The 72089-nt window shown below is 42.1% G+C and overlaps 2 protein-coding genes and 1 pseudogene across 5 annotated transcripts; all 3 read right to left on the bottom strand.

Moving 5' to 3' along the window:
* Positions 1–10249: 10249 nt before the first annotated feature.
* LOC136753845 (E3 ubiquitin/ISG15 ligase TRIM25-like) lies at positions 10250–12748 on the bottom strand (annotated as a pseudogene).
* Positions 12749–37471: 24723 nt separating this feature from the next.
* On the bottom strand, positions 37472–41018 carry LOC136753843 (uncharacterized). Its single transcript, XM_066710228.1, has 4 exons — positions 40671–41018; positions 39990–40105; positions 39392–39466; positions 37472–39246 (listed from the first exon to the last, which is right to left on the bottom strand). The coding sequence occupies exons 2-4, from the start codon at positions 40102–40104 to the stop codon at positions 37472–37474; spliced, it is 1965 nt and encodes a 654-aa protein (XP_066566325.1). The 5' UTR covers position 40105; positions 40671–41018.
* A 359-nt stretch (positions 41019–41377) lies between these two features.
* On the bottom strand, positions 41378–69426 carry LOC136753024 (sodium-dependent neutral amino acid transporter B(0)AT2). Of its 4 annotated transcripts, none has more exons than XM_066708808.1 (12): positions 69301–69426; positions 60647–60891; positions 60343–60500; positions 56036–56171; positions 52786–52961; positions 52093–52203; positions 51705–51946; positions 51272–51455; positions 47951–48152; positions 46338–46497; positions 45768–45930; positions 41378–43312 (listed from the first exon to the last, which is right to left on the bottom strand). In XM_066708808.1, the coding sequence occupies exons 2-12, from the start codon at positions 60885–60887 to the stop codon at positions 42890–42892; spliced, it is 2196 nt and encodes a 731-aa protein (XP_066564905.1). In that variant the 5' UTR covers positions 60888–60891; positions 69301–69426; the 3' UTR covers positions 41378–42889. The 4 variants fall into 4 exon arrangements, with proteins under 4 accessions (XP_066564905.1, XP_066564906.1, XP_066564904.1 ...); XM_066708809.1 differs by lacking the exon at positions 69301–69426 and adding an exon at positions 66644–67085 and having other exon boundaries at positions 56048–56171; XM_066708807.1 differs by lacking the exon at positions 69301–69426 and adding an exon at positions 66644–67084.
* Positions 69427–72089: the final 2663 nt, after the last annotated feature.

The following is a 72089-nucleotide window of genomic DNA, read 5'->3' as shown; positions in this document are numbered from 1 at the left end:
ACACAATGATGGTATTACAATATCAACCAAATCAAGCTTTTGTCAGCCTCATATGCTCCCACACTATACTTAAGGGCAATGTCGGTCCTAGGTGAACACCTTACATGTGTATTTGCATGAAAACATTACAATACAGTAATCCTTGAAACCAAGTCATTTCTGAGCTGAAACCACAAGAAATGTTGTGAAATTGCATTTGTAAGCTTATGTAATGCAGTTGAGCACATCTAACTTTACAGAATGAAGATATTGCAATACCATCCAAATCAAGCTTCTCTCAGCTTGATATGCTCCTACACTGTACTTAAGTCAATCTCTGTCATAGCTGAACAGTTTACTTGTATGTTTCCAGGAATACATTACAATTCAGTCAAACTTATGGGCAATCACTGTCATAGGTGAAGAGTTTACTTGTGTGTTTGCAAAGAAAAATTACAATTCAGTTAAACTTATGGGCAATCTCTGTCATAGATGAATAATTTAATTGTATCGTTGGAAAAATAAATTAAAGTTCAGTCAAACTCTTGAAACCAAGTCAATTCTGAGCTGAAACCACAAGAAATGTTGTGAAATTGCATTTGTAAGCACTTGTAATGCAGTTAGGCACATCTAACTTTACAGAATAATGATATTGCAAAACCATTCAAATCAACTTCTCTCAGCCTCATATTCTCAAACAGTTTACATAAGGGCAATGTCTGTCATAGGTGAACACCTTACATGTGTATTTGCATGAGAACATTACAATTCAATAAACCCTTGAAACCATGTCAGTTCTGACCTGAAACAACAAGAAAAGTTGAAAAATTGCATGTGTTAGCACATGTAATGCAGTTGAGCACATCTAACTTGACAGAATGAAGATATTACAAAACTATCCAAATCAAGCTTCTTTCAGCCTGATTTGCTCCCACATTATACTTAAGAGCAATCTCTGTCATTGCTGAAGAGTGTACATGTGTGTATTCAAAGACAAAGTTACAATTCATTTAAACCCTTGAAACCAAGTCAATTCTGAGCCGAAACCACAAGAAATTTAGTAAAATTGCTTTTGTAAGTACATGTAATGCAGTTGAGCACGTCTAACTTGACAGAATGAAGATATTACAAAACTATCCAAATCAAGTTTCTGACAGCCTCATATGCTCCCGCATTATACTTAAGGGAAATGTCGGTCATAGGTGAAGACCTTACATGTGTATTTCCATGAAATCATAACAATACAGAAATCCTTGAAATAATGTCAATTCTCAGCTGAATCCACAAGAAATGGTGTAAAATTGAATTTGGAAGCATAATAAATGCAGTTGAGCACATCTAACTTTACACAATGATGATATTACACTATCAACCAAATCAAGCTTTTGTCAGCCTCATATGATCCCACACTATACTTAAGGGCAATGTCGGTCCTAGGTGAACACCTTACATGTGTATTTGCATGAAAACATTACAATACAAGAATCCTTGAAACAATGTCAATTCTCAGCTGAATCCACAAGAAATGGTGTAAAATTGCATTTGGAAGCATATTAAATGCAGTTGAGCACATCTAACTTTACACAATGATGGTATTACAATATCAACCAAATCAAGCTTTTGTCAGCCTCATATGCTCCCACACTATACTTAAGGGCAATGTCGGTCCTAGGTGAACACCTTACATGTGTATTTGCATGAAAACATTACAATACAGTAATCCTTGAAACCAAGTCAATTCTGAGCTGAAACCACAAGAAATGTTGTGAAATTGCATTTGGAAGCTTATGTAATGCAGTTGAGCACATCTAACTTTACAGAATGAAGATATTGCAATACCATCCAAATCAAGCTTCTCTCAGCTTGATATGCTCCTACACTGTACTTAAGTCAATCTCTGTCATAGCTGAACAGTTTACTTGTATGTTTCCAGGAAAACATTACAATTCAGTCAAACTTATGGGCAATCACTGTCATAGGTGAAGAGTTTACTTGTGTGTTTGCAAAGAAAAATTACAATTCAGTTAAACTTATGGGCAATCTCTGTCATAGATGAATAATTTAATTGTATCGTTGGAAAAATAAATTAAAGTTCAGTCAAACTCTTGAAACCAAGTCAATTCTGAGCTGAAACCACAAGAAATGTTGTGAAATTGCATTTGTAAGCACTTGTAATGCAGTTAGGCACATCTAACTTTACAGAATAATGATATTGCAAAACCATTCAAATCAACTTCTCTCAGCCTCATATTCTCAAACAGTATACATAAGGGCAATGTCTGTCATAGGTGAACACCTTACATGTGTATTTGCATGAGAGCATTACAATTCAATAAACCCTTGAAACCATGTCAGTTCTGACCTGAAACAACAAGAAATTTAAAAAATGCATGTGTTAGCACATGTAATGCAGTTGAGCACATCTAACTTGACAGAATGAAGATATTACAAAACTATCCAAATCAAGCTTCTTTCAGCCTGATTTGCTCCCACATTATACTTAAGAGCAATCTCTGTCATTGCTGAAGAGTGTACATGTGTGTATTCAAAGACAAAATTACAATTCAGTTAAACCCTTCAAACCAAGTCAATTCTGAGCCGAAACCACAAGAAATTTAGTAAAATTGCTTTTGTAAGTACATGTAATGCAGTTGAGCACGTCTAACTTGACAGAATGAAGATATTACAAAACTATCCAAATCAAGTTTCTGACAGCCTCATATGCTCCCGCATTATACTTAAGGGAAATGTCGGTCATAGGTGAACACCTTACATGTGTATTTCCATGAAATCATAACAATACAAGAATCCTTGAAACAATGTCAATTCTCAGCTGAATCCACAAGAAATGGTGTAAAATTGCATTTGGAAGCATATTAAATGCAGTTGAGCACATCTAACTTTACACAATGATGGTATTACAATATCAACCAAATCAAGCTTTTGTCAGCCTCATATGCTCCCACACTATACTTAAGGGCAATGTCGGTCCTAGGTGAACACCTTACATGTGTATTTGCATGAAAACATTACAATACAGTAATCCTTGAAACCAAGTCAATTCTGAGCTGAAACCACAAGAAATGTTGTGAAATTGCATTTGGAAGCTTATGTAATGCAGTTGAGCACATCTAACTTTACAGAATGAAGATATTGCAATACCATCCAAATCAAGCTTCTCTCAGCTTGATATGCTCCTACACTGTACTTAAGTCAATCTCTGTCATAGCTGAACAGTTTACTTGTATGTTTCCAGGAAAACATTACAATTCAGTCAAACTTATGGGCAATCACTGTCATAGGTGAAGAGTTTACTTGTGTGTTTGCAAAGAAAAATTACAATTCAGTTAAACTTATGGGCAATCTCTGTCATAGATGAATAATTTAATTGTATCGTTGGAAAAATAAATTAAAGTTCAGTCAAACTCTTGAAACCAAGTCAATTCTGAGCTGAAACCACAAGAAATGTTGTGAAATTGCATTTGTAAGCACTTGTAATGCAGTTAGGCACATCTAACTTTACAGAATAATGATATTGCAAAACCATTCAAATCAACTTCTCTCAGCCTCATATTCTCAAACAGTATACATAAGGGCAATGTCTGTCATAGGTGAACACCTTACATGTGTATTTGCATGAGAACATTACAATTCAATAAACCCTTGAAACCATGTCAGTTCTGACCTGAAACAACAAGAAATTTAAAAAATGCATGTGTTAGCACATGTAATGCAGTTGAGCACATCTAACTTGACAGAATGAAGATATTACAAAACTATCCAAATCAAGCTTCTTTCAGCCTGATTTGCTCCCACATTATACTTAAGAGCAATCTCTGTCATTGCTGAAGAGTGTACATGTGTGTATTCAAAGACAAAATTACAATTCAGTTAAACCCTTGAAACCAAGTCAATTCTGAGCCGAAACCACAAGAAATTTTTTAAAATTGCTTTTGTAAGTACATGTAATGCAGTTGAGCACTTCTAACTTGACAGAATGAAGATATTACAAAACTATCCAAATCAAGATTCTGTCAGCCTCATATGCTCCCACACTATACTTAAGGGCAATGCCGGTCATAGGTGAAGACTTTACAGGTGTATTTCCATGAAAACATAACAATACAAGAATCCTTGAAACAAAGTCAATTCTCAGCTGAATGCACAAGAAATGGTGTAAAATTGCATTTGGAAGCATATTAATTGCAGTTGAGCACATCTAACTTTACACAATGATGATATTACAATATCAACCAAATCAAGCTTTTGTCAGCCTCAAATGCTCCCACACTATACTTAAGGGCAATGTCGGTCCTAGGTGAACACCTTACATGTGTATTTGCATTAAAACATTACAATACAGTAAATCCATGAAACCAAGTCAATTTTGAGCTGAATCCACAAGAAATGGTGTAAAATTGCATTTGCAAGCTTATGTAATGCAGTTGAGCACATCAAACTTTACACAATTATGATATTACAATATCAACCAAATCAAGATTCTGTCAGCCTCATATGCTCCCACACTATACTAAAGGGCAACGTCTGTCATAGGTGAACACCTTACATGTGTATTTCCATGAAATCATAACAATACAGAAATCCTTGAAATAATGTCAATTCTCAGCTGAATCCACAAGAAATGGTGTAAAATTGCATTTGGAAGCATAATAAATGCAGTTGAGCACATCTAACTTTACACAATGATGATATTACAATATCAACCAAATCAAGCTTTTGTCAGCCTCATATGCTCCCACACTATACTTAAGGGCAATGTCGGTCCTAGGTGAACACCTTACATGTGTATTTGCATGAAAACATTACAATACAGTAATCCTTGAAACCAAGTCATTTCTGAGCTGAAACCACAAGAAATGTTGTGAAATTGCATTTGTAAGCTTATGTAATGCAGTTGAGCACATCTAACTTTACAGAATGAAGATATTGCAATACCATCCAAATCAAGCTTCTCTCAGCTTGATATGCTCCTACACTGTACTTAAGTCAATCTCTGTCATAGCTGAACAGTTTACTTGTATGTTTCCAGGAAAACATTACAATTCAGTCAAACTTATGGGCAATCACTGTCATAGGTGAAGAGTTTACTTGTGTGTTTGCAAAGAAAAATTACAATTCAGTTAAACTTATGGGCAATCTCTGTCATAGATGAATAATTTAATTGTATCGTTGCAAAAATAAATTAAAGTTCAGTCAAACTCTTGAAACCAAGTCAATTCTGAGCTGAAACCACAAGAAATGTTGTGAAATTGCATTTGTAAGCACTTGTAATGCAGTTAGGCACATCTAACTTTACAGAATGAAGATATTACAAAACTATCCAAATCAAGCTTCTTTCAGCCTCATTTGCTCCCACATTATACTTAAGAGCAATCTCTGTCATTGCTGAAGAGTGTACATGTGTGTATTCAAAGACAAAATTACAATTCAGTTAAACCCTTGAAACCAAGTCAATTCTAAGCCGAAACCACAAGAAATTTAGTAAAATTGCTTTTGTAAGTACATGTAATGCCGTTGAGCACTTCTTACTTGACAGAATGAAGATATTACAAAACTATCCAAATCAAGTTTCTGTCAGCCTCAAATGCTCCCACACTATACTTAAGGGCAATGTCGGTCCTAGGTGAACACCTTACATGTGTATTTGCATGAAAACATTACAATACAGTAAATCCTTGAAACCAAGTCAATTCTGAGCTGAAACCACAAGAAATGTTGTGAAATTGCATTTGAAAGCTTATGTAATGCAGTTGAGCACATCTAACTTGACAGAATGAAGATAATACAAAACTATCCAAATCAAGCTTCTTTCAGCCTGATATGCTCCCACATTATACTTTAGAGCAATCTCTGTCATTGCTGAAGAGTGTACATGTGTGTATTCAAAGACAAAATTACAATTCAGTTAAACCCTTGAAACCAAGTCAATTCTGAGCCGAAACCACAAGAAATTTTGTAAAATTGCTTTTGTAAGTACATGTAATGCAGTTGAGCACTTCTTACTTGACAGAATGAAGATATTACAAAACTATCCAAATCAAGTTTCTGTCAGCCTCATATGCTCCCACACTATACTTAAGGGCAATGCCGGTCATAGGTGAACACCTTACAGGTGTATTTCCATGAAAACATTACAATACAAAAATCCTTGAAACAACGTCAATTCTCAGCTGAATCCACCAGAAATGGTGTAAAATTGCATTTGGAAGCATATTAAATGCAGTTGAGCACATCTAACTTTACACAATGATGATATTACAATATCAACCAAATCAAGCTTTTGTCAGCCTCAAATGCTCCCACACTATACTTAAGGGCAATGTCGGTCATAGGTGAAGAACTTACATGTGTATTTGCATGAAAACATTACAATACAGTAAATCCTTGAATCCAAGTCAATTCTGAGCTGAATCCACAAGAAATGTTGTAAAATTGCATTTGTAAGCTTATGTAATGCAGTTGAGCACATCTAACTTTACAGAATGAAGATATTGCAATACAATCCAAATCAAGCTTCTCTCAGCTTGATATGCTCCTACACTGTACTTAAGTTAATCTCTGTCATAGCTGAAGAGTTTACTTGTATGTTTCCAGGAAAACATTACAATTCAGTCAAACTTATGGCCAATCTCTGTCATAGGTGAAGAGTTTACTTGTGTGTTTGCAAAGAAAAATTACAATTCAGTTAAACCCTTGAATCCAAGTCAATTCTGAGCTGAAACCACAAGAAATGTAGTAAAATTGCATTTGTAAGCACTTGTAATGCAGTTGGCACATCTAACTTTACAGAATAAAGATATTGCAAAACCATTCAAATCAACTTCTCTCAGCCTCATATTCTCAAACAGTATACATAAGGGCAATGTCTGTCATAGGTGAACACCTTACATGTGTATTTGCATGAGAACATTACAATTCAATAAACCCTTGAAACCATGTCAGTTCTGACCTGAAACAACAAGAAATGTTGAAAAATTGCATGTGTTAGCACATGTAATGCAGTTGAGCACATCTAACTTGACAGAATGAAGATATTACAAAACTATCCAAATCAAGCTTCTTTCAGCCTGATTTGCTCCCACATTATACTTAAGAGCAATCTCTGTCATTGCTGAAGAGTGTACATGTGTGTATTCAAAGACAAAATTACAATTCAGTTAAACCCTTGAAACCAAGTCAATTCTGAGCCGAAACCACAAGAAATTTAGTAAAATTGCTTTTGTAAGTACATGTAATGCAGTTAGGCACATCTAACTTTACAGATTGAAGATATTGCAATACCATCCAAATCAAGCTTCTCTCAGCTTGATATGCTCCTACACTATACTTAAGTCAATCTCTGTCATAGCTGAAGAGTTTTCTTGTATGTTTCCATGAAAACATTACAATTCAGTCAAACTTAAGGGCAATCTCTGTCATTGCTGAAGAGTTAACTTGTGTGTTTGCAAAGAAAAAATTACAATTCAGTTAAACCCTTGAAACCATGTCAATTATGTGCCGAAACCACAAGAAATTTAGTAAAATTGCATGTGTAAGTACATGTAATGCAGTTGAGCACATCTAACTTGACAGAATGAAGATATTACAAAACTATCCAAATCAAGTTTCTGTCAGCCTCATATGCTCCCACACTATACTTAAAGGCAATGTCGGTCATAGGTGAAGAACTTACATGTGTATTTGCATGAAAACATTACAATTAAATTAAACCCTTGAAACCAAGTCAATTCTGAGCTGAAACCACAAGAAATGTTGTGAAATTGCATTTGTAAGCACTTGTAATGCAGTTAGGCACATCTAACTTTACAGAATAAAGATATAGCAAAACCATTCAAATCAACTTCTCTCAGCCTCATATGGTATGTCATACATAATGACCTTAGAGGTCTTTGTCCAAATTAAATTATCACAAAATCATGACAACAAGTGAGTTCTGAGCTGAAATCACTGCAAACGTTCTAAAATTGCATTTAAAGGAACATGCAGTACCAATTAGCTTACAAGACTTTCTAGAGTGAAAAGATTGCAATACTGATTAAGTTAAGCTACTTTCAGCGTGAAAGTCATTTACAATGAGTGTAATGGCATTGAATGTTATATTTGATGAGCGTACAGGTCTAATGCCAAAATACATTACAATTTAATCAATGTAATGACACAATGTAAGTTTTGAAATGAAATGACTTCAAAGAGAATTAGATTCTAGAGAATTAGATTTTAAACTAGAGACCAGAGGACAGGGAGCTCTGACAATGGGAGATATTCCAGAAAGAAAACCAAGGGAAACTGCTAGTAAGAAAGTCCTGAAATGTTTGTACCTCAATGCCAGGTATATAAGGAACAAGATGTTAGACCTAGAAGCCACAGTGCTGGCATGTGATTATGATGTTGTAGGAGTGACAAAAACATGTCTTACAGAAAATGATGGGGATGAATACAAGTTGAAAGGATACACACACTTTAGGAGAGACAGGCAAAATCAAAGAGGTGGTGGGGTAGCATTACAGAACTCATATAAATCCTAATAATGAAACACAATCTTTGTGGGTTATGCTTTTGAATAAAATATCCAGAGGATTAGTGGTATGAGTGTGTTACAGACCACCCAATTCAGATATTCAGAAAGATGTTGCATTGTACAATGTAATCAGGACTGCATCTAGCAAGGATGTGGCGGTTATAATGGGGGATTTCAATTTCCCAAACATAGACTGGCCACAGATGAGCTCTCCTGTCTTGGAGGAAAATGGAAGTCAATGGTGAAGCAAGAGCTAAAGGTCAAGGAGTGAGAGGAAGAGGAGGAAGAGGAGGACGAGAACGAGGAAGAGAAGGGACAATAATGAGATCAGGGCCACATTGGTTGACCATGTGCTCAACCATGGTTTGAGTATGAGGGAGGCTGAGCAGAGAGTTTAGCCCAACCTGAGCCGCTACACAGTTGCATCTATCATCCGTACATTCAGAAATGAGAACCAGTAAGTTGCCTACCATCTACACTATGCTCTTTATGTATGTATACTGTAGCATACTGCAGTCCTATATATCAGTAGGCCTATGTTACTCAGTGATTGTTGGCCAATGTTACAGTAATGTAATTTCATATTGAAAGAAAATAGATTATTTTAGCTTACTGTAACCAATCATATCATATTTGTGGATCTTCTGCAGAACTGAGAAATGGCCAGGCCATGGTGGAAGACACTGGCTGTTCACACAGGAGACCCCTATTGTGAACATGGTGGTGGCAAACAATACCATTAGACTACGAGAAATCCAGAACCACATAACTGCAGACAACACAATATTCAATAACATTCACCAGGTGGGCTTGTGTACATTGGACCATGTATTACAGTGCAACTGAATCCAGATGTAACAGGTCTACAGGGTGCCATTTGAGCGAAACTCAGAGAGGGTTAAAGAACAGCGCTATGAATATGTGCAAGTAAGTACTATACTGTGAATTTACTATCATATCAGCAGTGCATAGACACATTACATTATTGTAATCCAGTGTATTGTGCCTATTGTGTCTATTTCACATATTGTTTCAGAGAGTCTTGGAGCTGGATGCCACTGCAATTCAGCACATTTATATTTACAGTGATGAGGCTGGCTTCAACCTATCCAAAAGAAGGGGATGGAGATGGGGACAGAATATTATTGGCCATTGTGAATGTCCCTGGAGAGCATGGAGGGAATATCGACATGTGCGCAGCCGTCCTCCATCACCATGCCAGCCTTGGTCCTTACAAACACCGCCCTTCTAATCACAGTCCTGGACACACTGCATGGCATCCTCATTCCAGCCAAGCAGAGGGGTGGACCAGAGCAGCCCAGTGAGTTACCACCGGGCTGCTCTGGTCTGCAACTGGTTCATCAACCTCCACAATTTATTGTTCTATACCTCCCACCATATTCCCCATTCCTAAACCCAATTGAAGAGTTTTTTTCGGCATGGCAATGGAAGGTGTATGACCGCCACCCCCTTACATGCGTGCCTCTTCTCCAGGCAATGGAGGATGTGGATGTGGGGGCTTTCAGCGGCTGGATCCATCACTCCAGAAGATTCTTTCCCCACTGTTTAGCCAGGGAGAACATCGCTTGTGATGTAAATGAGGTGCTGTGGCCAGACCAAAATAGGAGACCTAATTTATTTTGTTTTACATTTTGCATATGTTTTTGTCTTTTTGCCGCGGACCCCCTAGCATTAACAGGTCATTGACAGGGGTGTGGTGTAGCGTGGAGCTTAATAAAGCGATTGAGAAAGGATAAAGAGTCGGTAAAGTGTATGAGGTTTGGCATTTTTCTGAAAAATCTGACACACTTTTTGCTGATTACATCATGACATCATGACCCTTAAAGGGAAGCAGGAGGCTTCCGGCTACCCTTCATGGTGTACTGATGAAACCAGTAAAGAGAGCTATATTCAGAAATATCTTGTAAAAGAGGGCATCAGATTGGATCCGAGCAACATAACTGTAAACCCTGCAAAGAGACAGATATCAAAATTGATTCTAAATAGCCTGTGGGGTAAATTTGGAGTGTGGCCTAATAGTTAACAAATAAGCTAGACCCCCAAGATCTTTGTAGAGTTTGTTTTGTGGGGTCCAAAGACTTACGCTTATAAAACAGCTGTAGGAAAGAGCTGTATGAATGTGAAAGGTATAACTTCGAATCACACTAACAAGAAACTGATCAATATTAAGTCTCTAACGACTTTGGTTCGAAATTATGTTATAGATCAAGGCGCTCAACCTCAAGAGGTGATTACTTCCGTAAATCAGATCATCCAAAATAATAAGCTCTACACTCTCGAAAACAGGGCACTACAGAAAAGATATCGGGTAGTGTACAACAGAAGAATTATTTTGCTGGACTATAATACGTTAACCTATGGATATCGAAGGGGGTTCGTTCTACTCTGATACCGTTTAACTCCAGGAAATTATATATTTAAAAAAATAATAATAATGTACACATAAGAAAATAACAAGTTCTGATCAGGACTCAAACTTGGATTACCAGGTTCCCAGCACTGTTCTCTAACCACTGCACCAACTGATATACTTTATTGACATGAAACCTATTTTAATTAGCCTTCAGCCGTCGCTGCCAGCTGTCGTGACTATACAAAACTTAATTATTGGGGTTAAAGTCTCAAGTTAATGTATCAATTAAAAACATAAATTATAATAAATAATACAAAATAGTTGTATGTCTGTGTGTATTTAAATATATTTTATATAGCCTGCCTGCTATATATACACGTGTGTGTTCTATGGCTCTGTAATAAGTGAATACACTCATGGTTACAAATGCTCAAGTGGAGAACATGTAATGATGCGGGAGCGAATTGTTGTGGGGATGAATTGTCATCGGGGACAAATTGTTATTGGGGCAAATTGACGTGGGAACCAATTATCGCGGGGACAAATTTTCGAGGGGACCAATTATCGCGGGGAGGAATTGCCGCCGGGACCAATTATCAAGGGGGCTAATTGTCAGGGACGAATTGTCATGAACCCCTGTTTATACTGTTGGTCAAAAATATTTAAAATCTATTTTCCAATACCATTTTTTACATTAAACATCTCACATAATTAGTTTCAAGAAAAAAAGAAAAGACAGTGTCCAAACCAGACCAAAGCCATTGTCCCATTTGACTAAATACACTGCATTCTGCATGCAGTCATTTCAGAGGCTATATGGGAAGGATCTGAACTACAACACAGAGCTTAGTCTTTTCCTGTGTATTAAATGAACAATATGTCACCAATGTTTGCATGAAAGTACTGCATTTAAAAATACAAAATAAACTAAAACAATGAAAAACAATTCTCAACAAGATGTACATAATCATAAAATCACAATCATGAACACACCTTAACTTTAAAGAAAGAATGTATTTTAAATCTTGTGTTTCAGTAAATAATGTCCTTATTATCAGTAGAACTCCATCATCCATGCTTAATATTTGGGGACTGGGAATGTGATTACCAAAAGAGTCAGTTTTCATACTGGTTCTGTTCGGCAAATCAATCACAAGCACAGTACAGCGCTACTTTTATTATCCCTCCGAAAGAGTCAGATTTCATACTGGCTCTGTTCGGAAAAACAATCACAAGCACAATACAGCGCTACTTCTATTATCCCTCCATACCCTGAGTCAGAGAACTCCCATTACAGACTGACAATCCTCACCTTTTTCTCAGTTATTTCTGCTGCAGCTGAGACTGTATCGTAGATCCATTGATCATCCATTGTACTCAGATAAGACACCCTTCAGCAGTTTCTGATGATTAGAACAGAGAACATCATCCAGATGCCTGGTGTCATCGACCAGCTTGTGTCTCTTCAATGTAGCAAATTCATATTGAGGCTGGAGGTGAGCCTGACAGTAAGAGGCCGGACACACCAGACAGGATTTCACAGCTCTCGCCTCTCCCTCAGTGCAGAAATCACATCGCATATCTCCAGGTACAGCAAGACTGTGAACAGGATGAGGTATTGAGCCCTGTCTTCTTGAGTTTTTCCACCACTTCAGCCTGTTCAGAACAGGCCTGGGAGTGGAGGAATATCTGCATTGGGGGTAGCTGTAGAAGTTATCATCCAGGTCCCAGCAGTTCTTAATACAGCCCAGACAGTAACTCTGTCCACAGGGAATAGTCTTTGGGTCCTTAAGTGTGTCCAAACAGATCGCACAGCTGAACTGGTCATGGCACACTGAGATATGGGCTTCTGCCATTTCACTCCAGAGACTTACAGAGACAGAGGTACAGGGAAAGAGTTTCAGTCAGCCTGTTTCAGGATAAATTAAACTTATCCATTTGTGGGAGTGACTTCCCGTACCTGCCCCGAGCTGCAGGAGATGTGGTGAGATCTGAAAAGAGAGAGAAAGACAGAGGGGGGAGAATTGGATGGAGGAGAGAGTGAGAATAAAAGAGGAAATAGTAAAATATGTAGGGAAATGTAGATTGGAAGGGAAAAAGAAACAGCAATTGTACATGAAAAAACTGGTACCATTTACTACATCTGCCAACCTTTTGACACATACTAAGTTTGACATTGATTGATCCCGAGAGAGTACTTACACTATACATATGATTAAAACCTTTCCCCTTTTTTATTGGATAAAATGCACAAAAAATATTTAATTTCAATATTTGTTATTTTAAAATAAATAAAGTAAATGGAGCAAGACAAACCAAAATCATTACAAATCAAAACCATTATTAAGCTAAGTCATTAACAGAATATAAATCTATACCTTTCCACAGATATTTCTTATTTCATTAGGTCACATGTTTTATAACATTTACCATGTTTCTGTCACAGAGTAACTAAAACTAAAACTGGGAGTTGACTTGAGTCAAGTCAGTGACGTGCCAAGTTCGAGTCGAGTCGAGACACTGAATTTGTCGAGTCAAGTCACCTATCTGGCTCATGTCATTAGTTCTGACAGTTCATCATCAATAATCATCAATATATGTACAGTTAGGTACATCCTATCCAGTCTGTTTTTAAATGTTCCCAAATTTTCAGCTTCAACCACATTGCTGGGTAGTTTCATCCAGATTGTGCCAACTCTGTTGTGTCTCCTGTTTTCCATCTTGAATGCCTTGAAGCTCAATTTCCATTTGTGTCCCCGGGTGCTAATCTGTGTCTCCCTGCTAATCTGGAAAAGCTCCTCTGGTTTGATGTAGTCCATGCCTTTCATGATTTTGAAGACTTGAATCAAGTCCCCACATAGTCCCTTCTGTTCCAGGGTGAAAAGGTTCAGTTCCCTCAGTCTCTCCGAGTAGGACATTCCCTTCAGACCTGGAATAATTCTGGTTGCTCTCCTCTGAACTGCCTCTAGAGCAGCGATATCTTTCTTGAAGTGTGGTGCCCAGAACTGTACACAATATTCCAGATGAGGTCTAACTAGTGCATTGTACAGTCTTAACATTACTTCCCTTGTTCTAAATTCAATATTGACAATATTAACATTCTGTTTGACTTTTTTATTGCTTCCCCACATTGTTTGGATGGAGAAAGTGAGGAGTCCATGTAGACTCCTAGATCTTTCTCATGCGTTATGTGGAAGAAACTCAGTCTTCAATTAGTTTCTAACGTTCGTTGCAATGCCTTTATTACATCCAGCGTGGAGAACAACAGTGAATCAAGAAGATTCCAAAGTTGCTCTGACTCCATATTAAAAAATCTGAGCTTTTTATACACACAGAAGTCAAAGACCTGGTTATAATTAACAAGTCATTACTACGTTATCTTAAAAGCTATCTAAGCAGAATATATATATTTAGAGAACAGAGTTCATAGGTCAATATAAGAATTAGGGAGCAGACACTCAAATCATACTGTTTGGCATCTTCTACCAGATGCTCATCGTAAATAAGAAACAGAGGTCAAACTACCTTCTGACCTGACTTTATCTTTCTTAAGTATACATTAAGTATACAAGTAAAACATTTGTGAGCTTTACTTCCACAGTTACTTCATCTAGTTCTTTTCCTCCCATAATGTAAATATAGTGGACATTTTTGTTACATGCATGTAATACCTTGCACTTGTCCACATTGAATTTCATCTGCCAGGTGTCGGCCTACAACTGGATATTATCTGCCGAGATTGTATCTAATTTGCACCTAATTTAGTATCATCTGCAAATTTGACAAGTTTGCTAACTATCCCTGAGTCCAGATCATTAATATAGATTAGAAAAAGCAAAGGCCCTAATACTGATCCCTGTAGAACTTCACAAACAACCTCACTCCAGTTAGAAGCAACTCCTCTAATCGACACCCTCTGTTTCCTATACATCAACCAGTTCATAATCCATTTACTTAGTACATTACCCTGAATGCCTACAGCTTCCAATTTGAGGATCAGTTTGGTGGGGAACCTTATCAAAAACTTTTTGAAAATCTAACTATATCATATCATATGCTTTCACGTGATCTACAGCTGCAGTTGCATGTTCAAATAACTCTAATGATGTGCCTAGTCTAAACCCATGTGGCCTGTCTCCAAGAATATGGTTTTCATTTAGATGCTCCTCTATTTTCTGTCTAATCATTTTTTCCAACATTTCACAAGTAATGCAGGTGAGACTGATTGGTCTGTAATTTCCTCAGTTTTGTCCCCTTTCTTGTGGATTGATGTGACATTTGCCGTCTTCCAGTCAGTTGGCACATCCCCTGTTGTGTCATTTTTAATATTTGAGTTAGTGGCCTATAAATAATTTCCCTCATTTATTTAAGTACTGTTGGGAATATACCATCTGGCCCAGGTGATTTGTTTGTTTTTAATTCTGCTAGTCCCTTTATTACCTCCTCCTCCTACATTGTACAATGCAACATCTTTCTGAATATCTGAATTGGGTGGTCTGTAACACACTCCTACCACTAATCCTCCGGATCTTTTATTTAAAAGTTTAACTCACAAAGATTCTGTTTCATTACTAGGATCTAATTTGAGTTCTTCTGCGTCAATGTCATTTCTGACATATAATGCTACACCACCACCTCTTTGATTTTGCCTGTCTCTCCTAAACTGTGTGTATCCTTTCAACTTCAATTCATTCCAATCATTTTCTGTAAGCCATGTTCCTGTCACTCCTACAACATCATAGTCACATTTTGTTCCTTATACTCCTGGTATTGAGGTACAAACATTTCAGGACTTTCCTACTAGCAGTTTCCCCTTGTTTTCTTTCATTTTTGGAACATCTCCCATTGTCAGAGCTCCCTGCCCCCCTGGTCCCTAGTTTAAAAGATTCTCAATTACTCTGCACATGTGCTCTCCTAATGCATTAGCCCCCCTTCTGTTTAGATGTAGACTGTCCGGTTTGTACAGGTCCCATCTATCCCAGAAGAAAAAACAATGCTCCATAAATCTAAAACCCTCTTCCATACATCAAGATTTAAACTACGTGTTAAACTTTCTAATCTCTGCCTGGCCATGCACGTGGTACCGGAAGTATTTCGGAGAAAACTACTGTGCAGGGTCTGCTCTTTAGTTTCTTTCCTAACTCTTTAAATTTGTCTTGCAGAACCTCTGCCCTTCCTTTTCCTATGTCATTGGTTCCAATGTGGATGCACTGGTGAGCTCAGGAACACCAAAAGGCCCAGAAGACCACGGAAAACAACTGTGGTGGATGACAGAGGAATTCTTTCCCTGGTGAAGAAAAACCTCTTCACAACAGTTGGCCGGATCAAGAACACCCTCCAGGAGGTAGGCGTATCTGTGTCAAAGTCAAAAAATCAAGAGATTGCTCTGCCCAGAGCTGGAGCAGGCTGGGATGGGACAGAAGGTTCCGCCTGAAGGGGAAGCTGCCAAGGCTCTGCACTCAGGAGGGAAACTGTGTCTGCAAACCAGAGACTGCGGGGCCACCTGGGAACCACCAGTAGAATTGTCTCTTGCTCTCGTCTTATCTTTTCCAGGAGGCCCATTAGAAGGGGGAAATGGAGGGAAAGCATAGAGGAGACGCAACCACCTGTGGGCTAGCACGTGGAACCCTAGCATTCCGGACTGGTCTCGGATGAAGAACCATAGTGGGCAGTAAGTGGACTCTTCCGAGGCGAAAAGGTCCTCTTCCACCCTGCTGAAGTGGTTACACAGCTGCTATATCTCTGAGGCTGGGGGACCCTGAGGAGACCTCCTTGCCTGTTGATCATCGGCCAGCCCAGAGAGATGTATGGCTCGTATATGGCTCTGAACCTGCTCCATGGAGTGAATACAGACCAGCCAGTCAAGTTAGACTAAATAATTGAGGACGCGGACCTCCTGACAATGCAAGGGGGAGAACAGCAATTTAAGCATCTTGAAGCTACAAACACCTTGAGGTGTTGGTTCAGGCATCTCAGATCCACGATGGTGCATAAATGGACGCACTTCTTGGGCACTAGGAAGTATGTGGAATAGAATCCATCACGCTGCCCCAAGAGAGCAGCATCCCTCACTCGCATCCACACCACACCAAGGGGGTAGGAAGGGTCTGAAACTGTAATGAGTAGCCAGCTGTTATAATTTGGAATACTCAGGAGTCCTGGGTGAAGTTGTAACGGTATTTGTACGTAAATGCTGGGATGCCAGGCAAGGATTAATCCTTACCAATATAAATTTTAATTTATCTCATAAAGTACAAATAATTACAGGGACTCAGCAGCAAACTTAGATCTTTACCCACTGAACCCCAACACCAGAAAAATAAATAGGATTATAGAGAGGAAAACAATAGTAGAAATACAGACATTTACAATTTTAATTAATTCCGCACCAGTTTTTTGTTGTTGTTATTTTCTTCCAGACATAGAACACAATTTCACAATTACCACTCGCATACACACACTTCCCCACATCAGTTTACATTGATCATCACAAATTTCCATCCATCTAAAACCCATAAACATTACACTGGATCACTAATCATCACACAGATGGTAAAAAGTTAATATAATATAAACAGCTACATAAATACATATAAATAACTTTTCAGTATATAACACCTTTCAGAAATGGACTGTTGTACCATCAGGTAAAAGTGCAAATGCATTATGTAAAGTGCATACGTGCTTCACCCTGCACGACAATAGGGCAGTGATACATCAAAAAGAAACAAAACTGGGGAACAAAACAAAATGACACAAAGAGCAAGAGAACAGGCCGGCAGACAGACAGATACAAGAAAAGGTTAGTAGCAGCAGGAGCAAGTGAAGGAACAACAGGACATAAACAGTTTCATTTCAATCTACTTAAATGACATAAACTCCCAAACACAACTTATTGCTTAAAAATACAAAATTCATTAGCAGCCGAATAATGAAGCCCTGTGTTTTCATCCAATGTGCATTTACAGTTTCCATAGAAAAGGCATCAGTTGCTCATATTAGTGTAGAAAAATAAATGCTTAAAAAGTGTATTAGTCCCGCAGCAGATCTTTCACGTTAAAAATTGTCCCAAATGGAAAAAAAAAGAAACAATCCACGGATAAACCCGATGTCCTCCCTGCAAGTCCTAATAGCTATATAAGCAAGCTTCCAGTCACTAGTTATCGAAGAACAACAAGAAACTCCATTGCCAAAGCACAAAACAGTCCCAAGTTATTCAAAAAGGAACAAAAAGAACCAAATAAACTCCCAAATCCGATCACAGTCTTCCTCTGTCTCTTTGTCTTTTCAATGTAAACTCGCTCTTGTGCCTCTAGTCATTGCTTAAGTCCACGAAACAGCCCCGGATCCTGTAACTCAACCCCTCACAGGATTTCAGCAACAAGTCTTTGAAGATCTCGTTCGAATTTCAAACAAAACACACTCTCTCAATAAATGCCCCTAGTCTTTCCCGCTCCGTACAATTCAAACTCTCCTCCTCCTCCCCCTCCTTTACTCCTATCAAAGGTTTCAGACATAATTGGCAGTTGACGTTTCACATTGAGCGTCCGTGGAGAGCCTATATGGCTCAAAGTGATGCCAATTGTTGAGTTGCTTGGTGGTGTACGGTTGGGCCAGAGAATGTTGGAATGTCTCAGGGCCGGGGCACAGGAGACGGAGATGGTGGTCCATGAGAGTTGCCCTTCTGCTTTGTGTGGCCCGTTTGTCTTACCTGTTGTCAACTGTGGTGGACATGGGGAAGCGCCTGTCTAGCAGTAGTGCGGTGGCGAAGGTTGCCGGAGGGCCTGTGCCAGCTGTTGTGATTGCTCTCTCTACTCGATAGAGCGGCTCAGCATCGTCTCCATGCAGTGTCCAAAGGTGAACATTGTGGATATAGGTGTGTCCATCAGGCAGACCCTATCCATGTCCAGGACTTGTCTCACCTGCGATTGATGTTGATGGCGTGCCACCACTATGGCTGCCAGGGTGTAACCTGAGGCACGCATACCATTGTGCATGACAGTCACTAGCAGGTCGGCCACCGCCCCTATCTCCCTGATAGGTGACGGTGCCTCTGGCGTCACAGGACTCGTAGAGGGGTTCTCAGCCAGCCTGGCGATGTAGGCCAGGAGGCTGTCCGTGTTCCTCAAGTGAGCCGACTGGGTTTCAGCCACGTAAGCCCTCCACAGGATATTCTCAGTAACCCTGCATTGCCTGTTATGGCAGGCAATGCCACTAACCCCACCTCTCTCGCTCCCTGCATCCTAGCAAGGCCTCACCCACCCGAGCTGGGACGGGAGCCGACAGTGGATGGTCCCATTAGGATCGCAGCTCAGGAGAAGATCAGGGAGAAGTGGGAGGGCCAGGACAGGTCGCCTTATCTGCTGTCCCCTTTCAAACATGAAGCATGGATTCCTCAGGCTAACCTTTCGGATCACACATTTTGCTTTAGAAAGGAAAAGACAAAAAAGAGACATGCTTACAGACCATGGTAATCCCAAGGGCGAAAATGGCAAAGAGGAAGTTCCTGTGTGCACGTCACATTATATTCAGGAAATAGGAAGGGGAATGTTTGAGTGACACACACAGGGGCCTGCAGGAGACTTTGATGTTTTTTAAAGTTTTCGATAGGTATCCATAGTGACTGGTGTAGCCCCTCCCCCTCTGGGCAGTACTTCTGGTTCGAAACATTGGTTTGGAATGGACAGTTTCCACTTAAAAACAGGCACACCAAAAGCAGTTAACAAGACCCTATTGAGGTTAACTAATGCATAAGCAGCACTAGTGCACTCTCTTTCTATATGATAATTTAATCTCTCCTCCAAAGCCTGATTTCTCTTATCAGTTTACACTCACAGCACCTTCATTAACTCATTGGATGCAATCATACAGCTTTCCTTCGAGGGTTGTGACCCTCCTATCTATATTATTATCTAGACCATCAATTCGACTAACAACTTCTTGAATTAGATCTTGGATAGGTGATATGTGATGGTGATGAGCTGCCTGTGAGCATCAGGACTACACAGTGTATCACCACCTTCCTAAAGGCACACCTGTCCATTCGCTAGACCATTCTTATCTCATCTTATACCTTCACTGTATTGTGTAGCTCCACAGAAAAGGAGACAGAGAGAGCTGGTTCAGGGGAGGGTGTGACGTGCCTTCTGAGAGCAATGCCACACAGACTCCTGGAAACAAGAGCCCAAGGCTCTGTCCTGGGCCCCCTCCTGTTCTCTCTCTACACTTGCTCCCTCAGCCCCCCTCATTGTTTCCCATGGTTTCTCTTACCATTTTTACACAGATGATGCCCAGATCTTCCTGTCTTTTCCCTCATCCGACACTCTCATCCCCTCTCGCATCTCTTCCTGCTTGTCTGCTAACTCTGCCTGGATGCACTCACACCACCTCAAGCTCAACCTCTCCAAATCTGATCTACTCCTTTTCACCCTCTCTTCCTCACCTTCTGCTGACTTTTCCATCTCAATCCAATTGGAATCTATGATACTCTTGCCCTCATCTTCCATTAAGAACCTAGGAGTCACCCTCGATCCTGTGCTCTCCTACACTCAGCACATCACCACGCTGACATGCACCTGCAGATTCTTCCTGAGCAACATATGCCGAATCCAACCCTTTCTCACCAACTACTCAACTCAGCTGCTCGTCCAGTCCCTGGTCCTCTCCCGCCTGGACTACTGCAACTCCCTCCTGGTTGGCCTGCCTGCAACTACTACCCGCCCACTCCAGCTCATCCAGAACTCTGCAGCTCGTCTGGTATTCTCTCTGCCCCGATTTGCACATGCTACTCCACTGCTCCGCTCCCTCCACTGGCTCCCAATACCGGCACGCATTCAGTTCAAGACACTGACCCTCACCTACCGCTGTCTCAAACAGACTGTAACAATTTTCATAATCGAAGAATTGTCAGAAAATATAAGGGAGTCAGGGTCATTCAGAACTATATTTATTTATGTTTCTTGTTGTAAAATCCGGACAAAATGGGTGGGGAGAGAGTCTTGTATTCCAGCGGTGTCCAGGCTTTATTAAAGTTCTCAATAGTTCAACAAAAAAATAAAAACCAAGGGGGAAAACAAAGCACCCAAAACGTCCACAACAGACAGGATCCTCCGCGTAGCCCAAGGCAGGGGTGCCAGTCCTTCTGACAAAGAAATGATCAGTCTATAATTTTAATGGTAGGTGTATTTTAACAGTGAGAGACAGAAAAACAAAACAAAAAATCCAAAAAAAAACGCATTTCAAAAAAGTTATAAATTGATTTGCATGTTAATGAGTGAAATAAGTATTTGATCCCCTATCAATCAGCAAGATTTCTGGCTCCCAGGTGTCTTTTATACAGGTAACGAGCTGAGATTAGGAGCACTCTCTTAAAGTGAGTGCTCCTAATCTCAGCTCGTTACCTGTATAAAAGACACCTGTCCACAGAAGTAATCAATCAATCAGATTCCAAACTCTCCACCATGGCCAAGACCAAAGAGCTGTCCAAGGATGTCAGGGACAAGATTGTAGACCTACACAAGGCTGGAATGGGCTACAAGACCATCGCCAAGCAGCTTGGTGAGAAGGTGACAACAGTTGGTGCAAATATTCGCAAATGGAAGAAACACAAAATAACTGTCAGTCTCCCTCGGTCTAGGGCTCCATGCAAGATCTCACCTCGTGGAATTTCAATGATCATGAGAACGGTGAGGAATCAGCCCAGAACTACACAGGAGGATCTTGTTAATGATCTCAATGCAGCTGGGACCATAGTCACCAAGAAAACAATTGGTAACACACTACGCCGTGAAGGACTGAAATCCTGCAGTGCCCGCAAGGTCCCCCTGCTCAAGAAAGCACATGTACAGACCCGTCTGAAGTTTGCCAATGAACATCTGAATGATTCAGAGGAGAACTGGGTGAAAGTGCTGTGGTCAGATGAGACCAAAACCGAGCTCTTTGGCATCAACTCAACTCGCCGTGTTTGGAGGAGGAGGAATGACCCCAAGAACACCATCCCCACCGTCAAACATGGAGGTGGAAACATTATGCTTTGGAGGTGTTTTTCTGCTAAGGGGACAGGACAACTGCACCGCATCAAAGGGACGATGGACGGGGCCATGTACCGTCAAATCTTGGGTGAGAACCTCATTCCCTCAGACAGGGCATTGAAAATGGGTCGTGTCCAGCATGACAATGACCCAAAACACACAGCCGAGGCAACAAAGGAGTGGCTCAAGAAGAAGCACATTAAGGTCCTGGAGTGGCCTAGCCAGTCTCCAGACCTTAATCCCATAGAAAATCTGTGGAGGGAGCTGAAGGTTCGAGTTGCCAAACGTCAGCCTCGAAACCTTAATGACTTGGAGAGGATCTGCAAAGAGGAGTGGGACAAAATCCCTCCTGAGATGTGTGCAAACCTGGTGGCCAACTACAAGAAACGTCTGACCTCTGTGATTGCCAACAAGGGTTTTACCACCAAGTAGTAAGTCGAAGGGGTCAAATACTTATTTCCCTCATTAACATGCAAATCAATTTATAACTTTTTTGAAATGCGTTTTTCTGGATTTTTTTGTTGTTATTCTGTCTCTCACTGTTAAAATACACCTACCATTAAAATTATAGACTGATCATTTCTTTGTCAGTGGGCAAACGTACAAAATCAGCAGGGGATCAAATACTTTTTTCCCTCACTGTATATATAGACATGAACAAACAGACACTGACTGGCGATACTGAAATTTCAACACATAACAGGAATGCTTAGTGATCAGAGCACATTGAAGGAATCTATAAATAAAGAAAAAAAAGGTATGGTGAAGGCGGAGGATGATCATCAAACAAATAGTCCAGAGTAGATCGGTGCTAATAGACTCCGTTGAATGAGATAATTAATGGAAACACAGCTTATGAAGCAAACACAGAAAAAGTCAGTACGGTGATTTGCACGAATAAGAAGTTATCTTCCACATACAGATGGAGGAAAACAGGCTTGATCTCACCCACTGCACAGTCCGATCAGAGTAGAAATCCTGTTGGGGTAATCCTTTAACTGAAAATCCAATGAGGAATGTATTCCCAATGCTCCGTCAGATCATCCTTTAACACAGAATCTTTTTCTTTCAAAGTTAGCCACTGAGGATCCACTTCAAAGAATAGAACAAAGGATAGACAGACGATTAAGTTTGATCCACACACACACACACACACACACCCTCTCTATACACAAAGAGACAGCTATATATATAGGTTTTGTGGAAGGCTGACGTGACCTTAGATTGCGTCCCCGTGACTGCTGATTATTCTATTCTTAAAAGAAAAGTGTCCCTATACCATAATTATTACTGTAACTAATAATCAAATGTGCATTATTGGAGCCATTTAAGTTATTCACATATTCTTATTTTTGTTTATCTGGCCAGGCATGCTGCAACTTTTACTTGTGCAGAGAAGAAGAAAAGGTTATTCATTCTCCTGTAAGTTTGCACTTATACAACATTTTGTCATATGCTTGCCTTTGCATCACTTGCACTTGTATTGTTTATTTTGATATCCCCTACACTCCCCTTCCCTTAGCTCTTAACATTGACTTAAAATCTTGTCTGCACTTATCAGCTTTTTCATTCTAGGATGTAAGACCTTATATATTGTTTACTGTATATCTCATTTACACTTGTGCAAACTGTGAATTTGTAAAATGTATTATGCCTTGAATTGCACTGTATTATCGCACTTTGTATTGCGCTTATATTTTGTAAGTCGCCCTTGACAAGGGCATCTGCTAATAAATGAATGGCTTAACTGTTGTTGCCAAGCAACAAAGTCTGGTCTTATTATTTTTGTGAAGAACGAAAAAAACAAATGGCTGCCTGTAAAGTTAAAAAAGATCAATTTCACCAAAGACAAAAAACTTGTGACAGAACTAATCATAAGAAAACAGGTAATTCTGTATGAAAAAGCAAACAAAAATAAAGCCTTAAATGAAACAACACAAATCGCAAATGCCATCAACGCAGCCGTAATGCACACTATAAATGTAATTTAAATTTTTTATAAAGTACTTAGCTTGACTTCACTGTTTATTTTAAGTTTAAATACAGTACAATCAATAATAGAAAGTGTATATTTCGTTCATAAAGAAACATGCAGGGAAACCACGACATGGCATCCTGACAGTTCCGTGCAAATACAGCAGGGTTTCTTTAAAAGCAATAGTGTGCTAACCGAGATTAATTTATCACAGTATTAAAACACTTTAAAAATAAAATGCAGGTGTACATACAAGTCGCTGACATCTTCGTTTAATAAGCACGTTGAGGGGGCGAAAACTTCCAGCTTTTGCTTGTATTAACCCACTACTTACCGTGAATGCAAACCGACCCAGAGTGACAAACCTCACTGTGTTCACATCATCTGATATAATAGTTGAAAAACTTTTTATACTAAAAATATAAATGCATCACATAATATGTGTAGTTTGTTGGAGTGTTGTTTAATACAAATTAAACTAAGTTCAAAGATAGGACATTTACGTTGAAGGGAAATATTTTGTTGTAAAGGGAAAAACTTGATCTAGAAATCAAAATGTGAAAGTTAAAAATAGCAATTTAAGTTTAAAGGGGAAGGAGAAAAGTATAATTGTAATTAGTTGTAAGAGTTCTTGGTTGTTAATACAGTTGTCATTCATTATAATTGATAGTAGATTTGAATTGTATTGTAATAGTTCACCTAAATGTAAGTTTTTATTAATTAAATGAAACATTTCAGTGTCAAATTAGTTGCAACTATTATTAGTCAAACTTCCATTATTTTGTATGTAATTAAAGTGTTGCAACAATTTTTTTTAGAGCTTTTGCATTCTCTGAACCACCACTGCAACGGCAGAGGCCGAGGGGGAGGGTCTGTGATACAGCCGGGAGGAGGCCCAGCAGCTTCTGGCAAAGCAACACCCTGACGCGAGCTCTCAGTCAGTAGAGGGAGAGACTCACGTATGGAGGCAACTCTCTCTGGCACCAGCATGGCAATGGAATCGAGGCGCAGTCCTAGGAAATGCACCTGCTGAGTTGGTGACAGGCTGTCCCTGGAGTGAGAACAGACCAGCCAGTCATCTAGATAGCTGAGGATGCAGACCCGCTGGCAAAGCAATGGGGCTAGCACGATGTACAGTTGGGGGGGTGGCGACAGGCAAAAGAGGAGAACAAACTCTTATGCTCGGCCTTCGAAGGCGAAGCAGAGGAACTCCTGCAAGGAGGGGCCGTAAGTAAAGCCCGGCGATATGGGCGCATCCATGAGGCAGGTCATGAGGCACCTGCCTCACCTGTGACAACCAGAGGTGGTGGCACACCACCAAAATGGCTCCCAAGGAGTGCTCACTGGCCCTTGTGCCGTGACGCATCACAATGACCAGCAGGTCAGCTGCCACCGCTATCTCCACGATAGGAGGCGGGGTCTGTGATGCAGTGGCTGTGTCCACGGCCTCAACCAGCTGGGCCAGATAGAGTGAAAGCAGGCTTTCAGTGTTTCAGGAGACCAGTGCGGTAATGGTGGTGTTCACACACAGAAAGTCCACCAGGCCCGATTCAGCCACACCCTGGGTTCTGGCGTAGGCCTACCCCGCACAAGCCTGGGTGGGGGCCATCACCGTGTGGTCCCAGGTGGCTCACAGTTAATCCAGGGAGTCAGGAAGCAGTGTGGGGGCACCGCTGTGGTTGGTACCCCCTTTTGAACCTGGAGCGGGGGGGGTTGGGAGGCAATCTGGAGGCAATCCACGGCCCTCTGAATCCCAGTCCAGAACTCCCAGTCCTGTTCCACAGGAGTAGGGGGAGTATCATCAATCAATGGAGTGGCGGGTGGGCAAGGCCCGTTCCCCATCCATGAGCTGAGGGCTGAGTGCGGGCTGAGTGATAGATGGTAATAATCCCGCCCCTGTATTTTAATGGCATCCAATGACATCTTATTAAGCAATATGACGATAATGTTTCTATTTCAACATATGTATTGTTTTATATTTTGGCACTAGAAAACTTTTATACTTATGCCTAGAAACACAATTCATTAGAGACAATAGTATAATTAAATCAGCAGTACAAAATACATATTGGCGCATAATTACATTACAGTACATATGTGTGTGCAAGTGTGTATTGATAAGTTCATGGAGTCACCTGCAGGGGGGCTAGGCAAGAGAACTCTACTTCCCTGAATCCTCAATCTTTGCTGTCTGGCTCCAGCCAAGGGGCAGCAACACGAACACGAACAGTCTGGACACAGCAATTGAAACGGCAACCAACTCAAGTTCTCCGGGTCTCAACATGCAAATTCTGGCTCCTGCTCTAAACATGTGCTTTCAATTCACGTTTCCACTTCTATAAATATTCGTATATAACACTGCCCTTGGCACCCTTGCCTGCTCTCTCTGACCGATCTCTCTTCTACCTACTCTCTCAGGCTTTTTAACCTATACACTTAATTGAAAGCACCTGTATTTGCATAGTAGTCTGAACTAGTATGCCGCCCCAATTGGCGTGAGACCATCAGTTTAATTTGCTATTTTGCACAAAGCTTTAATACAATTTGATATTTTAATGGACCCTGTTATGTAAATATAGCTTATCTCTTAAACCTAATTATCTTATTTAAAGAGCATCCTGCCTAGTGGGGGGGCGGGTATTGCAGCTTTCTATTTATATTATTGTGTTTTGCTTATTAACTGTTTTGAAGTTTACAGTCTTTGTTTGGTTATGATGCTTAGGGTGTGTGTAGAACTGTGTAACTGATCACTGTATAACTGATCTGAGGAACACCTCACATTTGCATGCACTCTGCTAAGAGAATAAAAAAGCAATGAGCAACAATCTTTATTGAGAAGCCAGTCCCAGTGCTGAGGCAGCACCTCAGGGTGATGTCATGTGTGCGACACTTACAGACTACTCTGTAATGAGAATGGGTTTATTAATCCGCTCTGACTGCCATCCTGGCAAGTGTGACAGGGAATTTCTTATCTCCAGTGTTCTACTGCTCCACTAGGAACACAGGAGTTTATCATGAGGATGATGTTGAGTGACACAATGTCAATGTATAACTGACTATGCCAACTAGTGGTTTCCTATTTTCCCTGCTATAACTGTCTCTTTGCCACTGGCTCAAGACACAGACACACAGAAAGCGGTTTATTTAACTCCCTGTCCTTTGTGTTATTGGTGTGTAAGAATCCACCATGAGCAACAGGACCAAGACGTCTCAGCTGCTTGCTTAATTATACAAAAAAAATAGGAAATAAAATGGGAAAAGACATGTCAAACACTTCCTACATACAGAGGATATATTTTCTATACATATTTAAGGTATTATGTTATATAAAGAGAATATGTTTAAACCTTGTCCATTTATGTTGTGAGTTTTGATACATGCAGGAATAGAATATGAATGATCATTGTTCTATCTAAGGAGATGAACCAAGGCTATGAACCTGTTATTTGTGTAACGTAAGGTACACTTATAAATTTCAATTAAAGAAGTGAATTTATAGTATCACCTTATCACGAATCCTGGAATCTTGTAGAACTCAATTTCTGTAATAATTGGACGCAGACACCAATTCCAAAGATATAAATTGTCAAATTTATTCAAAAACAAGACTAAATGTAGCACTACACTAATTATACAAAAGGGAAAAACTAATTAAAATTCAGTCTAGATCAACAAATCAAAGACAAATCACTTTCGTGACCAAATCAAAGACCATGGGATCGCATATGATATCACACAAATCGTTCAACAAAAAAGGTTATAAACACATTGACTACAATACCGGTTAGTAAGACGAAGGTGAGTCTCTCATTAGTATTGTTAGTCAGACATTAAATAACTACGCAGGTTAGTATTTATGTCTGGTAACTTCTCGTTATATATATATCAGTCTCATTTACGTTTAGGTGCCGAGAAAGATCCTATCATTACTTGTTACCACAATTTCCCTTAACTGATTATTATTCAATGATTAAGGATAGGCAGGGCCACCAATAATCTAATGTCTATTAACTTGTGTCAATTTCAGACTAAACAGTTACACAGGAATGAGAAGATATTTCTCGGCGTTGACAGATTTTATTTCTAAAATTATCAACAAAACAGTTTAATGCAACACACATTTATATTTAAGAAAACTAAATGATATTACACATTCTAGAGTTATGAATCACAGATTAACATTTCTAATTGATTTCTCAAATGTCATGAATCATGAACTCCAAACTGTTAAACTTATCTGAACTTCGTCACAGAGAGGCCTCTCTGTCTTCGGGCTCAGATAACAGCACACGGCACGAGGTCCGTGTGGTTTGGAACAAAGGCAGTCCAGTTCGGCTTTGTCCAAGAACTTCCACTCAGTCGATGCACCTGGAAGTTGGGGTTTCGCGAATGTAGAGTCTTTTCCAAACAGATTTTCCACTGGTTTGAAGGCTCCAAGGTTGTGCACAAAATCTTCTTTGTAAGCAGGGTTCCACCGTAGTTACTTGAAGACAAAGTCTTTGAGGAAAGCAGGGCCCTGTTTGTTCCAAGGGTCAAGTTTCTTAAGACTCAAATAGCTATTTAAATGACTGACACTTTCGTATACAGTCGACTTAGTCAATTGTCCAGCTGTAAAACTCCACTGATCAGGTGGGCACAGGCGGGCATGCGCAGTCTGTAAAGTTCTTTATTTAATAAAGTCCTTTAAAAGAATTCTTCGTACGGCTCAATCTCCTTCTCCCAGTTTAACTCTTCTGTTGCCGGCAAAGACTTGGTTGGTTTCTGGTTCCGGTTCTGGCAACAGAGCTACAGGTTGAGCTGTGGCAGCGAGTTTCTGGTTCAGGTGAGAGAGAGAGAGAGAGAAAGACTGTCCGCTGTTCCTTATAGTCTGTCAGATCAATAGGTGATTGGTCCTTGAGTTCTTGAGATTGGATTTCGGTTTCAGCCCCCAGTGTCCTATTGGAGGGGGGCTTGATTTATGACTGATGTCAATCCATGCCATCTTTTGGAAATGCCGGTTGGCCTGGGTTCGTAGCTCTATGTCGGGATTTCGGCTCTCATCCACTTCAAAGAGTTTTTATCACCTACAGGCCCCTTTCTCCAGACATCTCATAGCAGAATTCCAAACTATTTGGCCTCTTCTCAGTGCCATCCTCCCCAAAACTGTCACTTTGATGCAAACCAGTTCCAAGCTGATGAGCTAAGGAAATCTGATAACTTTGGGGGGGAGAGGTCTTCTTTAGATCAGTGCTTCAGCTCAGAGCCCAAATGCTCTTATCCAAATACGCCCAACATAACGCTACATTTGTAACAATAATGGAAGTGGCTGATTGTGGCTTTATATCGATCCATCCTTTTTCTACACCGCTTGTACTGGTGAGGGTTGCGGTGGCAGCATACTAAGCAGGTCAGACCAGACCTCCCTTTCCCCAGCGACAGATTCCAGCTCCTCCTGGGGGATTCCCAGGCATTCCCAGGCCAGCCAGTAGATATAACGCCTCCAGCATGCCCTGGGTCGGCCTCGGGGTCTCTGCCCAGTGGGGGCGTGCCTGGTAGAGCTGCACAGGGGGGCATCCTTACCAGATGCCCGAACCACCTCAACTGGCTCCTCTCGATCCGGAGAAGTAGCGACTCTACTCCGAGGCTTTCCCGGATTACTGAGCTCGTATGCCTTCTCCAAGTTCACAAAACACATGTAGACTGGATTAGCATACTCCCATGCCCCCTCAAATATCTGTGAAAGGACAAAGAGCAGGTCTGTTGTTCTTAATGACTTTCGTTGTATGTGTGGGGTCATTGTCATGCTGCAGAATAAATTTGGGGCCAATCAGATGCCTCCCTGATGGTATTACATGACGGATAAGTATCTGCCTGTACTTCTCAGCATTGAGGAGACCATTAATTCTGACCAAATCCCTAACTCCATTTGCAGAAATGCAGACCCAAACTTGCAAGAAACCTCCACCATGTGTCAATGTTGCCTGCAGACATTCATTCATGCACAACTCTCCAGCCCATCGGCGAACAAACTGCCTACAGCCTAATATTTCAAATTTTGACTCATCAGTCCAGAGCACCTGCTGCCATTTTTCTGCACCCCAGTTCCTGTGTTTTCGTGCATAGTTGAGTCGCTTGGCCTTGTTTCCACATCGGAGGTATGGCTTTTTGGCCGCAAGTCTTCCATGAAAGCCACTTATCACCAGATTTCTCCGGACAGTAGATGGGTGTACCAGGGTCCCACTGTTTTCTGCCAATTCTGAGCTGATGGCACTGCTGGGCATCTTCCAATTACGAAGGGAAGTAAGCATGATGCATCTGCTGCAGTAAGTTTCCTTGGCCAACCACTGCATCTATGGTCCTCAACGTTGCCCGTTTCTTTGTGCTTCTTCAAAAGAGTTTGAACAGCACATCTGGAAACCCCTGTCTGCCTTGAAATTTCTGCCTGGGAGAGACCTTGCTGATGCAGTATAACCTCCTTGTGTCTTGTTGCTGTGCTCAGTTTTGCCATGGTGTATGACATTTGATAGTAAACTATCTTCAGCAACCTCACATTGTTAGCTGAGTTTGGCTATTCCTCACCCAGTTGTATTCCTCCTACACAGCTGCTTCTGTTTCAGTTAATGATTATGTTTCAACATACATATTTAATTGATGATCATTAGCACCTGTTTGGTATAATTGTTTAATCATACACCTGACTACATGCCTACAAAATCCCTGACTTTGTGTGCAAGTGTACCTAGAATAATTGATGCTGAATTGATGATTTTGAAGGCAAAGGGTGGTCACACCAAATATGGATTTGATTTAGATTTATCTTCTGTTCACTCACTTTGCATTTAGTTAATTGATAAATATAATCTATTAACATGGTTTATTTTTGAAAGCAGTCTTACTTTACAGCATTTTTTCACACCTGCCTAAAACGTTTGCACAGTACTGTATATATTTTTATATTTTAATAATGTTGAACTGACACTGATTTGACAAAAAATATATATATATATATGTGTTAATTAATTAACTGTACTTTTTACCTTCGATCGTGAAGCTGGTATGTGAATGTTCATTTTAAACCGCAGCGGCACAAGAAACAGCATACATGTCTATTGCATTTTAAATCTATGGAGAGTATAGTTTATTCATACAATAAAATGTATTTTAAGTTCCTACATTGTACTGTTGATTTTGTCTCTGTTTTTTTAGTTGTTGTTGTACATCCCTGGAGAACACGTTGCCCAACGATAGCAAAGCATTGTTTAATGATGCCACTGTAGAAAACATGGAATAGACACATTTAAACTTTTTCCTATTTACAATTAGGTCCATTAACATGTTTATTTGCTCAATAATATTAATTATACAAATTAATGGGCCTCCCGAGTGTCTCAATCTATAAAAGCACAGAGCGCACACTGAAGTTGTGTTTTAATTCAATTTATAAAGAGATAAACTTGTTTTTAAGACATAAAAATTGAATTACTAAAAAAAATTATTATTCAATACATTTAATAAATATATATTGGATATGAGAGTGTATTCAAGACATGATCTTTTCTAAAGACGTGTCTTAAGACATAAAATACTGCTGTGGCATGATGAAATGCGTCTTTAAGGCATGTCTCAATATGTCTTCCAGTGTCTTGGAATGGAAATATTCATTAACACGTTCATTCATACTTCATTAACTTAATCTAAGGATGTCTTAAGACATAGGTGATGTCTGGGTATGTGTGAAATAAAACTATTTCTGGTTCAAGTTGATGCCCCCTTAGCAGGTTCAGCCTCGGGTCAGGCCCCTTACCAGTCCACTGCCTTCCTCCCTTGCAATAGTTTAGTTATACAGTAACCCCTTTGGGTAGTGCTCTCAAATTGAAAGATAAAGATAGGTTGTGTATGCAATGCTGGTTATCTGAAAAAGAGAACACTACCCAAAGTTTGCAAGGTCACTTGTGAGTTCAGTCTCCAGTTCAGGTGTGTGCACCACTAGTGCACAAACAAGAAACAGGAAAGGGCTGTGACAAACACACGGGCCTATAGGCAGCTTTGATACAAAAATGCTTTGTGTTTTTTGTCCTCAGATAACCGGTGTTGCATATGCAACTCACTCCAATTCCAAGTCATACCTTTTTTAGTCCAAAGCTGGGGACTAACTTCAGCTGCCAAGTTCATTGCAATGGGTATTTAACTTGCGTACTAGTTTCATACGGAGCTGCATACTAACCACAGGATCATCCCCAGTTAGTACGCTGTTTCAGTGCATTTGACACTGAGTGACTTACATAATACAGTGATAAAATGTAAAGCTCAAAACAAAAAGCATCTCGCACAATATATCTAATTAATCAGTGGGAAAATAAATCAACTGTGAGAGAAAAGCCTAGCAGCAGCTTTTCAATGATGGAAAGTGAACACAGCTGTTGGCTCCGAACAAGGTTACTGTGCAGTAACCGAGACACTGCTTATACCACCGTCACTCTTACCATTGGCACAGTATTGGCCCTGCACTATACATGGAAAGTATCAGTTCTGGAAGTGCAATAAACAAACATATCACTGTTGTGTTCCTAGCTGTGTGTGATTCTAGTTATGACAGAGATAAAGCCATTTATCTCTGTAATTTCTCAGATTTCCCGTAGACAAACAAAAGAGGAAACCCTGGAGACACTGGACTACTGTTTGTAGATTTTTTTTCAATTGTTATTGATTGGACTGCTTTACCTTTGTTCCGTTCTTAATAAATGATTGATAACAATTTAAAAATAAGTTGTAAATTTAGAAAATGTGATTTGTTAGTGTTTGTTACTTCATATAAATCACTTTGAATAAAAGCATTTCCTAAGAAACCTAATAATATTAACTTAGCTAGAGCTAAAGGCGTATTAATAATATAGGTAGTACCAGGTTCAGACTGGGACCAAAAAACAGCCCTGGACTTTTACCCAGGGCCAATGGCTGGTGAAGTCTGGGGTGTTGCCAAAGTGTGGTTATGGGTGCCGATGAAGTATGGTCCGGGGGGAGGGGTTGGCGATCTGTGGTCCAATTCCCACAAGGGAATCTACTGGCAAACCGAACTAAAACATGGACCGGCCCTTCTGGCATTTGCCAGAATTGCCCGATGGCCAGTCCACGCTATGGGTAGGACTGCTCATTCTCGGTTTATATTTTCTGGCTATCTGCCTTTAACATATTCTTAACCAACCAGGCTTTTTTTATTAAAACGTAAGTTACAATATATACCTTTTTCACTTTTGGTATGCCCAGTACTAATATTATTGTTTAACAGATCAACAATGGCACAAGAGTGTGTAGGAAACACTTCAAAGACAATGCTTATCTGTTATTGGTCTGTATGCTGACTGTTGTGTGCTACATGCATGTTCTGTATATCAAATGAAAGGGCCTTAAATTCCCACATGGAAAGAACACATTTGCAATATATTATAAATCTCTGTAATAATAATGCAGTAAAACATAAATGTGCCTATTGACGATTACTACAACACAAATTTAACCACTTACGGAAGGCTTGAAGAAATTACCAATATATATACTAGCGGAGGACACTGTATATCAGGACATTGTATTTTAAAGATAAGTTTGTAAAAATTAAAATAACTTTACAGATCTTTATTGTAAAGAGTTTAAACAATGTTTTCCATGCTTGTTCAATGAACCATAAACAATTAATGAACATGCACCTGTGGAACGGTCGTTAAGACACTAACAGCTTACAGACGGTAGGCAATTAAGGTCACAGTTATAAAAAACTTTGGACACTAAAGAGACCTTTCTACTCACTCTGAAAAACACCAAAAGAAAGATCCCCAGGGTCCCATGCTCATCTACGTGAACGTGCCTTAGGCATGCTGCAAGGAGGCATGAGGACTGCAGATGTGTCCAGGGCAATAAATTGCAATGTCCGTACTGTGAGACGCCTAAGACAACGCTACAGGGAGACAGGAAGGACAGCTGATCATTCTCACAGTGGCAGACCACGTGTAACAACACCTGCACAGGATCAGTACATCCGAATATCACACCTGCAGGACAGGTACAGCATGGCAACAACTGCCCGAGTTACACCAGGAACGCACAATCCCTCCATCAGTGCTCACACTGTCCACAGTAGAACTGTGAACTGAGGGTTTGTAGGCCTGTTGTAAGGCAGGCCCTTACCAGACATCACCGGCACCAACGTTGCCTATGGGCACAAACCCACCTTCGCTGGACATGATTTCCTGCAAGACAGGAATGTCAGTGTTTTGCCATGGCCATTGAGCACGTCTGGGACCTGTTGGATCAGAGGGTGAGGGCTAGGGCCATTCCCCCCAGAAATGTCCAGGAACTTGCAAGTGCTTTGGTGGAAGAGTGGGGTAACATCTCACAGCAAGAACTTGCAAATCTGGTGCAGTCCATGAGGAGGAGATGCACTGCAGTACTTAATGCAGATGGTGGCCACACCAGATACTGTTACTTTTGATTTTGACCCCCCCTTTGTTCAGGGACCGCGGTGTTGACGAAGTGCAGTCCAGAGGGGTGTACTACGAAGCGAGGTAACTGGCTTATCCAGGTAAGTTCAGGAGTAACCCGTACTACGAAGGTATGTTGTCATGGTAATATACGCGGCATCTCTAAACTGCTCCGAGCAGGTTATGTTCGTGGTTAACTCGGTGTTACCCTATATAAGCACAGCCTCTCCGCCAACAGTCTTGTCGAGACCCAATCGACATTGGGCACGGGTTGTGAGAGGTTCACTCCGCAGGGTGAGGGTGTTTAGAGACCATGCAACTCCTCTAGCTCACCCCGATGATGCTCTCTATGAAAGAAATCGATTCTCATCCGAGGTCTTTGCCGGCTTCTAGGGCCAGACGTCTCAATGCCACTCGCCGGAGTGATGCCCTCACTGTTGAACAGACAGTGTGCCTTGCTGTGCGGTATCTTGCCAGCGGACACTTCATGTATTCCATCGGTGATGCTGAACCTCTGAGCAGGAATACTGTGTGCCGTGTAGTTTGCAAGGTGGTACATGCACTCACTGAACTGCTGGACGCATTTGTTGTTTTCCCTGGCCATTTAAGCCTTCTAAAGATCAAAGAGGCTTTTTATGCGATCGCAAGTAATTCGCAATATAAAACTACTTGGTCTAGTTTTAATATGCATATGCTGGGCCTATATACAGAACACATGTTTTCCACAGGAATCCCGAGGGTGATTGGTGCGATTGACTGTACGCATATCCCCATTAGAGCACCCCTGGGAGAACATGAGGGGGATTAAGTGAATAGGAAGTCATTCCACAGCATCAGTGTTCAGGTATTTGATCATATCATATTTGACCTGACATGTAGGCTAGCCTACATTATTTTGTCCTTAAAACTTCTACATATATTCAAGACAATTAAAGACACATTAGGTAAGTCACTGAGTGTCACGAAATATGCGTGAATCATGCCCTCCTCCAGTTTTCACTCTGTCTTTTTTCTGTTTGCTGTGAACACATGAATAGGCTATTATAAGTGTAGGCTACACAATACATCTGTACTGTGTATTAATAATGCGTATTATTAATACACACCACTTGATAGAATATTTTTATATTTCATCCGGACTTGTTGCCAGATGTGCTTTCCACTGGGGTTGCAGCTGAAATGATTGTTAGAATGAAGTTATCCTGAACACAATAGCATTAAATTCATACAGGCAGCCCTACAGCCTGGGTGCTTTAGTAGATCTTAATTCATTAACAGTGAGTAACGGGTCAATTTCAGCCCATGTGTAGGCTATAACTGAATTATCCTAATTGTTGTCACATATTTCGATAGACTATTTTACGTGTCCTTACATCTCAATCATATTACAAATAAAAGAAGAATCTGTGAGACAAAATAGAGAACACTGTTCTTACGAATTTACTCTGTCGGCAATGCGCTGCCAAGAAGCCTCCCTGGCTTTGTTGGCCGCCACATTTAGCCGTTAACCTTTCTTTAAACTCTTCATATCCTGACATTATCAGCTGCATTATTCCGGTGACAGTCCGGCACACAGACACTGCGCCCACACTGAGCATGCACACCCACTTCACGTGAACTCGCACAAACTCCAGTTAACACAGAGTCAACTAACCGACATAGTAACCACCGTCGTAGTACCGGTTAACACCAGTTTAGGCAATCAGAGTTTGTCAACCCTGACTTTCCTTGATAACCCCGATTAGGTTAAACTCGCTTCGTAGTACACCCCTCAGGTGGGGGTGGGTTAAACGAGGGCAGGGGACCAACAGGGCACTTTATGTCTGAGGGAAAAGGGAAGGAGCTCAAGCCCCGAGCTGTATGTGGTACAGGCTTGTTGTCTGTGCTGTGTTCACTCTGGGCTTCTAACTTGTAATCCTTTTCCCTCCCAAATCCACTCCCACTCAGACTATCTTCCAGAAGCCTTTGCAACTGTGGTCCCAAAGCAGCGGCAGAGCACCCTGCCCCTGGGGGCTCATGGGACAGAGAGCAGGCAGGACAAGCAAGAGAGAGAGAGAGAGAGAGAGAGGAGGAGAGATAGGGAAAGATGGATACAGAGGGGGAGAGAGACAGTCCCAGAAAGGGAGAGAGTGTGAGAGATGGAGACAAAGAGAGAAAGAGATAAAGATGGAGATTTTGAAAGAGAGTGAGAGAGATGTATAGACATAAAAAAACAGCCCAGTGTACACATACTCACTCACTCACAGAGTCATTATTACAAAGCAATGTTGTGGTTTATTAAATACTGCAGTTCATACAGAATCAGTTCATAACCTGTACACTGTATACACAGGAAGGGAGAGGGGGAGAGAGAGGGAGAGAGAGGGAGAGAAGCATGGGGAATAGAGATGGAGAGAGAGTGACTATGGATCATTATAATTACAATCACATTCCTTTCAATCGCACCTAGGTTACTGGACTACAAATACTATAAATGCTAGGCCATCTTACTTGTAGTCCTTTCCCCCTCCCAAATGCATTCCCTGCCACTCTGACTACCTTTCCCAGGAGTCTGTACAGCTGCAGTCGAATAGCAGCAGCAGCAGCATGCATGGCCCAGGGTCTCATGGGAGCTGTACTTCAAGTCATGGCTGTACAAACTCCAGTTTCCTGGGTTAGGAAAGGGAGCTTACACAGACAGTTAAAAATAATTGTCTATTCTATTCTGTATATATTTATATAAAAAGAACAATTTCTATATACATATGTTAATGCATTTGTACATAATAGCATAGGTATTCACACAGGGCATTCAGTTACTTGGGTCATCCACAAGAGGGAGACAGAGGCAGAGACAGTGACACATGAGGAACAGATGAAGAGAAGGAGAAAGGAGAGAGTAAAACTCAGACACAGAAACACAAATACAGAGTGAAACTGAGAGTAAGCATGTAAAAGAGGGGAAGAGAGATGCAGACAGACAGAAAGAGACGAGGCTCACAAAGGCTCAAAGACAGTCTCCCCCAGGCAGCAGTGGCTCTTGTGCTGGTAGGAGCAGAGACAGACACCTCTTCCCCTCTCCCTACCCCAGGCAGTGCTGGCTCCTCAGCTGGTATAAGTAGGGACACCCCCACCCCCCTCTCTCTACCCCGGGCATCGGTGGCTCTTGAGCTGATAGGAGTACGTGAAGTGCTGACGGCACCGGGAGCAGCAGTAGGGCCGGTGACCAGTGTGGATGCGCTGGTGCGTGCGCAGCGCCCCCAGCTGGTTGAACTGCTTGCCACACACAGCGCAGGGATAGGGCGTCTCACCGGTGTGTGTGCGCCAGTGCTTCTTCAACGTGCCTGAGCGGCCAAAGCTCTTCCCACATTGGCTGCAGCTGTAGGGCCGCTCGCCAGTGTGGGTGCGCCGGTGCGTCTTCAGGTCCCCCAGCTGGGCAAAGGGCTTGCCGCACTGGTCACAGTGGTAGGGCACCTGACCTGAGTGGATCTTCAGGTGTGTCTTCAAGTAGCGGGACGTCTTGAAGGACTTGCCACAGGCCGGGCATGAGAAGGAGGAGGGGGAGAGAGCTACACTGGGTAGGGGCGACTCCATGTGGGAGGGCTTAGGGGATTCGTGGAGTCGCTGGTGACGGCGCAGCAACGCCAGGCGCCCGAAGCTCTGCCCACACTCAGCACAGAGGTAGAGGGTGTCGCCATTGTCCTCTGCCTCCTCCTCCTCCTCCTCCTCCTCCTCCTCCTCCTCTTCAGTCTCTCTCGTGTTCCCATCCCCTCCCTTCTCGCCCTCGCCCTCAACCTCGCCGCCCTCCTCCTCCTCCTCCTCCTCCTCCTCCTCTCTCCCTTCACCTCCTCCTCCCACGATCACCCTCTCCATTCCCTCCTCCTCCTTAATCTCATCTACATTGTCTTGCTGGAATTCCACTTCCTCCTTCCCGTCTTCCACTACCTGTTTCCCCTCATGGTTGTTGCTGCTTCCTCCTCCACTCAGGTCCACATCATGGGCATTGCTTTGGTGCAGTATGGGCAGGGGGGGGGCACTGTTGTTATTATTGTTTTGGTTGTTGTCGTGGTGATTGTTGAACAAGGGGACACAGCTACACAATGTTTTTCGATCTCTCTCCTTCTCCTTCCCCTTCCCCCTCCCCCTCCTTCGGCCTCTCCCTCGCTCCCAGCCACGGCCCCTCCGCCGTCGCTCCCTCTCCCCCTCCTCTTCATCCTCCCCTTCTTCCTCCCCTCCTCTCTCTTCCTCCTGTCCATTCACCAGGCGCAGTCCCCCACAGTGAGCACAGGAGGGAGAGAGGGAAGAGAGGGAGAGAGAAAAGGAGGGATCTGTTGTTTTAAGGGGGTCAGAGAGGAGAGAGGGAGGGGGGCGTGGCAGTTTAAGCATCACATCTCCTCCTCCTCCCCCCTCCCCTTCTCCATCCTTCTCTCCCTCCCCCTTCAAGCTGGTACTGTGACTCTGAGCAGTGGCTAAAGAGGGAGGGGGAGGGACCGAGGGATGGGAACTAGCTGCCATTGGTCGACTACTGCTGCGGGGGGAGGGCTTGGCTCTGAGGTGGGAGGGCGGGGCCCAGGAAGCAGGTGAGGACAGTAGAGGAGTGGAAGTGGGAGGGGCAGAGCCTGAGAAGGGGAGGTGGCAGGAAGGCTTGAGTTTTGGGGGCAGTCGCGATTGGCCAGTGGAAGGGTGAGTGGCAGGTGGTGTTGCCAATGGGAAGGAAGAGGAGGAGGAGAGGGGTAGTGAGGGGGACGGGGAAGACGAGGAGGAGGCCACAGGTTTCTGAAAGGTAACTGCTCGGCTACGCAGCATATCCAGGTACTGCTTCCTGTGCGAGCGCTTGATGTGTTTCTCCAGGTAGTGCAGCGCTGTGAAGCAGATCTCACAGTATGGACATGGGTACGAGACTGGCACCTCCCTCTGCACTGAGAGACAGAGAGAGAGAGTTTAGTACAGTACTGGCACCTCCCTCTGCAATGAGAGACAGAGGGGGGGGTTAATGTAATGTAATGTAATGTAGGGTAGTGACTGACTGACTGACTGACAGTGTCGACACAGACTATTACTCACTGTTCCTGGAGGGGGTGACTGGCTGTTCCATCATCTCTTCTTTCACAATGACAGCCTGAGTCTCTGAATCCACACCTAAAAGAAAAATAGAGAGACAAAGTCTACTACAGACACAAACAGTACAGTAGTGTTGGCCGGAGCCCGGAGCTGGAGTGGTGCTGGAGCGGTGCTGGAGCGGTGCTGGAGCCAAAGGGGAGCTGGACAGTTTTTGTTAGTTATGGCTGTAAAATACCAGCCAGGAGGCAACCATATTTGCCACAGACATCTTTATTGTACTATTTTCTGTTTTCATGTTTGAATGCTTAAACAGATGTTTATGTTATAAATATTTCAGTTTTGTTAAACAGCTTTTTACAAAAAAGTAAAAAAATAAATAAACAAACACTGAAGCTTTAAGAACAAATTTGTGACTCCAAAGCTGGAGCTGGGTAAAAGTAGCTGGAGCTGGAGCAGTGTGGAGCTGCACTGGAGTCGCTCTGGAGCTGAGCCGGCCTGGAGCTGGAACAGGGAGTCTCCATCAGCTCCGGAGCAAGTACAGTACAGCACAGTACAGATACACACAGTAAAATAGACACACACAGTACAGTGCACTACAGACCTAACTCCCCCTCCAGTTCCTCTCGACGAATCAACTGACTCCCATCATCTGAAATCACCCAGCGAGTGACTGACGTCCTTGACCCCCCCGACCCTCCTGCACACATCCCTGACATCCTGAGAGAGAGGTAAAAGAGGGTTAAACACACGGACTGACTGACTGGATACTACAGTACATTGACACCGACTGACTGGACACTACCAAACATTAACACTAAGTGACTTATTGAAACACTACAGTATATTAACACTGACTTGACAACAGAGTACAGAGACACTGACTGGACATAATAGTATATTAAAACTGACTGCAAACTACAGTACATTAGCAATGACTGACTGGACACTACCATACATTATCACTAAATGAGTGTCTGGACAGTACAGTAGTTACACTGATTAACTGTACACTTCAGTACATATTTTAATCGGTTTAAAATACCAATATATAAAAATATTTATAAAATGTATTGAGAGAGAGAGAGAGAGACAGGTGAGTAGGGGTTTAAACACGTCCAGTAGACACGGCCAAAGCGCAATATACTACTAGAGAGCAACAATTGCAGGGACTGAGAAACAGTTAGTGACTTAGTGAATACATAAATTTTTCAAATAAATGAACAGGGATTAGGGATTTTAATCTTATAATTAAAATAAACAATAATTCTTAACTGAACCGTACCTCTATATACGGCAAGGTGACGGTGCAGACAGGTCTCCCTGCCTCCGTGTTTCGTCTCTCCCCCTGTGTTTATTGTCTATCCAATGCTGCACCACGTCGGCCTACGGATACCTCCCGGTGCACAGCTCGAGCTGTGTGTAGCTGGTGTCGCAGTTATTTGAAACAGCAATAATATATATATATATATATTCCCTGGTTATTTCTCTATTTATTTTTCTGTTTCTTTCTCCCTATCTATCTCAGTGACCCTGTCGCGGAGGACCCCTCTCTTCCCTCTCCCACCCATTCCTGATTGGTCAGCCCGGACATTCTCCGACTGACTGACAGCTCCCTTAGGCAATTGAAAACTGAACTGCTTCTGAGTAACAGGGTAGTTGAGCAATCAGCGCGTCAGGTGGCCCAACCGCTCACCGGCCTCTGTCCCTAACTTCCGGGCATGGAGGGCCGACTTCCGCCAACACAATATATAAACAAAAACGTTCTGTGCATGTGCCATTGGGAGTTACATGTGTGGCTGTATTTAATTACAATAATTGCACTACAAATATGAATATTAATACAACTATTACTATAGTATTCTGTTATACCTTAACTATTTACCGTGTTATTTTTAAAACGAATTTGTGTGTGCCACCGTCCTAAACCAAATTAACTTCTACGAATAATAATAATGTAAATACTAATAATAAACACACCGTAGTCAGAGGTTAAAAGTCACTGGAAATCGTTTATTACAGGATATTTATCATTCTGAATTCAGTAGAACTATAAACATCAATATGCATGAGAAGAAAAACTTAGTGAGCACAATATCTCTGTACTGTGTGTCTGTACTGTGACTGTTCTCACTGTCCTTCTGTCACATTGTTTATATACACGGTCTATCCTCCCTATCCATCAGTACGTCCGTTTGTCTCTAGTACACACAATTTCACACACATTCTCGCTCTCATATATATAATTACACACACACACACACACACACACATAATCAGGAGTTCCCCAAAAACGATTCCCATTGAAGACAAATAAGCAAAGCATCTCATTAATTATTAATTTACAGTGATAGTTAGGGCCACTGCTAACATAAATACTAAGTCATCCAAATTAACAGAAATTAAAGTAACAGGGTAATTTTGGCTGTAGTGTGACAGTTGATATACTAAATACTAAATAATACTGTATGTGTGTATTAATGTTCACGGAGATGTACAGTCTGTAAGGGAACATCTTCACCCCCCCCGCCTCCACTATCCAGTCTCACATTGGGAGAGTTTACATGCGGTGTTATTAAATCATGAATAAATTATGCAAATGAACGTTTGACCCCAAAACTCAGGAAAATCAGGTCTGTGGACAAAAAAATATATATGAAAAGACAAGAAAAACACTACCATTTCCACATGTAAACCCGTATTTCACATGCTACTGAAATAATCATATATCCTTAAATGACCCAATTTCTATTCACATGATTCACATCTTCTATTAACAGTATGCTCTCTATATTGTTGTGGGTCTGTTGTGCACACATGCACCCTTTCTGGGATTTTCCTGCAAAAACAGCAAGAGTGCTGTCCATATAGCTAATTTGCATATTAACTTAGTCCTTTCCCCTTAATTTGCATGACGTCAGGTTAACAGCTACTCATCCCAAATGCAATACACTGCACATACTGTACACACTATACACACACAGTGCCCTTTGAACACTGTATTGTAACACTCACAGATTGGCTGAAATTTCACAGAACCGACAGTGAACATACTGCACTGCCCCTTGCCCCGATACCGCTCCCCTTGTTCACTAGAGCATTAAATTGGCTAATAATTTTGGACTCAAGTGAATTTCATTGGCAGTTCACTCATTATTTATCACCACCCTCAAGGAGAAGAATTGTAGACACTATTAACAAGAGTGTTCTGTCAGTACAAAAAAATAACTGCTGCTCACTGTCACCTTCATAATAATAATTTAAACAATAATAATAGTAAGACAGAGAGTGAGGGAAACAGTGCCCCATCACTCAGCATAGGCACTAAGAAGCACTGTAGGTCACAGTAGTGATAAATAAAGAATTACTATTATTATTATTATTCATAGTACTGGTTGTGTTTAATTATCTCCATTCCTATTGCTTTCTCCCACTATACACTTTGTCTCCTCTATCCCTCTCTCCCTCCCTAACTCCTCTCTTATTCTGCTCCATCTGTTTATCTCATACACCTGTTGAATTTTCCTCCTCCTCCTCTTCCTGTGGGAGGAGCCTGTACTGCTCCTCCCCCCTCCCCTCCCCACTCCCCACAAATGGCAGGAAGCCATTATCAGAAACCATGCTCCTCCCTCCCGCACCCTCCTCCTCTTCCTCCTCCTCCTCCAATGGCAACAAGCTGGGGTCAGGGCCAGAGAGGTCGCTGGGTTCGGTGCTGCACTTCCTGTAGGCCTCGGGGTCATGGGGTTGCCGGAAGGTCATGGGGTCACCATCCCCGACCCCTCCATTGCTGACCTCCTGACCTCTATCCCACCTCTCAATCAGCAGCTGTCTGAAGAAGCCAATGGGAATGGGCAGAGAGGCCAGAATGATCAGGCTGACCAATATGGCGAGAGCCCAGTCTGGGTACTGCAGCTCCACCTCCTTGACCTGAGAGAAAGAGAAAGCATTGTGATTTATTTGTATGTATTTATTTTCCATACACATACATAATATTCTATTGCCATGCTGTGGCATCTCCAGAACACGCCACTGAACAAGAGCGTCTGCTAATAAATAAATAATAATCATAATAATTGTGAATGGGGTGGCCGAGGGGGGGGCACAGACCCAATTTAGGTGGGGCATATTTAATCGATGCAAGGTAGATTTTTTCAATATAATTATGATGGTTCAACACATTAAATTAGTCAGCTTAGGTTTGGTACATTTCCCTCTTCAAATAAATAATAAATCAATAACAAAAGTCTTAATACAGTGTTTGCACTGAAGGTTAAGATTTTATATTTTAGTAAATTTGTGCTATCCCTGATTTGTACCCTACCAACTCAGTCAGTAAAGATGAATCAATATGCAGCTGTCACTCTCCACCCACCCATTATAGTTTTATAGAAGATTTAATGGATTAAGTTATTCAGGCAGGTCTATTCCCAAATGAAATAATGTCCAGATATTGTAATAACAATTTTATCATTGGTCAGTATAGCCTACATCTCTTTGCAAGTCAGGTTAGGGCAGCTAGCTTTCGAGTCACCCTAAGAATACTGGCACTATCAAATTATTAATTTATGGATAAATAATGGATAAACTAAACAAATTAAGAATAACAATTCAAATATAAATACATATATAAAATAACTCCAGCAGCACTATGCAAAAAAACTAAAAGACTGTTTAGTCCTTTTGGCATTTTGGTGTTAGTCCTGTTTAGGACACTTTGATGCGAGCAGCCTCAATGACTAAAAACTGTCTTGCTCTGTGCTCAGACACTGCGTGAAAGTCTAATATTGACATCTGTGCCCATATTCATGAAGAGTCTGAAAGGGAGAAATTGGTCTCAAGTGCCTGAAATATCTGAGAGTGATATCGAGTTGGTCCTACTTTTACTTTTAGGAGTAATTCAGAAGAAAGTCATTCATAAATATTCTTTAGAATTTAAAGTACTCCTAACTGGACCAATATTAAGGAGACCTCACGAGGCAGCAATGAAAAAGGAAAGGTGTTACAGGAGTATAATGAGTTATTGCAGTGACAAATTGGACAGAGATTTAATATGGTTTGTTACTGATCTAGTCAGAAATGCATCATTATCAGCAAAGATAAAGGTGGTGACAATGTTTGTGGTGTCTGGCCACAGGGAAAATGCAACAATGTAGCAGTGATGATCTGGGACCATCATAGCCTTCAATAAGCACAATTTTCCATCAAACCAAAATGGCACTGACAGCACCAGAGATTGTCCGACAGTTTATTGATTTTCCCACCACTGTGCGGCAAATACCCCCAAAACAAGCCACATTCATAATCAGTAGGCTATATTCATCAAGGGTTTTACATTACACCGATTCTATACCCAACTATTTTTCTAAAAGTCAAAATTAGCCACAAAATGAATGAAAATGTATCCACTCATACAAAGCATATTCATAATAAACTGTGTGCACGGTGACGAATACATGTTAACTTTAATTTGTATATTATATTCAATACAGAAAGAATGTTGCTGAATTAGCAAAACCCTTCAAGTAAAACCCAGAGACACACCAGTATTTCCACCTGCGGACAATTTCTTATGTACAACTGAAGAATAAACCGTGTTAAAATGTAAGATGTTTTATGTATATTTATTTATTGTGATTATGAATGAGAAATTAATCATTTTAATTCCATGTAGCACCTCAATTAACATCCTTGTAATAAGTGGGAAACGCTTATCATTTTGTGTCAAATTATAAACACATAAAAGGCTAGCTTAGCATATTCTAATAGTTTTAATTTAGCTTCTGCTTGTCTACATGTGATTTTAAGTTTTCTTTTTGCAAAATGAAGATAATACATCACACTGAGCCGTTTTCTCACCTAAACAGTCATGAAAATTAGCTAAAAGTTTTTCCTATGATTGGATCCTACTCCCAGGGAGGAGTAATTGTACCCCCAACCTAACTGTCAGCGTGTTTCCTAATAGTAATTCTGAGACGCTTTATGAATATGGGCACAGAGATCAGCTCTTCCACAAGTGTCGCTGGTCCCACCTTTTTGGTTCGAGCAACTTGACTAACGACCAATCAGACCTCAGAATTTCTGTGGGGGCCCGCTGGGGTTGCCAAACAGATTTCAGGGGGACCGTGGCCACCCCAGGCCACCCCCTAGACATGCCCCTGTTGCCATTTCCATGCAAATAAAGCTCCTTAAATTGAAAATTGAAAATTGAAAGAGAAAGGGAGGTTACAGTGTGAGGAAAAAATCTATAACCCTAATGACACCGCTATAATTACAGCCAATGGTGGTGCATGCTGGGAGATGCAGTTTCCACTCCACAAAGAAAACTACACTTTACAAAAATGAGCAAACTCCCATGTTTCTCCACAGTTTGGCAGCAACTGACCTGCTCCCTGTCCCAGGCTTTGTAAGTGGGGTGTTTGAAGCACATCCTGAGGAGGCTGGCCAACAGAAGGCCCACCATGGCCAAAGGACACACAAACTTCCACAGGTACTTGTACACCAGGGGGGGGCGCCATTTCATCATGCGCTCAATATCATCCATGAACCTGCAGAGAGAGAGAGAGAGAGAGAGAGAGAGAGAGAGGGAGGGAGGAGTCAGAGGGAGAAAGAAGGGGAGAGAGAGCGAGGGTGTGAGATGGAAGGGGATGCAGAGAGGGAGAATTTAATACAGAGAGAGATTGATTGGAAACTATATTAGATGTGCACTACACAGACAGTGCAGGACAGAGGGAGAGATACAGATACACATTACAGGACACACAGTACAGTACAGACAGTCACACACACATACATACAGTACAGACATACACAGTACAGTGCAGGTAGACACACATAGTAAAGTACAATCACACTGTACAGTACAGAAAGATACACAATACAAACACACAGTCAATTACAGTCCAGTACAGCCATATTTGCCCAACCCAGTCCAGTGCACTGTCCAGCCACTAACCGGTCAGTCCCGTACAGCCAGGACACGCTAACCGCCTCAAAGATGACCACAATGATGAGGGGCAGGGTGGCAGAGTAGTCATCGAACATCGAGACGTAGTAGTTCCCACTGTTCTGGACAAACAGCAGACCAAACAGGAAGCCCAGAACACAGCTGCACACTGACACAAAGAAGGGGGGTTATATAGTATACACACATAAACACACATAGTATAAACACACTGAAACACTAACTAACTGACTAACTGACACATTAACTGACTGAAACACTGAACGACCAGTCCAGTCTCCCTACACTCAAGCTGTGTGAGTGTCCAGTACTGGTCAGTATGGTCCAGACCAGTCCAAATACAGTCCAGTAGTTAATAAAGCATTTTATTACAGTCCACTCCAGTCTCAACAGCTTCCAGTCCAGTCCACTCCAGCATGTGTCTAAAAAATGAGCCAAGCCCAGGTATCCGTCAGTAGGGTGAGGCGTTTCGGCAGTCATGCAAGTGTCCAGTACCTATCAGTACAGTCCAGTATACAGTGAGGGAAAAAAGTATTTGATCCCCTGCTGATTTTGTACGTTTGCCCACTGACAAAGAAATGATCAGTCTATAATTTTAATGGTAGGTGTATTTTAACAGTGAGAGACAGAATAACAACAAAAAAATCCAGAAAAACGCATTTCAAAAAAGTTATAAATTGATTTGCATGTTAATGAGTGAAATAAGTATTTGATCCCCTATCAATCAGCAAGATTTCTGGCTCCCAGGTGTCTTTTATACAGGTAACGAGCTGAGATTAGGAGCACTCTCTTAAAGGGAGTGCTCCTAATCTCAGCTCGTTACCTGTATAAAAGACACCTGTCCACAGAAGCAATCAATCAATCAGATTCCAAACTCTCCACCATGGCCAAGACCAAAGAGCTGTCCAAGGATGTCAGGGACAAGATTGTAGACCTACACAAGGCTGGAATGGGCTACAAGACCATCGCCAAGCAGCTTGGTGAGAAGGTGACAACAGTTGGTGACGTTTGGCAACTCGAACCTTCAGCTCCCTCCACAGATTTTCTATGGGATTAAGGTCTGGAGACTGGCTAGGCCACTCCAGGACCTTAATGTGCTTCTTCTTCTTCTTCTAATGAGCCACTCCTTTGTTGCCTTGGCTGTGTGTTTTGGGTCATTGTCATGCTGGAATAATCGCACCAACTGTTGTCACCTTCTCACCAAGCTGCTTGGCGATGGTCTTGTAGCCCATTCCAGCCTTGTGTAGGTCTACAATCTTGTCCCTGACATCCTTGGACAGCTCTTTGGTCTTGGCCATGGTGGAGAGTTTGGAATCTGATTGATTGATTGCTTCTGTGGACAGGTGTCTTTTATACAGGTAACGAGCTGAGATTAGGAGCACTCCCTTTAAGAGAGTGCCCCTAATCTCAGCTCGTTACCGGTATAAAAGACACCTGGGAGCCAGAAATCTTGCCAATTGATAAATACTTATTTCCCTCATTAACATGCAAATCAATTTATAACTTTATAACGGTCCAGTGTATAACAGTCCAGCTCAAGCACAGTCCAGACTGGTAGTTTAGAATGCAGTCCTATATAGTCTGTTGAGAATTCAGCCCAGTACCGGTCAGCAGGGTACGGCGGCGGTCCAGCGTGCGGAAGCAGTCGGTCAGCGGGGTGAGGATGCCCTGCATGGTCCCGAACATGGTGCTCAGGCCCAGGTTCAGCAGCATGAGAAAGAACAGCACTGACCAGAAGGGCGAGGCTGGGAACATCACCATGGCTTCCGTGAAGGCAATGAAGGCCAGCCCTGTGCCTTCCACCCCCTGAGAGAGGGAGGGAGAGAGAGGGAAATGGAGAGAGACATGGGAGAGAGAGACGGGGGAGGGGAGGGGGAGTGGAGACGGGGACAGAGAGAGAGAGAGTTTAAGAGTCACAGTTTTCACTCCAGTTTCTGATACATTTCTGCTTCTTCAGTCCATTGATATGAATGTTAATGTGATGTTATAGTTAATTTTTATAAAAATATGTAAATATGTTTCTTATATACATTTTTTAAAATATTTTCTTTAAGTTTTCTATTCGTTTAGGTATTATAATATGCTAATCCTCCTGTATCATTATCAGTCACTCCACTGTTTCCTGTCTATGGCTGCTGTGATAATTCTATGTGATTGTCTTATGGTTTCCTTGCTCTATATATACACATACATATACAGTACTGTGCAAAAGTTTTAGGCAGGTGTGAAAAAATGCTGTAAAGTAAGAATGCTTTCAAAAATAGATATGTTAATAGATTATACACTGATCAGCCATAACATTATGACCACCTGCCTAATATTGTGTAGGTCCCCCTTTTTGCCAACAAAACAGCCCTGACCCGTCAAGGCATGGACTCCACTAGACCTCTGAAGGTGTGCTGATTCATCAGACCAAGCCACCTTCTTCCATTGCTCCATGGTCCAGTTCTGATGCTCATGTGCCCATTGTAGGCGATTTCGGCAGTGGACAGGGGTCAGCATGGGCACCCTGACTGGTCTGCAGCTACGCAGCCCCATTCGCAACAAACTGCGATGCACTGTGTGTTCTGACACTTTTCTATCAGAACCAGCATTAACTTTTTCAGCAATTTGAGCTACAGTAGCTCATCTGTTGGATCGGACCACAAAGGCCAGCCTTCGCTCCCCACGTGCATCAATGAGCCTTGGCCGCCCATGACCCTGTCACCAGTTCACTGCTTTTCCTTCCTTGGATCACTTTTGATAGGTACTGACCACTGCAGACCGGGAACACGCCACAAGAGCTGCAGTTTTGGAGATGCTCTTGACCCAGTCGTCTAGCTATCACAGTTTGGCCCTTGTCAAAGTCGCTCAGATCCTTACTCTTGCCCATTTTTCCTGCTTCTAACACATCAACTTTGAGGACAAAATGTTCACTTGCTGCCTAATATATCCCACCCACTGACAGGTGCCATGATAACGAGATTATCAGTGTTATTCACTTCACCTGTCAGTGGTCATAATGTTATGGTTGATCGGTGTATATATCAATTAACTACATGCAAAGTGAGTGAACAGAAGAAAAATCTACATCAAATCACAATTTGGTGTGACCACCCTTTGCCTTCAAAACAGTATAATTTCTTCTAGGTACACTTGCACACAGGTTTTGAAGGAACTCGGCAGGTAGGTTGGCCCAAACATCTTGGAGAACTAAATCAGAGTTCTTCTGTGGATTTAGGCAGCCTCAGTTGCTTCTCTCTCTTCATGTAATCCCAGACAGACTCGATGATGTTGAGATCAGGGCTCATACCATCACTTCCAGGACTCCTTGTTCTACTTTATGCTGAAGATAGTTCTTAATTACTTTCGCTGTATGTGTGGGGACATTGTCATGCTGCAGAATAAATGTGATGCCAATCAGATGCCTCCCTGATGGTACTGCATGAAGGATAAGTATCTGCCTGTACTTCTCAGCATTGAGGAGACCATTAATTCTGACCAAATCCCCAACTCCATTTGCAGAAATGCAGCCCCAAACTTGCAAGGAACCTCCACCATGCTTCAATGTTGCCTGCAGACAATCATTCGTGTACCGCTCTCCAGCCCTTCAATGAACATACTGCCTACAGCCAAATATTTCAAATCTTGACCAGAGACCAGAGCACCTGCTGCCATTTTTCTGCACCCCAGTTCCTGTGTTTTCATGCATTGTTGAGTCGCTTGGCCTTGTTGCCACGTCGGAGGTATGGCTTTTTGGCCGCAAGTCTTCCCTGAAGGCTACTTCTGACCAGACTTCTCCGGATAGTAGATGGGTGTGCCAGGGTCCCACTGTTTACTGCCAATTCTGAGCTGATGGCACTGCTGGACATCTTCTGTTTGCGAAGGGAAGTAAGCATGATGTGTCTTTCATCTGCTGCAGTAAGTTTCCTTGGCCGACCACTGCGTCTACAGTCCTCAACGTTGCCCGTTTTTTTTTGTGCTTCTTCAAAAGAGCTTGGACAGTATATCTGGAAACCCCTGTCTGCCTTGAAATTTCTGCCTGGGAGAGACCTTGCTGATGCAGTATAACTACGTTGTGTCTTGTTGCTGAGCTCAGTCTTGCCATGTTGTATGACGTTTGACAGTAAACTGTCTTCAGCAACTTCACCTTGTTAGCGGAGTTTGGCTGTTCCTCACCCAGTTTTATGCCTCCTACACAGCTGCATTACATTAGCATTACATTAGCACCTGTTTGGTATAACTGTTTAATCATACACCTGACTATATGCCTACAAAATCCCTGACTTTGTGCAAGTGTACCTAGAAGAATCGATGCTGTTTTGAAGGCAAAGGGTGGTGACACCAAATAAGGATTTGATTTAGATTTTTCTTCTGATCACTCACTTTGCATTTAGTTAATTGATAAATATAATCTATTAACATGTCTATTTTTGAAAGCATTCTTACTTTATAGCATTTTTTCACACCTGCCTAAAACTATTGCACAGTACTGTATGTGTAATATATTATATATATATACACACATACTGTAAATATACCACACACACACACTTTTTTTCTCTCCCAATGTTTACCGATATTTCTTATGATGTAAACTGCTTTGGCAACGCTGCTTATGATGGTCATGCCAATAATGCACAGGTGAAATGAGAGAGGGGGGGTTAATAAATTCCTGTACAGGCTCACTCTAACAAACCTGTGCGAGTGTGTTACAGCCCAGGTATCATCAGAACCTGGTCCAACCAATCACCACATGAGCCCTGCTGTTATCCCCACCTTCTCGGAATAATGCAGTGAAACCAAAGCATGCTCAAAACACTATTATTATTATTATCATCATCATAATCCTTATTACAAAACTAATCCAAGAATCTGATATGGAACAAATCAATTAATCAATCTGTCCATCAATTCATCCATCCATCAATACTTCAACCCCCTACCTTCTGCATCTCATCCTCCGTGTTACAGGGGGTGACGGTGCCGTTCAGTGCTGCCCCCAGCTGGTTGAACCAGGCGCTGTACTGCCCCACAGACACAGACTCTGGATCAGACAGGTTGAACTGGGGCAGCCACTGGGTGGGGAGCTGGGAGGAGTGGGAGAGCTGCAGCAGGACCTCCACGTTCCTGAGGTAGTGAGTGGGAGAGAGGGAGAGTGGAGTTACAGACACAGTACAGCCCAGTACACTGCAGTAAACTCCAGTACAGACCAGTCCAGGTTACTACGTTTCAGTTCAGACCAGTACAGAGCCTTATAGATACCCATGCATCCCACTATAGACCCTTTCAGAGGTCAGGACAGTCCAGTACACTCCACTTTATACCCTTATAGAGACCAGTTCAGTCCATTACTGTCCAGTCCAGTCAGACACCTACTGAGAAACACAGTGGGAAGTGATGGAGTGCGCCCGGAAGCCCAGCACAGCAAAGACCACCAGAGTGGCCAGCAGGGAGGTCATCAGGTTGATGGTGGCCACGACCACGGCATCGCGGTGACAGTTGTTGGTGGGGGGGTTGTAGGAGGAGTAGGCAATGATTGAGCCGAAGCCCAGGCCCAGTGCGAAGAACACCTGCGTGGCCGCCTGACGCCACACCTGCACGTCAGCCCAGATGTGCAGCTGGAGAGAGGGAGGAGGGAGGGTTGTGTGTATAGTCACTGACAGACTGACACACTAACACACTGACTGATACACTGACTGATACACTGACTGGCATCAGTACAATGCCCGATCGATAACTGATAGCCAATGAATACCATGCGTACCCGAGGATAGAACATGTATGCGATCCCCTCGAATGCTCCCTCCAGCATCAGCCCCCGAATCAGGAAACACAAGAGAACCACATAGGGGAACAAAGATGAAAAGTACATCACCTGAGAGAGAGGGATAGGGGGGGGGGGGGGGTGAGAGTTGTGAGGGAGAGAGGGATACAGGAGGAGAAAAGAGAGAGAGAGAGAAAGAGGAGGGAGTGGGAGGAGATGGGAGAGAGGGTCAATACAGACACACATAGTTCAGTCCACTAGCGTCCATGTCAATTTCAGCAGTGTTCACCACATCAGTGTACTCCCTACTCTCTACCCCCCAACACAGTCCAACACAGCAGTGTCCAGCACTGACCTGCCCAAACAGGCAGCTGGCCATCACAGGAACTATTGTCTGCCACCCCAGTGCATCCAGCGTTCACCTAACCAGTGTCCACTCTGTCAGCACCCACTACACTCCACCCCCAAGTGCCCACACCAGTCCAATACAGACACACACACCACACTCCAGTAGGGCCCAACCCAGTGTCCAGTCCAGTCCACCCCGGGGCCCAACCCCCCCCACTGTATCCTTCCCCATGTCCACTCGTGCACTCGTCCATGCAGTGTCCATCTCCACAAATGTCCACCCTCACAGTGTCCACCCTGGTGCCAGCCCCCTGAACTGTCCACACCAGCGTCCAGCACACTGACCTTGCCCGAGCTCTTGATACCCTTGATCATGGCCAGACAGACGATGGTCCAGGCGGCCAGCAGGCAACCGGTCATCATGGGGTTGAAGGAGCCGGACTGTGTGATGGACGGGGAGATATCCAGCGCCCGCCGGTACCAGAAATAGGAAGTGGGGGAGCTAAGGGCACACTCCCTCACTGAGAGGGAGGAAGAGGGAGAGGGAGAGAAGGGGAAATAGGAAAGGAGAGGTTCTCAAGGAGTACAATTTAATAGAGGTAAGCTAAAAATCCTCTTAAATATGCACAATAAAAGAATAAGACTAAATAAGGCAAGCTGTATTTACCATTAATAATTCAGTGCAATTACAAGTCACACAAATGTTTGCTGCAATCAAAACTGACATAACTTGCATAACTTTGGTATCAAGTAAAGAAAGAACATACAGCATATCAGCATGTGGTCAAATAACTCCAATTAAATAATATTTCATCATATTAGTATTTACATGATACAACAAATGACATTCACAAGATGAATTTGCTGTCATCACATTCTGTTGAAAGAGACTGTTGTAATGGGACATTGAAAAGGATTGGTATGTATTATTATTATTACTTCTCACGGTCTCCCCTGTTTCTACCTTAGTTCACCACCAGAGGTCTCCCTCTCCCGAATACTAGTTTAGTGTTTCTCCTTTCCTTTATCCAGTCAAACCAGTCTTTCCACATTCTTCCCTACCAGGTGCACCTGTTCTGTCCTCCTCTCCTATCATTGGTCAATCCTTCATTCACCTCGTTCAATCCCTCTCTCCTTCACAGTACTTAAACCCCTCTGTTTCCTAGATTCATTGTGAAGTTTTGCATTCTCTCCTGGATCATTTCTAAGCCTTGTTTCTTGATTGTCTTCCTGAGTATTTTTGACCTCTTGTGTCCTTCTCTCATTTACCCCTTTCGGATCTCCCTACTAGCCTGTTTGCTTGATCGTTTGACCTGGACTGTCCCTGTTTATGCTCTCTCGTTTTGCCCTTATTGGATTATCTGCTTCATCTCTAAAAGCCTGCACTTGGATGCTTTCCTTTGGTCCTAGAGGACGTCACAATTATCATTAATACTACAATGTATCCAAGGTAACAAACATAGTAAATTCATAATTCAAGAAATTAATTATTAGTTAGAAATACAAACTGTAATTTTAGTTTTTTGTGATATCCAGGTGATGAACTGTGTTGCTTGTGCACGGATGTTAATTTTGTATAGACTGTGGGTACAGACATTTTTAATCTGCGTTTCTTGGTTAAACTACATTGCGACTTCTACGGCATTTGAAAAGAGAGCCCCACAAATCACAGAAAGATCCCTTGATCAGAGAAAATCCTCTTTTTGCAAAAATGTAACCTTAATAAATCGCCTCTTTTAAAGCTGATGAAACGTCAATGAGGAAGAGTTTTCTTGGCAGCACAGCAAAAAAACTTTTCATATGCAATTTTCTTATTTATAGCGCAAAACAATACATTAGCATATATATATATATATATATATATATACACTCACCTAAAGGATTATTAGGAACACCATACTAATACTGTGTTTGACCCCATTTCGCCTTCAGAACTGCCTTAATTCTACGTGGCATTGATTCAACAAGGTGCTGAAAGCATTCTTTAGAAATGTTGGCCTATATTGATAGGATAGCATCTTGCAGTTGATGGAGATTTGTGGGATGCACATCCAGGGCACGAAGCTCCCGTTCCACCACATCCCAAAGATGCTCTATTCGGTTGAGATCTGGTGACTGTGGGGGCCAGTTTAGTACAGTGAACTCATTGTCATGTTCAAGAAACCAATTTGAAATGATTCGACCTTTGTGACATGGTGCATTATCCTGCTGGAAGTAGCCATCAGAGGATGGGTACATGGTGGTCATAAAGGGATGGACATGGTCAGAAACAATGCTCAGGTAGGCCGTGGCATTTAAACGATGCCCAATTGGCACTAAGGGGCCTAAAGTGTGCCAAGAAAACATCCCCCACACCATTACACCACCACCAGCAGCCTGCACAGTGGTAACAAGGCATGATGGATCCATGTTCTCATTCTGTTTACGCCAAATTCTGACTCTACCATCTGAATGTCTCAACAGAAATCGAGACTCATCAGACCAGGCAACATTTTTCCAGTCTTCAACTGTCCAATTTTGGTGAGCTTGTGCAAATTGTAGCCTCTTTTTCTTATTTGTAGTGGAGATGAGTGGTACCCGGTGGGGTCTTCTGCTGTTGTAGCCCATCCGCCTCAAGGTTGTACGTGTTGTGGCTTCACAAATGCTTTGCTGCATACCTTGGTTGTAACGAGTGGTTATTTCAGTCAAAGTTGCTCTTCTATCAGCCTGAATCAGTCGGCCCATTCTCCTCTGACCTCTAGTATCAACAAGGCATTTTCGCCCACAGGACTGCCGCATACTGGATGTTTTTCCCTTTTCACACCATTCTTTGTAAACCCTAAAAATGGTTGTGCGTGAAAATCCCAGTAACTGAGCAGATTGTGAAATACTCAGACCGGCCCGTCTGGCACCAACAACCATGCCACGCTCAAAATTGCTTAAATCACCTTTCTTTCCCATCCAGACATTCAGTTTGGAGTTCAGGAGATTGTCTTGACCAGGACCACACCCCTAAATGCATTGAAGCAACTGCCATGTGATTGGTTGGTTAGATAATTGCATTAATGAGAAATTGAACAGGTGTTCCTAATAATCCTTTAGGTGAGTGTATATATAATGTATATGTATATTAGAATGGTATTATAATGTAGTTAATGGATTCGTTCAAAAAATATGGGGGTTTTGGGCTTTAAACGGGGCATTTTAAATCCTGTTCTGTGAGGAAATTAGGTACATCTGCTCATACCTTATTGTTTAATGGTTTCCCACAGCTATATTAATAAAAATGGGTGTTTGAATGTCGAAAACAAAGTACAAACGTATAATACAAGTCCTCCGAAAATTCAAAATAATAAAACAGATTTCATATGGCCCAACATGCAATGTTAAGCAAGATGTTGTAAATGGAGACAACTTGCATGCAAAGACGACACGTTTACTTGCACTAGAACTTTCTACACCGATATTTCAAATATGAACAATAAAACCATATAAATGCAATGTCATAGTGTTTAAAGATTTTGTTTTATTCCCATTTTCACTAAATTTGTCAAAATTCAAGTATATTCAAAGACATGAAAAGGAATTTCCAAATATATTCAAGGTCCATACAAACCCTGGTCAGTACCAGTGGTGTTGGCAGTCAGGGTTGGACACTCCTCCCAGGGAAGGGGGTACTGGAAAGAGCTCCCCAGGTAGAAGAGACTCCAGCCGATAATCACATTGTAGTACAGAGCGACGAAGAAACACACCTTTGGAGGGGGCAGGGGGGAGAATCATGAAAAGATTAGGCATTCCAATAAAGCTTTTCTGAATTGAACTGCATTGAAATGAGTGAGAGGGGAGAGGAAAGGGGGAGAGAGGGAAGAGAAGGAGAGGCAGAAGGAGAGGGAAAAAGACTGAATCACTGGCTGACTGGACATTACAAGGTAGAAAATGAAGAATTACACTAATCTCTCCCTCTCTCTCTCTTTCTCTTTCTGTCCTTCCACCTGAGAGACAGGGAGAGAGAGCAAAAAAAGACACACAGCCACCGACTCCATGCTGGGCAAGTGTCAGATTGCTTGTAACAATAGAACCCTTAGCAGCCAATGGGGATGCAGAAGTACAGGGGTGGGAGGTGGTGTGTGTCAGGCAAGCTGCACTGTGATTGGATGACCGCTGGGTATACGAGTGAGTTTGAGAGAGACTCAACTGATGATATAGGATATCTTGTGAATAGGGGTTGAGAGAGAGAGAGAGAGAGAGAGAGAGAGAGGCAACACAGCCCTAGAACACAGTACACATACATAGACCTGAACATCAGTTTGTCAGGGAGCTTTGGCCTGGTAGTGAAAGAACTATAAGAAAAAGCCTGAAGAGCTTTCTATGGCACCAGATGAAACTTGTACAAAATAAATATACAATCTGATATAGAATATTTGATAGTGTGATCCAGCCCATTGCAGTGTACAGACGTGAAGTGTAGGATCCACTGAGTCAGCAAGACTACACTGAATGGGACAAACATCCAGTAGAAACGCTGAATTCAGAATTCTGCAAAATCATATTACAAGTACAAAGAAACACTCCCAACAATGCATGCAGGGCATAATCATATCCATTGCTCATCAATATTCAAAAGTGCACTAAAGTTTCTACATTTCCTTAAAACTAGCCCACCAGACTCCACACTATATAAAGCCCTAAAAACCCAAAAGCTCGGCCCAGAGAAGAGTCCCATCAGGCAGCTGGCCCTGAAGCTCACAACACGGACTGCTCACAATACTAAGCAGCTTCAGGTCAGCACTGATAAACAACAGCCAATTAGAGTCAACCAAATTATAGAACAAACCAAAACCTCCAATCGGGAATATTGGGACAACTAAGCTAAATCACAAAGTAAACTGGACTGCTATTGGGTCCAAAACAGACATTACACACAAGCAGAGTATCTCTTCACTGAGAGATACGAAGCAGAGACAGATCCTGACCAAGTACAGGTTCAGTGACCACAGCCTGGCCGACAAAGGCAGACCTGACTGACCAGAGAGGACAGGCGCTGTGGTCACTGTGAGACAATAGATGTGGAGACCAGGGTTTACGTTAGCCGGAAAATGCCGGCTTTTCGGCGGTATCGTGTAGTTGTTCGGCAGATGAAAATATCAATGGCCAAAATGTCCGGTGGGAAATATGCCAAATAAATAAATGCATTGATTAATAGCATATTAAATAGCCTAATATTGTGTGACCTATAAGCTATGTTGCCAAGACAACAGCGAACCTCTGCTCAGTAAAACATTACTGTTTGGTCATGTGACTAAATCTACCCCAACTGGGCAAAGCTGGGAAAGATTGCCAGCACTAGTGACGCGATTCATTTGATTCAGTTCAGATTGGTGAATCAATCCATTTCGTTCACTGATTCACTGACTCGAACCAATGCAATACCGAATCAGGATTGGTTAGATAGATTTGAACCAGAAAGAACGAGTCATTCACTGCACACCACAAAAGCTAGGAAGAGTCTATATTTGACTGGGTTAAATGAAATACAGTTGTGACAAATATATATTTGAAATCCCAGAAATAACAACAGTTTTAAGCATTAACATAATTTAGCCAACACAATTAATCTAATTAAATGTAATATATTGTTTGGACAAGGGTGTCTGCTAATAAATAAATAATAATAATAATAATAATAATAATAATAATAATGTTATTCTTATTCTTATTCTTATTATTATTATTATTATGCATAGATGTATCTCAATTATTATTAATATTAATTAATATTATTATTGGTCATTTGGTCAAGATGACTTGCAAGTATTAATAATTTGTGCAAAATGTTTTTGTGTATAAAAATGTGTATAAAACATTAGAAGAACATACCTCATAGTGATTTATTTTATTTTTATTTGGCAGATGTACCCAATGAATACGAACTGTAATACACACACACATTATGTACAGTATATAATATTGCATAAACGTCTAATCTAATTTTCGGACAGTAGTCTATACTAGTCTGGATGATGTAACTGACGCCATTTTGGCTCATACAGATTTCTTTCTTATGCACTCAACGAGTTGTTAGGACGAACGAATCAACCAGACTCGAGAGTCAGTCAGTCATTGAACGAGATTCGATTGGCGGGTAACCAACTCCTGAGCGCTGCGCTGCTCGATCACAGGGTGAATCAAAATAACCGATTTAATGCGGACATTGATCCGATTCCCATCGTTCTCAAAATGATTCTTTCAAAAAGAACGAATCATTAAAGAACTGAACATCACTAGCCAGCACAATTCCTGTGTCCAGTGTGCCTGCAGAGTATGGATTCTCGCTCCAGAACAGGATAAAAACAGCCCTGAGAAGCCGCCGCCTCACTGAGGAAAAGGTGACAAGTTTGATGAGAATTGCAAGTTGTGGCAAGGGGTTGGATGGCTTCAACTTTGCACAAGCAGCGGAGCACTTCTATTCAATGAAGTCGCGCCGCAAATAAACGGGAATTTCACAAACACAGAATTCGGACCGACCAGCTTGTTATTTTTTAAATTTAATTTTTGTAGTCCTAGTTGCTTCTTCATTTAGCTTATTTACAAGTTATTTAATTTGACAGGCTTGGAATGCAAAGAGAGATACATTTAATGTAGGCTAATAGCTTGTTTTTTTGTATATGCCCAGTTCACAAAGTTTGTCAAGAGTTCATTCTGCTGACTACTTTAAATAAAATATATTTGTTGGATCATAGTGTTTGTGTTTTATTGCTGTTTAAATGTAGGCTGTTATATGGTTATTTAAAACATATGTCTGGTAGTTGTTCTAAATGGCCGGAATTCTGGAATATTAACGGCCATATTGGCCGTCAAAACAAAAGTCTAGCGTAAACTCTGGTCAAGACAGATGCATTTTATTCTGCACTGCAAGAAACACGCACCAGTAAGGACAACTTTTACCACAAAAATAACTAATTCTCTCCCTCATAACACACAATTAACCAACACATAGAAACTAAAAATTGTCCTGGAAGAAGGAAATACTGCCCCACTAGTGGCAAAATATGCAGCTGCCTGTCCCAGTGACACTTGGACCCTCAGCTGATAACTGCGTGTGTCCACCAAAGTTTTCCGCAGGTGAAAACGAGCTCTGTGATACGGAATATCCGCGGCAGTCATGTGTTGAAGTACCTAATGTCGCAGATAGTTTGTGTTGCTAACAAATACTGACTGTACAATGTCCGCACAAGGTAGAGGGAAGACTGAAGCACGTAGAGAGAGAGGACGGACGGTCGGTGTGGTATTTGTCCCGCCTCTCCTCCACTGTGATTGGACGGCTGGATAAAAAGTGACAGTGAAGAGCACTGTGTTTTACCCAAAGTTGAACATTTTTCAATTCTCGGCGACCAGAAAAAAACGCGTAGCGCTCGGCGCTCAGCGTGAAAAAGATGCGTCACGCTGCTGGCGTTTTAAAAACGCGGCACTGCCATTGCAAACAACTGAAAAAATACGCCGACCTTTGGTGGACACACGGCCTAATTAGTCTTTTTTGCGGGGGCTGTTGTTCTTGTTATTCAGTTTTATTGTATGCTCGGTGTGAAACTGTTTTGGCAACAATGCCCCTGTGCTATTGGCATGACCAACAACCTTGAATTTGAATTGAATTGAATTAAGAGAAAGGGGGAGGGAGAGAAAGAGAGAAAGTATTAGTATACTGTATTGTCCAGTCAGTCAGTGTTAATATACTGTAGTGTCCAGTAAGTCTGTGTTAATGTCCAGTTAGACAATGTACCCAAAAAACAACAAGAATACAAACAACAGAAGTGACATCACGTATTTGCAAAACTTTTTAAAAAAATATATTTAAACAACTACAATCAAGATGGCTGAGCCCACAGACACACATGACCACAGCGGCCATGCTTTGCAGTACCTCACCATGCAGCTGGCGTATCCGATGCCAGCCAACCGTGGGGAGACATGGGCCCACACCCCGATGCTGCCCTGCCTGATGCTCTGACCAGCCGCCAGCTCCAGGAAGAACAGTGGCACACCCACCAGGGCCAGCAACAGCACATATAGCAACAGGAACGCCCCTGAGAGAGAGAAAGGTGCGTGTGTGTGTTGGAGGGGGGGGGGGGGGGTAATACAGAATGATTAACACACTGACTGACTGTCTGATACATTGACTGCATGAGACAAGAGAGAGAGGGAGAGAGGTGAGAGAGAGTTTATCTCTTACCGCCTCCATTCTGGTGACACAGGTAAGGGAATCTCCACACGTTGCCTAAGCCAACACTGAACCCTACTTGGGCCAACATATACTGCAGCTTACTGCCCCAGGCCGGACGAGAGTGCACCAAGTCTCCTGCCTCCATCTCCACCCCATTGGATCTGTCACCTAGGAGCTGCACCGCCAACTGCCCCACCCCCAGTGCACCCTCCTCCTCCTCCCCATTGCCTGGCAACGGGCTTTTTTCCATCAACCTGCAGAGAGTGGGGGTGGGAGGTGGAGGGGGGGAGAGACAGCGAGAGAGGAAAGAGGGAACAAGGGAGGGAGAGTTTATCACAAAGATGCTTCAATTAAGAAATTTTATAATTTAAGTAATTTAGCCCTTCAGAGTTCTGAAGCTCGTTAATGTTTAAAGAAATTACTGTAGACAGTTACACACTCACACACACACCAAACTTTCCAGTCACACTTTCCCTGTGTGCCCCACAGCAGTCATCGCAGGCCCCCCTTCACACCAGATGCGCCACGGACGTGGAAGGGGAGTCGTTGGGGATATAAATATAGATGTGTTTATTACACAAAATAAATGCATAAGCCTACATATTTTTAAATCCCACCTCCACAAATATCACTATTATAATCCCCCACACAATAACGTATAATTACTCAATTTAGCCATGCTATTGTGTATTTGATTATAATAAAATCATTTAAAAATTATTCATATATATACAGTGAGGGAAAAAAGTATTTGATCCCCTGCTGATTTTGTACGTTTGCCCACTGACAAAGAAATGATCAGTCTATAATTTTAATGGTAGGTGTATTTTAACAGTGAGAGACAGAACAACAACAAAAAAATCCAGAAAAACGCATTTCAAAAAAGTTATAAATTGATTTGCATGTTAATGAGGGAAATAAGTATTTGACCCCTTCGACTTACTACTTGGTGGTAAAACCCTTGTTGGCAATCACAGAGGTCAGACGTTTCTTGTAGTTGGCCACCAGGTTTGCACACATCTCAGGAGGGATTTTGTCCCACTCCTCTTTGCAGATCCTCTCCAAGTCATTAAGGTTTCAAGGCTGACGTTTGGCAACTCGAACCTTCAGCTCCCTCCACAGATTTTCTATGGGATTAAGGTCTGGAGACTGGCTAGGCCACTCCAGGACCTTAATGTGCTTCTTCTTGAGCCACTCCTTTGTTGCCTTGGCTGTGTGTTTTGGGTCATTGTCATGCTGGAATACCCATCCACAACCCATTTTCAATGCCCTGGCTGAGGGAAGGAGGTTCTCAACCAAGATTTGATGGTAAACGGCCCCGTCCATCGTCCCTTTGATGCGGTGCACCCCCAAAGCATAATGTTTCCACCTTCGTGTTTGACAGTGGGGATGGTGTTCTTGGGGTCATTCCTCCTCCTCCAAACACGGCGACTTGAGTTGATGCCAAAGAGCTCGATTTTGGTTTCATCTGACCACAACACTTTCACCCAGTTCTCCTCTGAATCATTCAGATGTTCATTGGCAAACTTCAGACGGGCCTGTACATGTGCTTTCTTGAGCAGGGGGACCTTGCGGGCGCTGCAGGATTTCAGTCCTTCACGGCGTAGTGTGTTACCAATTGTTTTCTTGGTGACTGTGGTCCCAGCTGCCTTGTGATCATTAACAAGATCCTCCCGTGTAGTTCTGGGCTGATTCCTCACCGTTCTCATGATCATTGAAACTCCACGAGGTGAGATCTTGCATGGAGCCCCAGACCGAGGGAGACTGACAGTTATTTTCTTCCATTCACGAATAATCGCACCAACTGTTGTCACCTTCTCACCAAGCTGCTTGGCGATGGTCTTGTAGTCCATTCCAGCCTTGTGTAGGTCTACAATCTTGTCCCTGACATCCTTGGACAGCTCTTTGGTCTTGGCCATGGTGGAGAGTTTGGAATCTGATTGATTGCTTCTGTGGACAGGTGTCTTTTATACAGGTAACGAGCTGAGATTAGGAGCACTCCCTTTAAGAGAGTGCTCCTAATCTCAGCTCGTTACCTGTATAAAAGACACCTGGGAGCCAGAAATCTTGCTGATTGATAGGGGATCAAATACTTATTTCCCTCATTAACATGCAAATCAATTTATAACTTTTTTGAAATGCGTTTTTCTGGATTTTTTTGTTGTTATTCTGTCTCTCACTGTTAAAATACACCTACCATTAAAATTATAGACTGATCATTTCTTTGTCAGTGGGCAAACGTACAAAATCAGCAGGGGATCAAATACTTTTTTCCCTCACTGTATATATATATATATATATATATATATTAGAGTTTTGGGTCATTTGCTGGGTGTTGTCAGAGAAGCCATCATCGTGCATTATATTATTTTGCATGCATTTAACATTTGAATGCATTCTGTATTATCCCTCTTATACCTTCATATTTTAGTATTCTATTTATTGAATATCACTACTAAGTTTACTTTTATTGTAGGAGCAGTGTTGCACATTTCACAGAGCAAAGTACTACAAATTGCAACCAGGAATGATTAAAGTTGAAGTTAAGAATGTCTACAATTTAATCACAGCTCTGTTTTCTGTAATATTCTATGTCTCTTATAACCAAATATGTATTACTTTAATACAGTGCATCCGGAAAATATTCACAGAGCTTCACTTTTTCCACATTTTGTTATGTTACAGCCTTATTCCAAAATGGATTAAATTCATTATTTTCCTCATAATTCTACAAACAATACCCCATAATGACAACTTGAAAGAATTTTGTTTGAAATCTTTGCAAATTATTAAAAATAAAAAACAAAAAAGCACATGTACATAAGTATATAACAATGTATATCATACATTGTTACGTACCTTGTCAGAGTGCCACGGGGGGGAAACTACGAAATATGGAGTGACAGTTTCTACACATAGGCGTAGAGTCACATGGGTGAGGGGTGAGAAAATCAGTTTAAAACCTTGGTCACGTAGGTTGGGAATGTTCTGGATGGAGCAGAATATGAATATGAATGACACCTGTCCTCTTGAGCCAAGTGAACACTTTTAATCTAGGGTTGTTCGAACAGAAATAAAAGTAGGTGGATGTGGATTTTCATGATCAAGGAATTGCTCTGGGTGACCATTTTATGAAGGTTAACACCAAAGCATTCAGCCCAGTCTCTGATTAAGGCTACAAGATAAAACATTAAATGTCTTTAAAAAACACAAACAAGGGCAGTGGGCCCCTGCCTCCTGAACTTGAGCTGTGAACCACTCTCAAGGCAGAAGCAATGGATTTGGAGAGGCTGTGTGCATTCAGCATTCTCAAGGCAAAAGCAATGAAGCAGGTGCCACTGTGTGACTTGGAGGGCAGACCTTGACATACTTAGACTCCGAATAATAATATAGGAGCATTTGAATGAGGATGGTCCAACATTGACAGGGAGGGTACCACCCAAAGGGGTGCACCTATCTCCATGAAGTTGCCCCCCCCCACTTACAGCACAAACGATAAATTCCATATAATTTGCCTGTGCTACGTTTGTGCCGTTGAAATAAACGTTTGTGCTGCTTTGGTTTTGAAGATATTGACATGTATTTATTTTCAGCGAGTAACGTCACTCAGCCCCCCCACAATAACATAATCAAACCAAACATACCTCTTTCATTTGTGCTACGTTTGTGCAGGTTTGTGCCGTTTAAACTAATGTTTCTAATATTATAGTATTATAGTATACACTCACCTAAAGGATTATTAGGAACACCTGTTCAATTTCTCATTAATGCAATTTTCTAACCAACCAATCACATGGCAGTTGCTTCAATGCATTTAGGGGTGTGGTCCTGGTCAAGACAAACTCCTGAACTCCAAACTGAATGTCTGAATGGGAAAGAAAGGCGATTTAAGCAATTTTGAGCGTGGCATGGTTGTTGGTGCCAGACGGGCCGGTCTGAGTATTTCACAATCTGCTCAGTTACTGGGATTTTCACGCACAACCATTTCTAGGGTTTACAAAGAATGGTGTGAAAAGGGAAAAACATCCAGTATGCGGCAGTCCTGTGGGCGAAAATGCCTTGTTGATGCTAGAGGTCAGAGGAGAATGGGCCGACTGATTCAAGCTGATAGAAGAGCAACTTTGACTGAAATAACCACTCGTTACAACCGAGGTATGCAGCAAAGCATTTGTGAAGCCACAACACGTACAACCTTGAGGCGGATGGGCTACAACAGCAGAAGACCCCACCGGTTACCACTCATCTCCACTACAAATAGGAAAAAGAGGCTACAATTTGCACAAGCTCACCAAAATTGGACAGTTGAAGACTGGAAAAATGTTGCCTGGTCTGATGAGTCTCGATTTCAGTTGAGACATTCAGATGGTAGAGTCAGAATTTGGCGTAAACAGAATGAGAACATGGATCCATCATGCCTGGTTACCACTGTGCAGGCTGGTGGTGGTGGTGTAATGGTGTGGGGGATGTTTTCTTGGCACACTTTAGGCCCCTTAGTGCCAATTGGGCATCGTTTAAATGCCACGGCCTACCTGAGCATTGTTTCTGACCATGTCCATCCCTTTATGACCACCATGTACCCATCCTCTGATGGCTACTTCCAGCAGGATAATGCACCATGTCACAAAGGTCGAATCATTTCAAATTGGTTTCCTGAACATGACAATGAGTTCACTGTACTAAACTGGCCCCCACAGTCACCAGATCTCAACCCAATAGAACATCTTTGGGATGTGGTGGAACGGGAGCTTCGTGCCCTGGATGTGCATCCCACAAATCTCCATCAACTGCAAGATGCTATCCTATCAATATGGGCCAACATTTCTAAAGAATGCTTTCAGCACCTTGTTGAATCAATGCCACGTAGAATTAAGGCAGTTCTGAAGGCGAAAGGGGGTCAAACACAGTATTAGTATGGTGTTCCTAATAATCCTTTAGGTGAGTGTATATAGTATAGTATAATATTAAAGATAACGAAAATAAATTATAAATACATTATTTTTGCTGAAACACCTATTGCATGTGAATAACAAACACAGAAGGCTACAGTCTAGTACTAACAGGATCAAAAAACAGGATTGGATCCGGGCTCACTAGATCCGGATCATGAAAAGGCTTATGAAAAAAGCAGATCTAGATCCGGCGGCACTGATGCGAGTGTGTGATCCGGGTATTGAGCAGCGCTGCGGAGACTATGAGTCTCCTGTTAAACCAGCTGCCTGACTGCTGTTGTATCTGAATGCGGCTCTACAGCTACAGTGAAAGAGTGAATAATACAACTTTCACAAAACGATATTGTGGGGGGGCTGAGTTAGGTCAATCATTTAATAAAAAATCATGAATAACGTTAAAATCATAATAGTTCAAACATTAGTTTCAACAGCACAAACCGACACAAACGTAGCACAAACGAAATAGGTATGTTTGGTTTGATTCTGTTGTTGTTGGGGGGCTGAGTGATGTCACTTGCCGAAAATAAAAAAATGTTAATATCTTCAAAACCAAAGCAGCACAAACATTTATTTCAACGGCACAAACGTAGCACAAACGAATGATATGGAATATATCGTTTGTGCTGTAAGTGGAGGGGGGCAACTTCACGGAGCTGGTGCACCTGGGTGAAGGAATAGTAACAAGATCAAAAGGAACAGCAAAATGTGATCCATCTCCTGTACAATGGGAGACACGTCCACCCTGAAGATCTTCCTGTCCTCTCTGATGCTGAGCAGTACATAACTAACGGAAAAGACAATCAACATTTTCTTAGTCTGTACTGAACTGTACTGTCTGTACTCTGTTTGTCTTTACTGTACTGTGTGTCTGTGCTGTAGTGTGTCTGTACTGTACTGTGTGTGTACTGCACTGTGTTTCCGTTTCACACATTAACACCAATAGTACTTCTACTACAGTTGCTTCAACTAATAATATTATAATAATAACAATATCAACAAAAATGTAATAAGAACAACAACACATTTTGTTTCTGCCATATAATCAAGAAGAACTCACCGCTCGCTCGGACAGTCTTCCCTCGAAAGTTCCCAGGAAATTACAAACAATGCACAAGGTGACTTCGCTTCTGTGTTCGCGCGAGTTTTGTGTCGACATATACGGTGCAATGTGTTGGGACGTGTGTGTGTGTGTTATGTAATTGTGTGGCACGTTGCAGCGGCATCCAGTATTGTCTCTCTCTATCCTTTAACAAATATTCCAATATTGTGTTCATATGAGCCGATGTATTGTTTCCTTTGTAGCGCTCCTAACCATGTGTAACTACAGCCAACCTGAAATTAACATGTGTGTGACGTGTAGTATTACAGTGCAGTAGTTGTGTGGGCATGTGCTGTTGGTCGTATGGACTCCATCTCAGGTTCCGACAGCCACTTCCACTACCACTACCCTCCGCTCCATGTGCCGTCTCGCCCCGTACTACTGCCTTCCCTCTCTGTCTGTGGCTGCAGTAATGCATGGGATATACGCGCAGTTTAAATTAAATACGACATTTATAGATTGGAGGGATGGGTGCATTTCAAAACACAAAGTGCTGTTCGATAATAATGAATAATCATTAATACTGTTAAATGGTTATTGAATTATTAATAACATATGATGTTATTAAGCAGTATGGGGTAGCGGTCAGGGCTCTGGACTCCTGAACTCAATCCCAGGCGGGGGACACTGTTGTTTACCCTTGAGTGAGGTACTGTACCAAAATTGCGCCTTCTATTGTGGAAGATACGGTAACGCTACTTTTGAGTGAAAACCAATGCCATTGCATCAGCTTGCAGCTCCACCGCCCGGCCACAACAGCCAGGGTGGCGATGTGCTTCAAGACACTGCACATACGCTGGATATTGATAGTGCTCTTTCACGGGTAGTTCGGGCGGCTACCCTCCGCCATGTTGAAAAGGTGTAAAGAGTGCAAACACGACTAAAACATTAAACCACATTCAGATACAAATTAATAATATTACTGTAGGGCGGCACGGTGCGCGGTGGTTCCTAGGTTAAGAGTTCCGGCTCGGGGTGCCTGTCTGTGTGGAGTTTGCATGTTCTCCCAGTGTCCGCGTGGGTTTCCTCCCACCGTCCAAAGACCTCCGGGTTTGGTTAATTGGCCATGATAAATTGCCCTGTAGGTGTGTGTGTTGCCCAGCGATGGACTGGCGTCACGTCCTGGGTGTATTCCTGCCTTGCGTCCTATGCCTGCCGAGATCGGCTCCGGCTTCCCCTCACCAGGATAAGCGGTTTCGAAAATGGATGGATGGAATATTACTGTAACTGCTTCTGTATACTACTGCAGCTCACTACAGTACAGTCCACTGTAACAGTGCGTAGGTTGAGAGAAAGTAAAATTGTCCCCCCCAGTAATATTTACCGTAGGGGATGTGACCCCCCCCCCAATATTGACAGCATCACCCCCTGCTCGAAGTGTATGTCCCCCTAATTCTGAAATTAAAACTGACCAGAACAGTAAAATATAATACAGTACAATCCAGTTCATTACAGTACAGCAGAGTCCAGTACAGTACAGCAGAGTCTATGAGTGAATACTGATAATATAAATGAGATCTTGAAATAAGGAAAGTGTGACTAATGAATCATGAACAAGCACACTGGACACTACAGCGCAGGGGAGAGACAGGGAGGGACAGTTTAGTACAATGACTGACTGCACACTACAGCATTAATACTACACTGAGAGAGAGAGGGATTGAGAGAGAAGGAGAAATATGAAAGGCTTGTCTTATGATTGCAAGAATACACTGCAAGCCTAACACCTCTGACTATATATAGCTCATCTTCTGCCTTTCCCGCTCTTGTTTCCCCTCTCTCCATCTCCCTCCTCTCTCCCCATCCAGCAAAAATATTAAAAGCATTGTTATTTATGTTATTGACACTGCTTATAGTAACAATTCTGTTACAAGTATGACTGCTGTTACCACTTCTGCTGCTGCTAGTACTACTGTCCTATTACTACTAGTCACTCCCACTATACTGTCCTACTACTACTACAGTTACTCCCACTATAACTACAGTCACTGCTGCTATTACTACTACTGCCCTTCTACTGCCCTATTACTGCCAGTCACTCCCCACTATTACTACTACTGTCCTACTATTGCCCTAGTACTGCAACAGTCACTACCACTATTACTACTACTGTCCTACTACTGCAACAGTCACTACCACTATTACTACTACTGCCCTACTACTGCTACAGTTGCTGCCACTACACTATTACTACTACTAATACTACTACAATAGTGTCTAAAATGTCAGTCAAATATTCAGAAATAGAGATCTGTTGATATTTGTACATTTTAATTTAGTCTCTCCCTCTGTCTCTCTCTCTCGCTCTGTCTCTATAATTCCGAAAATGCAACGTGTAGACTATATATAAACAACACGTACGTCACCGCCACCCTTTCCCTCTCTCTCACACACTTTCCATTCAAGCTTTTTCTGTGTACATAGTTAAAGACGTATAGAATCCCATTCTCTCTCTCTCTTTTATTTTTATTTTTCACTATGTACATATCTATACAGTTAGTAACTATCCCTCTATTTCTCTCTATATCTGCGAATAGTAACATCACACTTCTCTCTCTCTTTCGCTCTCTCTGTCTCTTTGTAAATATGTATAAGAGTAATGATTAGAATCGTACCTGTGTTCCTCTGTCTCTCTCTATCCTTTAACAAAACGCGTTCCGTCTCCCCATCGACCTTACACTTTAACTCTGTGAAAATTCGCCACGTTGTACGAGAAACACATGTCAGTCAAATCCGAACCACCTCCCACTGAACCACCCACAACCCCGCCCCTTCACGACTGTAATTGGTCCAGACCGACGTGTCTGTAACTCTGTGTCTCAGTGCGACACTCTGTGTGTGTGTGTGTGTGTGTGTGTGTGTGTGTGTGTGTGTGTGTGTGTGTGTGTGTGTGTGTGTGTGTGTGTGTGTGGTGGGGGGGGGGGGGGGGATGGTGCTGTTGCAGATGGTGCTGGAGCTCTCTTATTGGTGTTAATGGGTTAATTAATTATTGGTTGATTTATATCGTTGCATTTTTGGGTTGTTTATTTTTATTTGGTTATTATGTATGTTGATGCACTATTGTGTTTATTATCACTCTTGTAATGCCTTTTGTTTCTGTTTTCATTACCTTAATTAGTTAAATGATTGCACGGGTTATTTTTGCTTATTTATGAGCTGTATGGCCCAAACGCAGCGCACCTGTCGCACTCGGTATTGGTTCCCTGGCCGACCAATCCATGTACCTTTTCTCTTCCTCCCCACCTCTCTGAAACAAATGCAGTGGACTTTAAAAAGCCTGCCTGTGGAGCAGTATGGGGTGTTCTCTTTTGTTCTTCCTTTGTAGAGAGACGCAGGGGCGGGGTAGCGTGCTCCAGCAGCACTGGTCGTGATGATTTCCGACCGGGAGCAGCTAAGTGTACTTTTGGAATTTATACTCTCATTAAGAATTATGTACTGATCTAGTTGGAAGCTGCCGCTTTGTGGACCTGCCCTCGTTGCCCGACGCTTCCCCCCACCTGTATGACTTGTATGATACCGTGATCTGTATGATCGAGACTTTTGTAGGGTCAGCGAACTTGGGATTCATCAGAAGATAGGCGACTGTCGGCCGGTGGAAATTAACACCTGTGGGGAGGGACAACGTTACCAAAGAAGGACAGAAAGGGAGGTAGAATAAAGCAGAAATTATTTTTCATCCAGCGCGCCGAAGTGATTTAAAATAACTTCCTGGTGTTTTCCGTGCTTTTTTTTTTTTTTTCTCTCCCCTTTTCTTTTCTTTCCCCTTCCCTTCTCTTTCTTTCCTTTCCTTTCCTCCATCTGGAGGGAGTGGCGAAGACCACGCCAGAGACTTAGCCCTGGTTCGAGTTTTCCCTCGCCAGTGGCTGGTGGGAATATTGATCGTGATTGTACTAGCAGGGAGGAAATACAGAACGCAGAGTGGTGCGCGACTATATCCTGGCCAAGGAAAGATCAAGGAGAATCTGCAGTGGACATTTGACTGGGGTATTGGGTATTAGAGCTTAGAACATAAGAGTTTACAAATGAGAGGAGGCCATTCGACCCATCGTGCTTGTTTGGTGTCCATTAATAACTGAGTGATCCAAGGATCCTATCCAGTCTGATTTTAAATGTTCCCAAATTTTCAGCATCTACCACATTTGCTGGGGAGTTTGTTCTAGATTGATTACTCTCTGTGTAAAGAAGCATCTTCTGTTTTCTGTCTTGAATGCCTTGAAGCCCAATTTCCATTTGTGTCCCCGGGTGCATGTGTCCCTGCTGATCTGGAAAAGCTCCTCTGGTTTGATGTGGTCGATGCCCTTCATGATTTTGAATACGTGGGGACTTGATCCAAGTAGTCTCCTCTGTTCCAGGGTGAAAAGGTTTGGTTCCCTCAGTCTCTCCAAGTAGGACATTCCCTTCAGACCTGGAATAAGTCTGGTTGCTGTCCTCTGAACTGCCTCTAGAGCAGCAGTATCCTTCCTGAAGTGTGGTGCCCAGAACTGTACGCTGTATTCCAGATGAGGTCTAACTAGCGCATTGTACAGTTGTACTTCCCTTGTTTTAAATTCTACACTTTTGACAATATACCCTAGCATTTGTTTTTTTATTTTTTATTTTATTTTTTTATTGCTTCCCCACACTGTTTGGATGGAGGGACTCCTAGGTCTATGTGGACTCCTCACTTTCTCATGCGACACTTCCTCTAGTTCTATTCCTCCCATAGTGTAATTATAGTGGACATTGAATTTCATCTGCCAGGTGTCGGCCCACAACTGAATGTTATCCAAGTCCCTTTGAATAGCCTGTGCTGCCAAGAGTGTATCTGCTGAGCCACTTATTTTAGTATCATCTGCAAATTTGACAATATTGCTAACTATCCCAGAGTCCAGATCATTAATATAGATTAGAAAAAGCAAAGGCCCTAGTACTGATCCCTGTGGAACTCCACTAACAACCTCACTCCAGTTAGAAGCAACTCCACTAATTGACACCCTCTGTTTCCTATACATAAGCTAGTTCATAATCCATCTACTTGTGTTACCCTGAATGCCTGCAGCTTCCAATCTGAGGATCAGTCTTTGGTGTGGAACCTTATCAAAAGCTTTCTGAAAATCTATGAAAAGTATATCATATTGTGTGCTTTCACATGATCTACAGCTGCAGTTGCATGTTTAAAACATTCTAATGAATTAGTAAGACACGATCTGTCTCGTTTAAAGCCATGTTGACTATCTCCAAGAATATGGTTTTTATTAAGATGCTCCTCTATTTTCTGTCTAATCATTTTTTCCAACATTTTACAAGTGATTCAGGTGAGACTGATTGGTCTGTAATTTCCTGGCTCAGTTCTGTCCCCTTTCTTGTGGATTGGAATGACATTTGCTGTCTTCCAGTCAGTTGGCACATCCCCTGTTCTAAGTGT

The sequence above is a fragment of the Amia ocellicauda genome, chromosome 7, assembly GCF_036373705.1.
Source record: "Amia ocellicauda isolate fAmiCal2 chromosome 7, fAmiCal2.hap1, whole genome shotgun sequence".
Taxonomy (NCBI): domain Eukaryota; kingdom Metazoa; phylum Chordata; class Actinopteri; order Amiiformes; family Amiidae; genus Amia; species Amia ocellicauda.
Note: the sequence above shows the minus strand (reverse complement) of the source record. Positions and strands in the feature narration are given on the sequence as shown.

Bases quoted from the DNA above. Each gene is read 5' to 3' on its own strand.
- LOC136753843 (XM_066710228.1), bottom strand. From the start codon at position 40,104: ATGTCAGGGATGTGTGCAGGAGGGTCGGGGGGGTCAAGGACGTCAGTC. The intron at 39,467-39,989 runs GTCTGTAGTGCA...TTTTTCTTTTAG, and splicing joins GGAACTGGAGGGGGAGTTAG to GTGTGGATTCAGAGACTCAG. The intron at 39,247-39,391 runs GTGAGTAATAGT...TCTGTCTCTCAG, and splicing joins AGTCACCCCCTCCAGGAACA to TGCAGAGGGAGGTGCCAGTC.
- LOC136753024 (XM_066708808.1), bottom strand. From the start codon at position 60,887: ATGGAAAAAAGCCCGTTGCCAGGCAATGGGGAGGAGGAGGAGGGTGCA. The intron at 56,172-60,342 runs GTGAGGTACTGC...CCCCCTCCAAAG, and splicing joins TCGGATACGCCAGCTGCATG to GTGTGTTTCTTCGTCGCTCT. The intron at 43,313-45,767 runs GTCAGTTGCTGC...TCTTTCTCTCAG, and splicing joins AAGCCTGGGACAGGGAGCAG to GTCAAGGAGGTGGAGCTGCA.